The following is a 71,780-nucleotide window of genomic DNA, read 5'->3' on the forward strand; positions in this document are numbered from 1 at the left end:
CAGGAAGTCCTTAGAGCGTGAGCCTTGAGGTGTCCAGTGTTCACACTAATCAGTTCCGACCCCAGGAGGGAACACGGTAAAAAGGTCTTGGTACGGTGGCCTCAAGTCCATTGCAGAGGAGGCCTTGGCCACCGCATGGAAAAATGATTTGCTCTCCAGCTCAGAAAGTCTCATGATGTGGTGGGTCGCAAGGAAACATGGGTATACCAGGTTGCTTTCCCTGCAGGAAGCATAGAGTCGTAGGTTCTTGAACATAGTGTAACCTATGGGAAGAGTGTGGAACCCGGGTTGCTCGGGGGCTCCGATCCGACACGGGGCCCTTAGGGCTCATTCTGAAAACCATACGATGGAAACCTTTTACGTGCACTTGGCCATGTGCTGGGTGCCCAACTCGGCAATGTACGGTAAGTGAACTCTGTAGGGGGTCTTCCCACTGGAAACACAAATTGCGGTCACACTTTCGACCATGAGCCTAGTGGCAGAGGCCAAAGCTGTGTCATTTCACAGGCTGCTCCACCAAATGTTTGCGGAGGCACTTGCATTTGACATGAAGCTGCACAGAAGCAGTGAACTCCGGCCCAGGGAAGACGATGCTGTGTGCACCGTCATAACATGAAACATTTCCTTAGTAACGGGACCCCTCTCTTGTCCCCTCTCGGAAGCAAGATGTCCTGAGAGTGCTCCTTTAGGGACCAGAATCTACCCTGCCTGTGGCAAACATGAAGCGGTTCCTTGTGAAGCTTCCCAACCAGGACACTCTATCTCTGTGGTCTTTGGAAGCTTTGCGAATGTAACAAAGTGGGCTCAACTCCAAAGCGTGACAAGAGTCTCATGCCTCTCAACAGATGCCAGGGTGTCTCCTGTTGCTGCAGAAAGAATGCAGAAGTCTGTTTCTGGCTATAGGATAGAAACGTGATGACCGCTGATAGAAATGCCTGCAGTGGTCCGTAGTGAAAGCGTCATGCACCTGGTGGTTTCCTCTCCGTAACCAAACCACATGTATCGGTCACGGACATGTGCCCCTGGGGGTGGCAGGCTGTGTGACACCACGTTTGGGGCAAAACCCTACGGATGGCCTGGAAAATGTGCCCCGCTTATAGGAAACGGTTAGGTTCCTTTCCAGGTAGGTGATAGGTATGTCACGTGAACTGCCTTTTCTGGTTTGAGAATTTTGCCATGGAGTGCAAAACAAGGAGCCAACTCTTCTGGAGATCTGGAATATCACTTTCACAGAGGGGTCTTCAAGCTTCCCCGAGCTCTGTGTTCCGTATAAATAATGGGAGTAAAAGGAGGATGGGGTTCAAAGCACGGAGGGTTGGCCCTAGACGGGAGGTGCACGTGCAATGGACGAGCTAGACGAGAGCAGTATCATACCCACAATTCTTGGGGATTGTTCAGTGCTCATCCAGGGTCTTCCAAGCAGGCTCTGAAAGGCTTGCGTCCCGTTTCTCAACCCGCCACACAAAAGGGCCTTCACACAGAGCTACGCTCCGAGGTTCTCAAGGGGATTTGGGAGGACAGCTTTTCAGACCGCATAGGCAAGGAGTTTCTCACAAGGTCAACAGGATGTGTACCTGACAGGCTAGTTGAAGAAAATTTCATATGCAGTGGATTGGGCACAGGATAGATGTCAGGCGAGCACATAGTGTCTTTGGGCCAATACATCCTGAGACACTGTGCTGCATCGCTTCCCTTCAAAGGCTTTGCTAACATTGGGCCACATAAATAGATTAGCTGTGGAAATCAGTTTGACGCACACCACACTGTAGCCTTGCAGAGTTCCAATACCAAGCCCTGTGGAGACAGATGAGTCTGCAAAAGTTTCACCCAAGACGGTTCTTTCAAAACCAGAGGTCATAGCAAGCGCAGGGAGTCCTACGGCGTAGAGTGCTCTGAGGGTAAAACGTTTCGTTAGTACATGCTCCTTGGTAGTGGAGTGTGGCAAAGGGTGCTCAAGGGGACGGGTCGACAAAGCTTTGCAGGATCAACTTGCAGGGTGCTCGTTCTACATGGGATTCCCGGGTTTGTTCTTCACTCTGTGCGACAAAGAAACCCTTGGTTCGTGTTTGTTCGTTGCATGCAGGAAGTCCTTAGAGCGTGAGCCTTGAGGTGTCCAGTGTTCACACTAATCAGTTCCGACCCCAGGAGGGAACACGGTAAAAAGGTCTTGGCACGGTGGCCTCAAGTCCATTGCAGAGGAGGCCTTGGCCATCGCATGGAAAAATGATTTGCTCTCCAGCTCAGAAAGTCTCATGATGTGGTGGGTCGCAAGGAAACATGGGTATACCAGGTTGCTTTCCCTGCAGGAAGCATAGAGTCCTAGGTTCTTGAACATAGTGTAACCTATGGGAAGAGTGTGGTACCCGGGTTGCTCGGGGGCTCCTATCCGACACGGGGCCCTTACGGCTCATTCTGTAAACCATACGATGGAAACCTTTTACATGCACTTGGCCATGTGCTGGGTGCCCAACTCGGCAATGTACGGTAAGTGAACTCTGTAGTGGGTCTTCCCACTGGAAACACAAATTGCGGTCACACTTTCGACCATGAGCCTAGTGGCAGAGGCCAAAGCTGTGTCATTTCACAGGCTGCTCCACCAAATGTTTGCGGAGGCACTTGCATTTGACATGAAGCTGCACAGAAGCAGTGAACTCCGGCCCAGGGAAGACGATGCTGTGTGCACCGTCATAACATGAAACATTTCCTTAGTAACGGGACCCCTCTCTTGTCCCCTCTCGGAAGCAAGATGTCCTGAGAGTGCTCCTTTAGGGACCAGAATCTACCCTGCCTGTGGCAAACATGAAGCGGTTCCTTGTGAAGCTTCCCAACCAGGACACTCTATCTCTGTGGTCTTTGGAAGCTTTGCGAATGTAACAAAGTGGGCTCAACTCCAAAGCGTGACAAGAGTCTCATGCCTCTCAACAGATGCCAGGGTGTCTCCTGTTGCTGCAGAAAGAATGCAGAAGTCTGTTTCTGGCTATAGGATAGAAACGTGATGACCGCTGATAGAAATGCCTGCAGTGGTCCGTAGTGAAAGCGTCATGCACCTGGTGGTTTCTTCTCCGTAACCAAACCACATGTATCGGTCACGGACATGTGCCCCTGGGGGTGGCAGGCTGTGTGACGCCACGTTTGGGGCAAAACCCTACGGATGGCCTGGAAAATGTGCACCGCTTATAGGAAACGGTTAGGTTCCTTTCCAGGTAGGTGATAGGTATGTCACGTGAACTGCCTTTTCTGGATTGAGAATTTTGCCATGGAGTGCAAAACAAGGAGCCAACTCTTCTGGAGATCTGGAATATCACTTTCACAGAGGGGTCTTCAAGCTTCCCCGAGCTCTGTGTTCCGTATAAATAATGGGAGTAAAAGGAGGATGGGGTTCAAAGCACGGAGGGTTGGCCCTAGACGGGAGGTGCACGTGCAATGGACGAGCTAGACGAGAGCAGTATCATACCCACAATTCTTGGGGATTGTTCAGTGCTCATCCAGGGTCTTCCAAGCAGGCTCTGAAAGGCTTGCGTCCCGTTTCTCAACCCGCCACACAAAAGGGCCTTCACACAGAGCTACGCTCCGAGGTTCTCAAGGGGATTTGGGAGGACAGCTTTTCAGACCGCATAGGCAAGGAGTTTCTCACAAGGTCAACAGGATGTGTACCTGACAGGCTAGTTGAAGAAAATTTCATATGCAGTGGATTGGGCACAGGATAGATGTCAGGCGAGCACATAGTGTCTTTGGGCCAATACATCCTGAGACACTGTGCTGCATCGCTTCCCTTCAAAGGCTTTGCTAACATTGGGCCACATAAATAGATTAGCTGTGGAAATCAGTTTGACGCACACAGAGTGTAGCGTTGCAGATTTCCAATACCAAGCCCTGTGGAGACAGATGAGTCTGCAAAAGTTTCACCCAAGACGGTTCTTTCAAAACCAGAGGTCATAGCAAGCGCAGGGAGTCCTACGGCGTAGAGTGCTCTGAGGGTAAAACGTTTCGTTAGTACATGCTCCTTGGTAGTGGAGTGTGGCAAAGGGTGCTCAAGGGGACGGGTCGACAAAGCTTTGCAGGATCAACTTGCAGGGTGCTCATTCTACATGGGAATCCCGGGTTTGTTCTTCGCTCTGTGCGACAAAGAAACCCTTGGTTCGTGTTTGTTCGTTGCATGCAGGAAGTCCTTAGAGCGTGAGCCTTGAGGTGTCCAGTGTTCACACTAATCAGTTCCGACCCCAGGAGGGAACACGGTAAAAAGGTCTTGGCACGGTGGCCTCAAGTCCATTGCAGAGGAGGCCTTGGCCATCGCATGGAAAAATGATTTGCTCTCCAGCTCAGAAAGTCTCATGATGTGGTGGGTCGCAAGGAAACATGGGTATACCAGGTTGCTTTCCCTGCAGGAAGCATAGAGTCGTAGGTTCTTGAACATAGTGTAACCTATGGGAAGAGTGTGGTACCCGGGTTGCTCGGGGGCTCCTATCCGACACGGGGCCCTTACGGCTCATTCTGTAAACCATACGATGGAAACCTTTTACATGCACTTGGCCATGTGCTGGGTGCCCAACTCGGCAATGTGCGGTAAGTGAACTCTGTAGTGGGTCTTCCCACTGGAAACACAAATTGCGGTCACACTTTCGACCATGAGCCTAGTGGCAGAGGCCAAAGCTGTGTCATTTCACAGGCTGCTCCACCAAATGTTTGCGGAGGCACTTGCATTTGACATGAAGCTGCACAGAAGCAGTGAACTCCGGCCCAGGGAAGACGATGCTGTGTGCACCGTCATAACATGAAACATTTCCTTAGTAACGGGACCCCTCTCTTGTCCCCTCTCGGAAGCAAGATGTCCTGAGAGTGCTCCTTTAGGGACCAGAATCTACCCTGCCTGTGGCAAACATGAAGCGGTTCCTTGTGAAGCTTCCCAACCAGGACACTCTATCTCTGTGGTCTTTGGAAGCTTTGCGAATGTAACAAAGTGGGCTCAACTCCAAAGCGTGACAAGAGTCTCATGCCTCTCAACAGATGCCAGGGTGTCTCCTGTTGCTGCAGAAAGAATGCAGAAGTCTGTTTCTGGCTATAGGATAGAAACGTGATGACCGCTGATAGAAATGCCTGCAGTGGTCCGTAGTGAAAGCGTCATGCACCTGGTGGTTTCTTCTCCGTAACCAAACCACATGTATCGGTCACGGACATGTGCCCCTGGGGGTGGCAGGCTGTGTGACGCCACGTTTGGGGCAAAACCCTACGGATGGCCTGGAAAATGTGCACCGCTTATAGGAAACGGTTAGGTTCCTTTCCAGGTAGGTGATAGGTATGTCACGTGAACTGCCTTTTCTGGATTGAGAATTTTGCCATGGAGTGCAAAACAAGGAGCCAACTCTTCTGGAGATCTGGAATATCACTTTCACAGAGGGGTCTTCAAGCTTCCCAGAGCTGTGTTCCGTATAAATAATGGGAGTAAAAGGAGGATGGGGTTCAAAGCACGGAGGGATGGCCCTAGACGGGAGGTGCACGTGCAATGGACGAGCTAGACGAGAGCAGTATCATACCCACAATTCTTGGGGATTGTTCAGTGCTCATCCAGGGTCTTCCAAGCAGGCTCTGAAAGGCTTGCGTCCCGTTTCTCAACCCGCCACACAAAAGGGCCTTCACACAGAGCTACGCTCCGAGGTTCTCAAGGGGATTTGGGAGGACAGCTTTTCAGACCGCATAGGCAAGGAGTTTCTCACAAGGTCAACAGGATGTGTACCTGACAGGCTAGTTGAAGAAAATTTCATATGCAGTGGATTGGGCACAGGATAGATGTCAGGCGAGCACATAGTGTCTTTGGGCCAATACATCCTGAGACACTGTGCTGCATCGCTTCCCTTCAAAGGCTTTGCTAACATTGGGCCACATAAATAGATTAGCTGTGGAAATCAGTTTGACGCACACCACACTGTAGCCTTGCAGAGTTCCAATACCAAGCCCTGTGGAGACAGATGGGTCTGCAAACGTTTCACCCAAGACGGTTCTTTCAAAACCAGAGGTCATAGCAAGCGCAGGGAGTCCTACGGCGTAGAGGGCTCTGAGGGTAAAACGTTTCGTTAGTACATGCTCCTTGGTAGTGGAGTGTGGCAAAGGGTGCTCAAGGGGACGGGACGACAAAGCTTTGCAGGCTCAAGTTGCAGGGTGCTCATTCTACATGGGAATCCCGGGTTTGTTCTTCGCTCTGTGCGACAAAGAAACCCTTGGTTCGTGTTTGTTCGTTGCATGCAGGAAGTCCTTAGAGCGTGAGCCTTGAGGTGTCCAGTGTTCACACTAATCAGTTCAGACCCCAGGAAGGAACACGGTAAAAAGGTCTTGGCACTGTGGCCTCAAGTCCATTGCAGAGGAGGCCTTGGCCACCGCATGGAAAAATGATTTGCTCTCCAGCTCAGAAAGTCTCATCATGTGGTGGGTCGCAAGGAAACATGGGTATACCAGGTTGCTTTCCCTGCAGGAAGCATAGAGTCGTAGGTTCTTGAACATAGTGTAACCTATGGGAAGAGTGTGGAACCCGGGTTGCTCGGGGGCTCCGATCCGACACGGGGCCCTTACGGCTCATTCTGAAAACCATACGATGGAAACCTTTTACGTGCACTTGGCCATGTGCTGGGTGCCCAACTCGGCAATGTACGGTAAGTGAACTCTGTAGGGGGTCTTCCCACTGGAAACACAAATTGCGGTCACACTTTCGACCATGAGCCTAGTGGCAGAGGCCAAAGCTGTGTCATTTCACAGGCTGCTCCACCAAATGTTTGCGGAGGCACTTGCATTTGACATGAAGCTGCACAGAAGCAGTGAACTCCGGCCCAGGGAAGACGATGCTGTGTGCACCGTCATAACATGAAACATTTCCTTAGTAACGGGACCCCTCTCTTGTCCCCTCTCGGAAGCAAGATGTCCTGAGAGTGCTCCTTTAGGGACCAGAATCTACCCTGCCTGTGGCAAACATGAAGCGGTTCCTTGTGAAGCTTCCCAACCAGGACACTCTATCTCTGTGGTCTTTGGAAGCTTTGCGAATGTAACAAAGTGGGCTCAACTCCAAAGCGTGACAAGAGTCTCATGCCTCTCAACAGATGCCAGGGTGTCTCCTGTTGCTGCAGAAAGAATGCAGAAGTCTGTTTCTGGCTATAGGATAGAAACGTGATGACCGCTGATAGAAATGCCTGCAGTGGTCCGTAGTGAAAGCGTCATGCACCTGGTGGTTTCCTCTCCGTAACCAAACCACATGTATCGGTCACGGACATGTGCCCCTGGGGGTGGCAGGCTGTGTGACACCACGTTTGGGGCAAAACCCTACGGATGGCCTGGAAAATGTGCCCCGCTTATAGGAAACGGTTAGGTTCCTTTCCAGGTAGGTGATAGGTATGTCACGTGAACTGCCTTTTCTGGATTGAGAATTTTGCCATGGAGTGCAAAACAAGGAGCCAACTCTTCTGGAGATCTGGAATATCACTTTCACAGAGGGGTCTTCAAGCTTCCCCGAGCTCTGTGTTCCGTATAAATAATGGGAGTAAAAGGAGGATGGGGTTCAAAGCACGGAGGGTTGGCCCTAGACGGGAGGTGCACGTGCAATGGACGAGCTAGACGAGAGCAGTATCATACCCACAATTCTTGGGGATTGTTCAGTGCTCATCCAGGGTCTTCCAAGCAGGCTCTGAAAGGCTTGCGTCCCGTTTCTCAACCCGCCACACAAAAGGGCCTTCACACAGAGCTACGCTCCGAGGTTCTCAAGGGGATTTGGGAGGACAGCTTTTCAGACCGCATAGGCAAGGAGTTTCTCACAAGGTCAACAGGATGTGTACCTGACAGGCTAGTTGAAGAAAATTTCATATGCAGTGGATTGGGCACAGGATAGATGTCAGGCGAGCACATAGTGTCTTTGGGCCAATACATCCTGAGACACTGTGCTGCATCGCTTCCCTTCAAAGGCTTTGCTAACATTGGGCCACATAAATAGATTAGCTGTGGAAATCAGTTTGACGCACACAGAGTGTAGCGTTGCAGATTTCCAATACCAAGCCCTGTGGAGACAGATGAGTCTGCAAAAGTTTCACCCAAGACGGTTCTTTCAAAACCAGAGGTCATAGCAAGCGCAGGGAGTCCTACGGCGTAGAGTGCTCTGAGGATAAAACGTTTCGTTAGTACATGCTCCTTGGTAGTGGAGTGTGGCAAAGGGTGCTCAAGGGGACGGGTCGACAAAGCTTTGCAGGATCAACTTGCAGGGTGCTCGTTCTACATGGGATTCCCGGGTTTGTTCTTCACTCTGTGCGACAAAGAAACCCTTGGTTCGTGTTTGTTCGTTGCATGCAGGAAGTCCTTAGAGCGTGAGCCTTGAGGTGTCCAGTGTTCACACTAATCAGTTCCGACCCCAGGAGGGAACACGGTAAAAAGGTCTTGGCACGGTGGCCTCAAGTCCATTGCAGAGGAGGCCTTGGCCATCGCATGGAAAAATGATTTGCTCTCCAGCTCAGAAAGTCTCATGATGTGGTGGGTCGCAAGGAAACATGGGTATACCAGGTTGCTTTCCCTGCAGGAAGCATAGAGTCCTAGGTTCTTGAACATAGTGTAACCTATGGGAAGAGTGTGGTACCCGGGTTGCTCGGGGGCTCCTATCCGACACGGGGCCCTTACGGCTCATTCTGTAAACCATACGATGGAAACCTTTTACATGCACTTGGCCATGTGCTGGGTGCCCAACTCGGCAATGTACGGTAAGTGAACTCTGTAGTGGGTCTTCCCACTGGAAACACAAATTGCGGTCACACTTTCGACCATGAGCCTAGTGGCAGAGGCCAAAGCTGTGTCATTTCACAGGCTGCTCCACCAAATGTTTGCGGAGGCACTTGCATTTGACATGAAGCTGCACAGAAGCAGTGAACTCCGGCCCAGGGAAGACGATGCTGTGTGCACCGTCATAACATGAAACATTTCCTTAGTAACGGGACCCCTCTCTTGTCCCCTCTCGGAAGCAAGATGTCCTGAGAGTGCTCCTTTAGGGACCAGAATCTACCCTGCCTGTGGCAAACATGAAGCGGTTCCTTGTGAAGCTTCCCAACCAGGACACTCTATCTCTGTGGTCTTTGGAAGCTTTGCGAATGTAACAAAGTGGGCTCAACTCCAAAGCGTGACAAGAGTCTCATGCCTCTCAACAGATGCCAGGGTGTCTCCTGTTGCTGCAGAAAGAATGCAGAAGTCTGTTTCTGGCTATAGGATAGAAACGTGATGACCGCTGATAGAAATGCCTGCAGTGGTCCGTAGTGAAAGCGTCATGCACCTGGTGGTTTCTTCTCCGTAACCAAACCACATGTATCGGTCACGGACATGTGCCCCTGGGGGTGGCAGGCTGTGTGACGCCACGTTTGGGGCAAAACCCTACGGATGGCCTGGAAAATGTGCACCGCTTATAGGAAACGGTTAGGTTCCTTTCCAGGTAGGTGATAGGTATGTCACGTGAACTGCCTTTTCTGGATTGAGAATTTTGCCATGGAGTGCAAAACAAGGAGCCAACTCTTCTGGAGATCTGGAATATCACTTTCACAGAGGGGTCTTCAAGCTTCCCAGAGCTGTGTTCCGTATAAATAATGGGAGTAAAAGGAGGATGGGGTTCAAAGCACGGAGGGATGGCCCTAGACGGGAGGTGCACGTGCAATGGACGAGCTAGACGAGAGCAGTATCATACCCACAATTCTTGGGGATTGTTCAGTGCTCATCCAGGGTCTTCCAAGCAGGCTCTGAAAGGCTTGCGTCCCGTTTCTCAACCCGCCACACAAAAGGGCCTTCACACAGAGCTACGCTCCGAGGTTCTCAAGGGGATTTGGGAGGACAGCTTTTCAGACCGCATAGGCAAGGAGTTTCTCACAAGGTAAACAGGATGTGTACCTGACAGGCTAGTTGAAGAAAATTTCATATGCAGTGGATTGGGCACAGGATAGATGTCAGGCGAGCACATAGTGTCTTTGGGCCAATACATCCTGAGACACTGTGCTGCATCGCTTCCCTTCAAAGGCTTTGCTAACATTGGGCCACATAAATAGATTAGCTGTGGAAATCAGTTTGACGCACACCACACTGTAGCCTTGCAGAGTTCCAATACCAAGCCCTGTGGAGACAGATGGGTCTGCAAACGTTTCACCCAAGACGGTTCTTTCAAAACCAGAGGTCATAGCAAGCGCAGGGAGTCCTACGGCGTAGAGGGCTCTGAGGGTAAAACGTTTCGTTAGTACATGCTCCTTGGTAGTGGAGTGTGGCAAAGGGTGCTCAAGGGGACGGGACGACAAAGCTTTGCAGGCTCAAGTTGCAGGGTGCTCATTCTACATGGGAATCCCGGGTTTGTTCTTCGCTCTGTGCGACAAAGAAACCCTTGGTTCGTGTTTGTTCGTTGCATGCAGGAAGTCCTTAGAGCGTGAGCCTTGAGGTGTCCAGTGTTCACACTAATCAGTTCAGACCCCAGGAAGGAACACGGTAAAAAGGTCTTGGCACTGTGGCCTCAAGTCCATTGCAGAGGAGGCCTTGGCCACCGCATGGAAAAATGATTTGCTCTCCAGCTCAGAAAGTCTCATCATGTGGTGGGTCGCAAGGAAACATGGGTATACCAGGTTGCTTTCCCTGCAGGAAGCATAGAGTCGTAGGTTCTTGAACATAGTGTAACCTATGGGAAGAGTGTGGAACCCGGGTTGCTCGGGGGCTCCGATCCGACACGGGGCCCTTACGGCTCATTCTGAAAACCATACGATGGAAACCTTTTACGTGCACTTGGCCATGTGCTGGGTGCCCAACTCGGCAATGTACGGTAAGTGAACTCTGTAGGGGGTCTTCCCACTGGAAACACAAATTGCGGTCACACTTTCGACCATGAGCCTAGTGGCAGAGGCCAAAGCTGTGTCATTTCACAGGCTGCTCCACCAAATGTTTGCGGAGGCACTTGCATTTGACATGAAGCTGCACAGAAGCAGTGAACTCCGGCCCAGGGAAGACGATGCTGTGTGCACCGTCATAACATGAAACATTTCCTTAGTAACGGGACCCCTCTCTTGTCCCCTCTCGGAAGCAAGATGTCCTGAGAGTGCTCCTTTAGGGACCAGAATCTACCCTGCCTGTGGGAAACATGAAGCGGTTCCTTGTGAAGCTTCCCAACCAGGACACTCTATCTCTGTGGTCTTTGGAAGCTTTGCGAATGTAACAAAGTGGGCTCAACTCCAAAGCGTGACAAGAGTCTCATGCCTCTCAACAGATGCCAGGGTGTCTCCTGTTGCTGCAGAAAGAATGCAGAAGTCTGTTTCTGGCTATAGGATAGAAACGTGATGACCGCTGATAGAAATGCCTGCAGTGGTCCGTAGTGAAAGCGTCATGCACCTGGTGGTTTCCTCTCCGTAACCAAACCACATGTATCGGTCACGGACATGTGCCCCTGGGGGTGGCAGGCTGTGTGACACCACGTTTGGGGCAAAACCCTACGGATGGCCTGGAAAATGTGCCCCGCTTATAGGAAACGGTTAGGTTCCTTTCCAGGTAGGTGATAGGTATGTCACGTGAACTGCCTTTTCTGGATTGAGAATTTTGCCATGGAGTGCAAAACAAGGAGCCAACTCTTCTGGAGATCTGGAATATCACTTTCACAGAGGGGTCTTCAAGCTTCCCCGAGCTCTGTGTTCCGTATAAATAATGGGAGTAAAAGGAGGATGGGGTTCAAAGCACGGAGGGTTGGCCCTAGACGGGAGGTGCACGTGCAATGGACGAGCTAGACGAGAGCAGTATCATACCCACAATTCTTGGGGATTGTTCAGTGCTCATCCAGGGTCTTCCAAGCAGGCTCTGAAAGGCTTGCGTCCCGTTTCTCAACCCGCCACACAAAAGGGCCTTCACACAGAGCTACGCTCCGAGGTTCTCAAGGGGATTTGGGAGGACAGCTTTTCAGACCGCATAGGCAAGGAGTTTCTCACAAGGTCAACAGGATGTGTACCTGACAGGCTAGTTGAAGAAAATTTCATATGCAGTGGATTGGGCACAGGATAGATGTCAGGCGAGCACATAGTGTCTTTGGGCCAATACATCCTGAGACACTGTGCTGCATCGCTTCCCTTCAAAGGCTTTGCTAACATTGGGCCACATAAATAGATTAGCTGTGGAAATCAGTTTGACGCACACAGAGTGTAGCGTTGCAGATTTCCAATACCAAGCCCTGTGGAGACAGATGAGTCTGCAAAAGTTTCACCCAAGACGGTTCTTTCAAAACCAGAGGTCATAGCAAGCGCAGGGAGTCCTACGGCGTAGAGTGCTCTGAGGGTAAAACGTTTCGTTAGTACATGCTCCTTGGTAGTGGAGTGTGGCAAAGGGTGCTCAAGGGGACGGGTCGACAAAGCTTTGCAGGATCAACTTGCAGGGTGCTCGTTCTACATGGGATTCCCGGGTTTGTTCTTCACTCTGTGCGACAAAGAAACCCTTGGTTCGTGTTTGTTCGTTGCATGCAGGAAGTCCTTAGAGCGTGAGCCTTGAGGTGTCCAGTGTTCACACTAATCAGTTCCGACCCCAGGAGGGAACACGGTAAAAAGGTCTTGGCACGGTGGCCTCAAGTCCATTGCAGAGGAGGCCTTGGCCATCGCATGGAAAAATGATTTGCTCTCCAGCTCAGAAAGTCTCATGATGTGGTGGGTCGCAAGGAAACATGGGTATACCAGGTTGCTTTCCCTGCAGGAAGCATAGAGTCCTAGGTTCTTGAACATAGTGTAACCTATGGGAAGAGTGTGGTACCCGGGTTGCTCGGGGGCTCCTATCCGACACGGGGCCCTTACGGCTCATTCTGTAAACCATACGATGGAAACCTTTTACATGCACTTGGCCATGTGCTGGGTGCCCAACTCGGCAATGTACGGTAAGTGAACTCTGTAGTGGGTCTTCCCACTGGAAACACAAATTGCGGTCACACTTTCGACCATGAGCCTAGTGGCAGAGGCCAAAGCTGTGTCATTTCACAGGCTGCTCCACCAAATGTTTGCGGAGGCACTTGCATTTGACATGAAGCTGCACAGAAGCAGTGAACTCCGGCCCAGGGAAGACGATGCTGTGTGCACCGTCATAACATGAAACATTTCCTTAGTAACGGGACCCCTCTCTTGTCCCCTCTCGGAAGCAAGATGTCCTGAGAGTGCTCCTTTAGGGACCAGAATCTACCCTGCCTGTGGCAAACATGAAGCGGTTCCTTGTGAAGCTTCCCAACCAGGACACTCTATCTCTGTGGTCTTTGGAAGCTTTGCGAATGTAACAAAGTGGGCTCAACTCCAAAGCGTGACAAGAGTCTCATGCCTCTCAACAGATGCCAGGGTGTCTCCTGTTGCTGCAGAAAGAATGCAGAAGTCTGTTTCTGGCTATAGGATAGAAACGTGATGACCGCTGATAGAAATGCCTGCAGTGGTCCGTAGTGAAAGCGTCATGCACCTGGTGGTTTCTTCTCCGTAACCAAACCACATGTATCGGTCACGGACATGTGCCCCTGGGGGTGGCAGGCTGTGTGACGCCACGTTTGGGGCAAAACCCTACGGATGGCCTGGAAAATGTGCACCGCTTATAGGAAACGGTTAGGTTCCTTTCCAGGTAGGTGATAGGTATGTCACGTGAACTGCCTTTTCTGGATTGAGAATTTTGCCATGGAGTGCAAAACAAGGAGCCAACTCTTCTGGAGATCTGGAATATCACTTTCACAGAGGGGTCTTCAAGCTTCCCAGAGCTGTGTTCCGTATAAATAATGGGAGTAAAAGGAGGATGGGGTTCAAAGCACGGAGGGATGGCCCTAGACGGGAGGTGCACGTGCAATGGACGAGCTAGACGAGAGCAGTATCATACCCACAATTCTTGGGGATTGTTCAGTGCTCATCCAGGGTCTTCCAAGCAGGCTCTGAAAGGCTTGCGTCCCGTTTCTCAACCCGCCACACAAAAGGGCCTTCACACAGAGCTACGCTCCGAGGTTCTCAAGGGGATTTGGGAGGACAGCTTTTCAGACCGCATAGGCAAGGAGTTTCTCACAAGGTCAACAGGATGTGTACCTGACAGGCTAGTTGAAGAAAATTTCATATGCAGTGGATTGGGCACAGGATAGATGTCAGGCGAGCACATAGTGTCTTTGGGCCAATACATCCTGAGACACTGTGCTGCATCGCTTCCCTTCAAAGGCTTTGCTAACATTGGGCCACATAAATAGATTAGCTGTGGAAATCAGTTTGACGCACACCACACTGTAGCCTTGCAGAGTTCCAATACCAAGCCCTGTGGAGACAGATGGGTCTGCAAACGTTTCACCCAAGACGGTTCTTTCAAAACCAGAGGTCATAGCAAGCGCAGGGAGTCCTACGGCGTAGAGGGCTCTGAGGGTAAAACGTTTCGTTAGTACATGCTCCTTGGTAGTGGAGTGTGGCAAAGGGTGCTCAAGGGGACGGGACGACAAAGCTTTGCAGGCTCAAGTTGCAGGGTGCTCATTCTACATGGGAATCCCGGGTTTGTTCTTCGCTCTGTGCGACAAAGAAACCCTTGGTTCGTGTTTGTTCGTTGCATGCAGGAAGTCCTTAGAGCGTGAGCCTTGAGGTGTCCAGTGTTCACACTAATCAGTTCAGACCCCAGGAAGGAACACGGTAAAAAGGTCTTGGCACTGTGGCCTCAAGTCCATTGCAGAGGAGGCCTTGGCCACCGCATGGAAAAATGATTTGCTCTCCAGCTCAGAAAGTCTCATCATGTGGTGGGTCGCAAGGAAACATGGGTATACCAGGTTGCTTTCCCTGCAGGAAGCATAGAGTCCTAGGTTCTTGAACATAGTGTAACCTATGGGAAGAGTGTGGTACCCGGGTTGCTCGGGGGCTCCTATCCGACACGGGGCCCTTACGGCTCATTCTGTAAACCATACGATGGAAACCTTTTACGTGCACTTGGCCATGTGCTGGGTGCCCAACTCGGCAATGTACGGTAAGTGAACTGTGTAGTGGGTCTTCCCACTGGAAACACAAATTGCGGTCACACTTTCGACCATGAGCCTAGTGGCAGAGGCCAAAGCTGTGTCATTTCACAGGCTGCTCCACCAAATGTTTGCGGAGGCACTTGCATTTGACATGAAGCTGCACAGAAGCAGTGAGCTCCGGCCCAGGGAAGATGATGCTGTGTGCACCGTCATAACATGAAACATTTCCTTAGTAACGGGACCCCTCTCTTGTCCGCTCTCGGAAGCAAGATGTCCTGAGAGTGCTCCTTTAGGGACCAGAATCTACCCTGCCTGTGGGAAACATGAAGCGGTTCCTTGTGAAGCTTCCCAACCAGGACACTCTATCTCTGTGGTCTTTGGAAGCTTTGCGAATGTAACAAAGTGGGCTCAACTCCAACGCGTGACAAGAGTCTCATGCCTCTCAACAGATGCCAGGGTGTCTCCTGTTGCTGCAGAAAGAATGCAGAAGTCTGTTTCTGGCTATAGGATAGAAACGTGATGACCGCTGATAGAAATGCCTGCAGTGGTCCGTAGTGAAAGCGTCATGCACCTGGTGGTTTCTTCTCCGTAACCAAACCACATGTATCGGTCACGGACATGTGCCCCTGGGGGTGGCAGGCTGTGTGACGCCACGTTTGGGGCAAAACCCTACGGATGGCCTGGAAAATGTGCCCCGCTTATAGGAAACGGTTAGGTTCCTTTCCAGGTAGGTGATAGGTATGTCATGTGAACTGCCTTTTCTGGATTGAGAATTTTGCCATGGAGTGCAAAACAAGGAGCCAACTCTTCTGAAGATCTGGATATCACTTTCACAGAGGGTTCTTCATGCCGCCCCGAGCTGTGTTCCGTATAAATAATGGGAGTAAAAGGAGGATGGGGTTCAAAGCACGGAGGGATGGCCCTAGATGGGAGGTGCACGTGCAACGGACGAGCTAGACAAGAGCAGTATCATACCCACAGTTCTTGGGGATTGTTCAGTGCTCATCCAGGGTCTTCCAAGCAGGCTCTGAAAGGCTTGCGTCCCGTTTCTCAACCCGCCACACAAAAGGGCCTTCACACAGAGCTATGCTCCGAGGTTCTCAAGGGGATTTGGGAGGACAGCTTTTCAGACCGCATAGGCAAGGAGTTTCTCACAAGGTAAACAGGATGTGTACCTGACAGGCTAGTTGAAGAAAATTTCATATGCAGTGGATTGGGCACAGGATAGATGTCAGGCGAGCACATAGTGTCTTTGGTCCAATACATCCTGAGACACTGTGCTGCATCGCTTCCCTTCAAAGGCTTTGCTAACATTGGGCCACATAAATAGATTAGCCGTGGAAATCAGTCTGACGCACACCACACTGTAGCCTTGCAGAGTTCCAATACCAAGCCCTGTGGAGACAGATGGGTCTGCAAACGTTTCACCCAAGACGGTTCTTTCAAAACCAGAGGTCATAGCAAGCGCAGGGAGTCCTACGGCGTAGAGTGCTCTGAGGGTAAAACGTTTCGTTAGTACATGCTCCTTGGTAGTGGAGGTAGTTAGTACATGCTCCTTGGTAGTGTGGCAAAGGGTGCTCAAGTGGACGGGACGACAAAGCTTTGCAGGCTCAAGTTGCAGGGTGCTCATTCTACATGGGAATCCCGGGTTTGTTCTTCGCTCTGTGCGACAAAGAAACCCTTGGTTCGTGTTTGTTCGTTGCATGCAGGAAGTCCTTAGAGCGTGAGCCTTGAGGTGTCCAGTGTTCACACTAATCAGTTCAGACCCCAGGAGGGAACACGGTAAAAAGTTCTTGGTGCGGTGGCCTCAAGTCCATTGCAGAGGAGGCCTTGGCCATCGCATGGAAAAATGATTTGCTCTCCAGCTCAGAAAGTCTCATGATGTGGTGGGTCGCAAGGAAACATGGGTATACCAGGTTGCTTTCCCTGCAGGAAGCATAGAGTCCTAGGTTCTTGAACATAGTGTAACCTATGGGAAGAGTGTAGTACCCGGGTTGCTCGGGGGCTCCTATCCGACACGGGGCCCTTACGGCTCATTCTGTAAACCATACGATGGAAACCTTTTACATGCACTTGGCCATGTGCTGGGTGCCCAACTCGGCAATGTACGGTAAGTGAACTCTGTAGTGGGTCTTCCCACTGGAAACACAAATTGCGGTCACACTTTCGACCATGAGCCTAGTGGCAGAGGCCAAAGCTGTGTCATTTCACAGGCTGCTCCACCAAATGTTTGCGGAGGCACTTGCATTTGACATGAAGCTGCACAGAAGCAGTGAACTCCGGCCCAGGGAAGACGATGCTGTGTGCACCGTCATAACATGAAACATTTCCTTAGTAATGGGACCCCTCTCTTGTCCCCTCTCGGAAGCAAGATGTCCTGAGAGTGCTCCTTTAGGGACCAGAATCTACCCTGCCTGTGGGAAACATGAAGCGGTTCCTTGTGAAGCTTCCCAACCAGGACACTCTATCTCTGTGGTCTTTGGAAGCTTTGCGAATGTAACAAAGTGGGCTCAACTCCAAAGCGTGACAAGAGTCTCATGCCTCTCAACAGATGCCAGGGTGTCTCCTGTTGCTGCAGAAAGAATGCAGAAGTCTGTTTCTGGCTATAGGATAGAAACGTGATGACCGCTGATAGAAATGCCTGCAGTGGTCCGTAGTGAAAGCGTCATGCACCTGGTGGTTTCTTCTCCGTAACCAAACCACATGTATCGGTCACGGACATGTGCCCCTGGGGGTGGCAGGCTGTGTGGCGCCACGTTTGGGGCAAAACCCTACGGATGGCCTGGAAAATGTGCCCCGCTTATAGGAAACGGTTAGGTTCCTTTCCAGGTAGGTGATAGGTATGTCACGTGAACTGCCTTTTCTGGATTGAGAATTTTGCCATGGAGTGCAAAACAAGGAGCCAACTCTTCTGGAGATCTGGAATATCACTTTCACAGAGGGGTCTTCATGCTGCCCCGAGCTGGGTTCCGTATAAATAATGGGAGTAAAAGGAGGATGGGGTTCAAAGCACGGATGGTTGGGCCTAGATGGGAGGTGCACGTGCAACGGACGAGCTAGACGAGAGCAGTATCATACCCACAATTCCTGGGGATTGTTCAGTGCTCATCCAGGGTCTTCCAAGCAGGCTCTGAAAGGCTTGCGTCCCGTTTCTCAACCCGCCACACAAAAGGGCCTTCACACAGAGCTACGCTCCGAGGTTCTCAAGGGGATTTGGGAGGACGGCTTTTCAGACCGCATAGGCAAGGAGTTTCTCACAAGGGAAAAAAGGATGTGTACCTGACAGGCTAGTTGAAGAAAATTTCATATGCAGTGGATTGGGCACAGGATAGATGTCAGGCGAGCACATAGTGTCTTTGGTCCAATACATCCTGAGACACTGTGCTGCATCGCTTCCCTTCAAAGGCTTTGCTAACTTTGGGCCACATAAATAGATTAGCTGTGGAAATCAGTTTGACGCACACCACACTGTAGCCTTGCAGAGTTCCAATACCAAGCCCTGTGGAGACAGATGGGTCTGCAAACGTTTCACCCAAGACGGTTCTTTCAAAACCAGAGGTCATAGCAAGCGCAGGGAGTCCTACGGCGTAGAGGGCTCTGAGGGTAAAACGTTTCGTTAGTACATGCTCCTTGGTAGTGGAGTGTGGCAAAGGGTGCTCAAGGGGACGGGACGACAAAGCTTTGCAGGCTCAAGTTGCAGGGTGCTCATTCTACATGGGATTCCCGGGTTTGTTCTTCGCTCTGTGCGACAAAGAAACCCTTGGTTCGTGTTTGTTCCTTGCATGCGGGAGGTCCTTAGAGCGTGAGCCTTAACGTGTCCAGTGTTCACACTAATCAGTTCCGACCCCAGGAGGGAACACGGTAAAAAGGTCTTGGCACTGTGGCCTCAAGTCCATTGCAGAGGAGGCCTTGGCCACCGCATGGAAAAATGATTTGCTCTCCAGCTCAGAAAGTCTCATGATGTGGTGGGTCGCAGGGAAACATGGGTATACCAGGTTGCTTTCCCTGCAGGAAGCATAGAGTCCTAGGTTCTTGAACATAGTGTAACCTATGGGAAGAGTGTGGTACCCGGGTTGCTCGGGGGCTCCGATTCGACATGGGGCGCTTACGGCTCATTCTGAAAACCATACGATGGAAACCTTTTACATGCACTTGGCCATGTGCTGGGTGCCCAACTCGGCAATGTACGGTAAGTGAACTCTGTAGTGGGTCTTCCCACTGGAAACACAAATTGCGGTCACACTTTCGACCATGAGCCTAGTGGCAGAGGCCAAAGCTGTGTCATTTCACAGGCTGCTCCACCAAATGTTTGCGGAGGCACTTGCATTTGACATGAAGCTGCACAGAAGCAGTGAACTCCGGCCCAGGGAAGACGATGCTGTGTGCACCGTCATAACATGAAGCATTTCCTTAGTAACGGGACCCCTCTCTTGTCCGCTCTCGGAAGCAAGATGTCCTGAGAGTGCTCCTTTAGTGACCAGAATCTACCCTGCCTGTGGCAAACATGAAGCGGTTCCTTGTGAACCTTCCCAACCAGGACACTCTATCTCTGTGGTCTTTGGAAGCTTTGCGAATGTAACAAAGTGGGCTCAACTCCAAAGCGTGACAAGAGTCTCATGCCTCTCAACAGATGCCAGGGTGTCTCCTGTTGCTGCAGGAAGAATGCAGAAGTCTCTTTCTGGCTATAGGATAGAAACGTGATGACCTCTGATAGAAATGCCTGCAGTGGTCCGTAGTGAAAGCGTCATGCACCTGGTGGTTTCTTCTCCGTAACCAAACCACATGTATCGGTCACGGACATGTGCCCCTGGGGGTGGCAGGCTGTGTGACGCCACGTTTGGGGCAAAACCCTACGGATGGCCTGGAAAATGTGCCCCGCTTATAGGAAACGGTTAGGTTCCTTTCCAGGTAGGTGATAGGTATGTCACGTGAACTGCCTTTTCTGGATTGAGAATTTTGCCATGGAGTGCAAAACAAGGAGCCAACTCTTCTGGAGATCTGGAATATCACTTTCACAGAGGGGTCTTCATGCTGCCCCGAGCTGGGTTCCGTATAAATAATGGGAGTAAAAGGAGGATGGGGTTCAAAGCACGGATGGTTGGGCCTATATGGGAGGTGCACGTGCAACGGACGAGCTAGACGAGAGCAGTATCATACCCACAATTCCTGGGGATTGTTCAGTGCTCATCCAGGGTCTTCCAAGCAGGCTCTGAAAGGCTTGCGTCCCGTTTCTCAACCCGCCACACAAAAGGGCCTTCACACAGAGCTACGCTCCGAGGTTCTCAAGGGGATTTGGGAGGACGGCTTTTCAGACCGCATAGGCAAGGAGTTTCTCACAAGGTAAACAGGATGTGTACCTGACAGGCTAGTTGAAGAAAATTTCATATGCAGTGGATTGGGCACAGGATAGATGTCAGGCGAGCACATAGTGTCTTTGGTCCAATACATCCTGAGACACTGTGCTGCATCGCTTCCCTTCAAAGGCTTTGCTAACTTTGGGCCACATAAATAGATTAGCTGTGGAAATCAGTTTGACGCACACCACACTGTAGCCTTGCAGAGTTCCAATACCAAGCCCTGTGGAGACAGATGGGTCTGCAAACGTTTCACCCAAGACGGTTCTTTCAAAACCAGAGGTCATAGCAAGCGCAGGGAGTCCTACGGCGTAGAGGGCTCTGAGGGTAAAACGTTTCGTTAGTACATGCTCCTTGGTAGTGGAGTGTGGCAAAGGGTGCTCAAGGGGACGGGACGACAAAGCTTTGCAGGCTCAAGTTGCAGGGTGCTCATTCTACATGGGATTCCCGGGTTTGTTCTTCGCTCTGTGCGACAAAGAAACCCTTGGTTCGTGTTTGTTCCTTGCATGCGGGAGGTCCTTAGAGCGTGAGCCTTAACGTGTCCAGTGTTCACACTAATCAGTTCCGACCCCAGGAGGGAACACGGTAAAAAGGTCTTGGCACTGTGGCCTCAAGTCCATTGCAGAGGAGGCCTTGGCCACCGCATGGAAAAATGATTTGCTCTCCAGCTCAGAAAGTCTCATGATGTGGTGGGTCGCAGGGAAACATGGGTATACCAGGTTGCTTTCCCTGCAGGAAGCATAGAGTCCTAGGTTCTTGAACATAGTGTAACCTATGGGAAGAGTGTGGAACCCGGGTTGCTCGGGGGCTCCGATCCGACACGGGGCCCTTACGGCTCATTCTGAAAACCATACGATGGAAACCTTTTACATGCACTTGGCCATGTGCTGGGTGCCCAACTCGGCAATGTACGGTAAGTGAACTCTGTAGTGGGTCTTCCCACTGGAAACACAAATTGCGGTCACACTTTCGACCATGAGCCTAGTGGCAGAGGCAAAAGCTGTGTCATTTCACAGGCTGCTCCACCAAATGTTTGCGGAGGCACTTGCATTTGACATGAAGCTGCACAGAAGCAGTGAACTCCGGCCCAGGGAAAACGATGCTGTGTGCACCGTCATAACATGAAGCATTTCCTTAGTAACGGGACCCCTCTCTTGTCCGCTCTCGGAAGCAAGATGTCCTGAGAGTGCTCCTTTAGTGACCAGAATCTACCCTGCCTGTGGGAAACATGAAGCGGTTCCTTGTGAACCTTCCCAACCAGGACACTCTATCTCTGTGGTCTTTGGAAGCTTTGCGAATGTAACAAAGTGGGCTCAACTCCAAAGCGTGACAAGAGTCTCATGCCTCTCAACAGATGCCAGGGTGTCTCCTGTTGCTGCAGGAAGAATGCAGAAGTCTCTTTCTGGCTATAGGATAGAAACGTGATGACCTCTGATAGAAATGCCTGCAGTGGTCCGTAGTGAAAGCGTCATGCACCTGGTGGTTTCTTCTCCGTAACCAAACCACATGTATCGGTCACGGACATGTGCCCCTGGGGGTGGCAGGCTGTGTGACGCCACGTTTGGGGCAAAACCCTACGGATGGCCTGGAAAATGTGCCCCGCTTATAGGAAACGGTTAGGTTCCTTTCCAGGTAGGTGATAGGTATGTCACATGAACTGCCTTTTCTGGATTGAGAATTTTGCCATGGAGTGCAAAACAAGGAGCCAACTCTTCTGGAGATCTGGAATATCACTTTCACAGAGGGGTCTTCATGCTGCCCCGAGCTGGGTTCCGTATAAATAATGGGAGTAAAAGGAGGATGGGGTTCAAAGCACGGATGGTTGGGCCTAGACGGGAGGTGCACGTGCAACGGACGAGCTAGACGAGAGCAGTATCATACCCACAATTCCTGGGGATTGTTCAGTGCTCATCCAGGGTCTTCCAAGCAGGCTCTGAAAGGCTTGCGTCCCGTTTCTCAACCCGCCACACAAAAGGGCCTTCACACAGAGCTACGCTCCGAGGTTCTCAAGGGGATTTGGGAGGACGGCTTTTCAGACCGCATAGGCAAGGAGTTTCTCACAAGGTAAACAGGATGTGTACCTGACAGGCTAGTTGAAGAAAATTTCATATGCAGTGGATTGGGCACAGGATAGATGTCAGGCGAGCACATAGTGTCTTTGGTCCAATACATCCTGAGACACTGTGCTGCATCGCTTCCCTTCAAAGGCTTTGCTAACTTTGGGCCACATAAATAGATTAGCTGTGGAAATCAGTTTGACGCACACCACACTGTAGCCTTGCAGAGTTCCAATACCAAGCCCTGTGGAGACAGATGGGTCTGCAAACGTTTCACCCAAGACGGTTCTTTCAAAACCAGAGGTCATAGCAAGCGCAGGGAGTCCTACGGCGTAGAGGGCTCTGAGGGTAAAACGTTTCGTTAGTACATGCTCCTTGGTAGTGGAGTGTGGCAAAGGGTGCTCAAGGGGACGGGACGACAAAGCTTTGCAGGCTCAAGTTGCAGGGTGCTCATTCTACATGGGATTCCCGGGTTTGTTCTTCGCTCTGTGCGACAAAGAAACCCTTGGTTCGTGTTTGTTCCTTGCATGCGGGAGGTCCTTAGAGCGTGAGCCTTAACGTGTCCAGTGTTCACACTAATCAGTTCCGACCCCAGGAGGGAACACGGTAAAAAGGTCTTGGCACTGTGGCCTCAAGTCCATTGCAGAGGAGGCCTTGGCCACCGCATGGAAAAATGATTTGCTCTCCAGCTCAGAAAGTCTCATGATGTGGTGGGTCGCAGGGAAACATGGGTATACCAGGTTGCTTTCCCTGCAGGAAGCATAGAGTCCTAGGTTCTTGAACATAGTGTAACCTATGGGAAGAGTGTGGTACCCGGGTTGCTCGGGGGCTCCGATTCGACATGGGGCGCTTACGGCTCATTCTGAAAACCATACGATGGAAACCTTTTACATGCACTTGGCCATGTGCTGGGTGCCCAACTCGGCAATGTACGGTAAGTGAACTCTGTAGTGGGTCTTCCCACTGGAAACACAAATTGCGGTCACACTTTCGACCATGAGCCTAGTGGCAGAGGCCAAAGCTGTGTCATTTCACAGGCTGCTCCACCAAATGTTTGCGGAGGCACTTGCATTTGACATGAAGCTGCACAGAAGCAGTGAACTCCGGCCCAGGGAAGACGATGCTGTGTGCACCGTCATAACATGAAGCATTTCCTTAGTAACGGGACCCCTCTCTTGTCCGCTCTCGGAAGCAAGATGTCCTGAGAGTGCTCCTTTAGTGACCAGAATCTACCCTGCCTGTGGCAAACATGAAGCGGTTCCTTGTGAACCTTCCCAACCAGGACACTCTATCTCTGTGGTCTTTGGAAGCTTTGCGAATGTAACAAAGTGGGCTCAACTCCAAAGCGTGACAAGAGTCTCATGCCTCTCAACAGATGCCAGGGTGTCTCCTGTTGCTGCAGGAAGAATGCAGAAGTCTCTTTCTGGCTATAGGATAGAAACGTGATGACCTCTGATAGAAATGCCTGCAGTGGTCCGTAGTGAAAGCGTCATGCACCTGGTGGTTTCTTCTCCGTAACCAAACCACATGTATCGGTCACGGACATGTGCCCCTGGGGGTGGCAGGCTGTGTGACGCCACGTTTGGGGCAAAACCCTACGGATGGCCTGGAAAATGTGCCCCGCTTATAGGAAACGGTTAGGTTCCTTTCCAGGTAGGTGATAGGTATGTCACGTGAACTGCCTTTTCTGGATTGAGAATTTTGCCATGGAGTGCAAAACAAGGAGCCAACTCTTCTGGAGATCTGGAATATCACTTTCACAGAGGGGTCTTCATGCTGCCCCGAGCTGGGTTCCGTATAAATAATGGGAGTAAAAGGAGGATGGGGTTCAAAGCACGGATGGTTGGGCCTATATGGGAGGTGCACGTGCAACGGACGAGCTAGACGAGAGCAGTATCATACCCACAATTCCTGGGGATTGTTCAGTGCTCATCCAGGGTCTTCCAAGCAGGCTCTGAAAGGCTTGCGTCCCGTTTCTCAACCCGCCACACAAAAGGGCCTTCACACAGAGCTACGCTCCGAGGTTCTCAAGGGGATTTGGGAGGACGGCTTTTCAGACCGCATAGGCAAGGAGTTTCTCACAAGGTAAACAGGATGTGTACCTGACAGGCTAGTTGAAGAAAATTTCATATGCAGTGGATTGGGCACAGGATAGATGTCAGGCGAGCACATAGTGTCTTTGGTCCAATACATCCTGAGACACTGTGCTGCATCGCTTCCCTTCAAAGGCTTTGCTAACTTTGGGCCACATAAATAGATTAGCTGTGGAAATCAGTTTGACGCACACCACACTGTAGCCTTGCAGAGTTCCAATACCAAGCCCTGTGGAGACAGATGGGTCTGCAAACGTTTCACCCAAGACGGTTCTTTCAAAACCAGAGGTCATAGCAAGCGCAGGGAGTCCTACGGCGTAGAGGGCTCTGAGGGTAAAACGTTTCGTTAGTACATGCTCCTTGGTAGTGGAGTGTGGCAAAGGGTGCTCAAGGGGACGGGACGACAAAGCTTTGCAGGCTCAAGTTGCAGGGTGCTCATTCTACATGGGATTCCCGGGTTTGTTCTTCGCTCTGTGCGACAAAGAAACCCTTGGTTCGTGTTTGTTCCTTGCATGCGGGAGGTCCTTAGAGCGTGAGCCTTAACGTGTCCAGTGTTCACACTAATCAGTTCCGACCCCAGGAGGGAACACGGTAAAAAGGTCTTGGCACTGTGGCCTCAAGTCCATTGCAGAGGAGGCCTTGGCCACCGCATGGAAAAATGATTTGCTCTCCAGCTCAGAAAGTCTCATGATGTGGTGGGTCGCAGGGAAACATGGGTATACCAGGTTGCTTTCCCTGCAGGAAGCATAGAGTCCTAGGTTCTTGAACATAGTGTAACCTATGGGAAGAGTGTGGAACCCGGGTTGCTCGGGGGCTCCGATCCGACACGGGGCCCTTACGGCTCATTCTGAAAACCATACGATGGAAACCTTTTACATGCACTTGGCCATGTGCTGGGTGCCCAACTCGGCAATGTACGGTAAGTGAACTCTGTAGTGGGTCTTCCCACTGGAAACACAAATTGCGGTCACACTTTCGACCATGAGCCTAGTGGCAGAGGCAAAAGCTGTGTCATTTCACAGGCTGCTCCACCAAATGTTTGCGGAGGCACTTGCATTTGACATGAAGCTGCACAGAAGCAGTGAACTCCGGCCCAGGGAAAACGATGCTGTGTGCACCGTCATAACATGAAGCATTTCCTTAGTAACGGGACCCCTCTCTTGTCCGCTCTCGGAAGCAAGATGTCCTGAGAGTGCTCCTTTAGTGACCAGAATCTACCCTGCCTGTGGGAAACATGAAGCGGTTCCTTGTGAACCTTCCCAACCAGGACACTCTATCTCTGTGGTCTTTGGAAGCTTTGCGAATGTAACAAAGTGGGCTCAACTCCAAAGCGTGACAAGAGTCTCATGCCTCTCAACAGATGCCAGGGTGTCTCCTGTTGCTGCAGGAAGAATGCAGAAGTCTCTTTCTGGCTATAGGATAGAAACGTGATGACCTCTGATAGAAATGCCTGCAGTGGTCCGTAGTGAAAGCGTCATGCACCTGGTGGTTTCTTCTCCGTAACCAAACCACATGTATCGGTCACGGACATGTGCCCCTGGGGGTGGCAGGCTGTGTGACGCCACGTTTGGGGCAAAACCCTACGGATGGCCTGGAAAATGTGCCCCGCTTATAGGAAACGGTTAGGTTCCTTTCCAGGTAGGTGATAGGTATGTCACGTGAACTGCCTTTTCTGGATTGAGAATTTTGCCATGGAGTGCAAAACAAGGAGCCAACTCTTCTGGAGATCTGGAATATCACTTTCACAGAGGGGTCTTCATGCTGCCCCGAGCTGGGTTCCGTATAAATAATGGGAGTAAAAGGAGGATGGGGTTCAAAGCACGGATGGTTGGGCCTAGACGGGAGGTGCACGTGCAACGGACGAGCTAGACGAGAGCAGTATCATACCCACAATTCCTGGGGATTGTTCAGTGCTCATCCAGGGTCTTCCAAGCAGGCTCTGAAAGGCTTGCGTCCCGTTTCTCAACCCGCCACACAAAAGGGCCTTCACACAGAGCTACGCTCCGAGGTTCTCAAGGGGATTTGGGAGGACGGCTTTTCAGACCGCATAGGCAAGGAGTTTCTCACAAGGTAAACAGGATGTGTACCTGACAGGCTAGTTGAAGAAAATTTCATATGCAGTGGATTGGGCACAGGATAGATGTCAGGCGAGCACATAGTGTCTTTGGTCCAATACATCCTGAGACACTGTGCTGCATCGCTTCCCTTCAAAGGCTTTGCTAACTTTGGGCCACATAAATAGATTAGCTGTGGAAATCAGTTTGACGCACACCACACTGTAGCCTTGCAGAGTTCCAATACCAAGCCCTGTGGAGACAGATGGGTCTGCAAACGTTTCACCCAAGACGGTTCTTTCAAAACCAGAGGTCATAGCAAGCGCAGGGAGTCCTACGGCGTAGAGGGCTCTGAGGGTAAAACGTTTCGTTAGTACATGCTCCTTGGTAGTGGAGTGTGGCAAAGGGTGCTCAAGGGGACGGGACGACAAAGCTTTGCAGGCTCAAGTTGCAGGGTGCTCATTCTACATGGGATTCCCGGGTTTGTTCTTCGCTCTGTGCGACAAAGAAACCCTTGGTTCGTGTTTGTTCCTTGCATGCGGGAGGTCCTTAGAGCGTGAGCCTTAACGTGTCCAGTGTTCACACTAATCAGTTCCGACCCCAGGAGGGAACACGGTAAAAAGGTCTTGGCACTGTGGCCTCAAGTCCATTGCAGAGGAGGCCTTGGCCACCGCATGGAAAAATGATTTGCTCTCCAGCTCAGAAAGTCTCATGATGTGGTGGGTCGCAGGGAAACATGGGTATACCAGGTTGCTTTCCCTGCAGGAAGCATAGAGTCCTAGGTTCTTGAACATAGTGTAACCTATGGGAAGAGTGTGGTACCCGGGTTGCTCGGGGGCTCCGATTCGACATGGGGCGCTTACGGCTCATTCTGAAAACCATACGATGGAAACCTTTTACATGCACTTGGCCATGTGCTGGGTGCCCAACTCGGCAATGTACGGTAAGTGAACTCTGTAGTGGGTCTTCCCACTGGAAACACAAATTGCGGTCACACTTTCGACCATGAGCCTAGTGGCAGAGGCCAAAGCTGTGTCATTTCACAGGCTGCTCCACCAAATGTTTGCGGAGGCACTTGCATTTGACATGAAGCTGCACAGAAGCAGTGAACTCCGGCCCAGGGAAGACGATGCTGTGTGCACCGTCATAACATGAAGCATTTCCTTAGTAACGGGACCCCTCTCTTGTCCGCTCTCGGAAGCAAGATGTCCTGAGAGTGCTCCTTTAGTGACCAGAATCTACCCTGCCTGTGGCAAACATGAAGCGGTTCCTTGTGAACCTTCCCAACCAGGACACTCTATCTCTGTGGTCTTTGGAAGCTTTGCGAATGTAACAAAGTGGGCTCAACTCCAAAGCGTGACAAGAGTCTCATGCCTCTCAACAGATGCCAGGGTGTCTCCTGTTGCTGCAGGAAGAATGCAGAAGTCTCTTTCTGGCTATAGGATAGAAACGTGATGACCTCTGATAGAAATGCCTGCAGTGGTCCGTAGTGAAAGCGTCATGCACCTGGTGGTTTCTTCTCCGTAACCAAACCACATGTATCGGTCACGGACATGTGCCCCTGGGGGTGGCAGGCTGTGTGACGCCACGTTTGGGGCAAAACCCTACGGATGGCCTGGAAAATGTGCCCCGCTTATAGGAAACGGTTAGGTTCCTTTCCAGGTAGGTGATAGGTATGTCACGTGAACTGCCTTTTCTGGATTGAGAATTTTGCCATGGAGTGCAAAACAAGGAGCCAACTCTTCTGGAGATCTGGAATATCACTTTCACAGAGGGGTCTTCATGCTGCCCCGAGCTGGGTTCCGTATAAATAATGGGAGTAAAAGGAGGATGGGGTTCAAAGCACGGATGGTTGGGCCTATATGGGAGGTGCACGTGCAACGGACGACCTAGACGAGAGCAGTATCATACCCACAATTCCTGGGGATTGTTCAGTGCTCATCCAGGGTCTTCCAAGCAGGCTCTGAAAGGCTTGCGTCCCGTTTCTCAACCCGCCACACAAAAGGGCCTTCACACAGAGCTACGCTCCGAGGTTCTCAAGGGGATTTGGGAGGACGGCTTTTCAGACCGCATAGGCAAGGAGTTTCTCACAAGGGAAAAAAGGATGTGTACCTGACAGGCTAGTTGAAGAAAATTTCATATGCAGTGGATTGGGCACAGGATAGATGTCAGGCGAGCACATAGTGTCTTTGGTCCAATACATCCTGAGACACTGTGCTGCATCGCTTCCCTTCAAAGGCTTTGCTAACTTTGGGCCACATAAATAGATTAGCTGTGGAAATCAGTTTGACGCACACCACACTGTAGCCTTGCAGAGTTCCAATACCAAGCCCTGTGGAGACAGATGGGTCTGCAAACGTTTCACCCAAGACGGTTCTTTCAAAACCAGAGGTCATAGCAAGCGCAGGGAGTCCTACGGCGTAGAGGGCTCTGAGGGTAAAACGTTTCGTTAGTACATGCTCCTTGGTAGTGGAGTGTGGCAAAGGGTGCTCAAGGGGACGGGACGACAAAGCTTTGCAGGCTCAAGTTGCAGGGTGCTCATTCTACATGGGATTCCCGGGTTTGTTCTTCGCTCTGTGCGACAAAGAAACCCTTGGTTCGTGTTTGTTCCTTGCATGCGGGAGGTCCTTAGAGCGTGAGCCTTAACGTGTCCAGTGTTCACACTAATCAGTTCCGACCCCAGGAGGGAACACGGTAAAAAGGTCTTGGCACTGTGGCCTCAAGTCCATTGCAGAGGAGGCCTTGGCCACCGCATGGAAAAATGATTTGCTCTCCAGCTCAGAAAGTCTCATGATGTGGTGGGTCGCAGGGAAACATGGGTATACCAGGTTGCTTTCCCTGCAGGAAGCATAGAGTCCTAGGTTCTTGAACATAGTGTAACCTATGGGAAGAGTGTGGTACCCGGGTTGCTCGGGGGCTCCGATTCGACATGGGGCGCTTACGGCTCATTCTGAAAACCATACGATGGAAACCTTTTACATGCACTTGGCCATGTGCTGGGTGCCCAACTCGGCAATGTACGGTAAGTGAACTCTGTAGTGGGTCTTCCCACTGGAAACACAAATTGCGGTCACACTTTCGACCATGAGCCTAGTGGCAGAGGCCAAAGCTGTGTCATTTCACAGGCTGCTCCACCAAATGTTTGCGGAGGCACTTGCATTTGACATGAAGCTGCACAGAAGCAGTGAACTCCGGCCCAGGGAAGACGATGCTGTGTGCACCGTCATAACATGAAGCATTTCCTTAGTAACGGGACCCCTCTCTTGTCCGCTCTCGGAAGCAAGATGTCCTGAGAGTGCTCCTTTAGTGACCAGAATCTACCCTGCCTGTGGCAAACATGAAGCGGTTCCTTGTGAACCTTCCCAACCAGGACACTCTATCTCTGTGGTCTTTGGAAGCTTTGCGAATGTAACAAAGTGGGCTCAACTCCAAAGCGTGACAAGAGTCTCATGCCTCTCAACAGATGCCAGGGTGTCTCCTGTTGCTGCAGGAAGAATGCAGAAGTCTCTTTCTGGCTATAGGATAGAAACGTGATGACCTCTGATAGAAATGCCTGCAGTGGTCCGTAGTGAAAGCGTCATGCACCTGGTGGTTTCTTCTCCGTAACCAAACCACATGTATCGGTCACGGACATGTGCCCCTGGGGGTGGCAGGCTGTGTGACGCCACGTTTGGGGCAAAACCCTACGGATGGCCTGGAAAATGTGCCCCGCTTATAGGAAACGGTTAGGTTCCTTTCCAGGTAGGTGATAGGTATGTCACGTGAACTGCCTTTTCTGGATTGAGAATTTTGCCATGGAGTGCAAAACAAGGAGCCAACTCTTCTGGAGATCTGGAATATCACTTTCACAGAGGGGTCTTCATGCTGCCCCGAGCTGGGTTCCGTATAAATAATGGGAGTAAAAGGAGGATGGGGTTCAAAGCACGGATGGTTGGGCCTAGATGGGAGGTGCACGTGCAACGGACGAGCTAGACGAGAGCAGTATCATACCCACAATTCCTGGGGATTGTTCAGTGCTCATCCAGGGTCTTCCAAGCAGGCTCTGAAAGGCTTGCGTCCCGTTTCTCAACCCGCCACACAAAAGGGCCTTCACACAGAGCTACGCTCCGAGGTTCTCAAGGGGATTTGGGAGGACGGCTTTTCAGACCGCATAGGCAAGGAGTTTCTCACAAGGGAAAAAAGGATGTGTACCTGACAGGCTAGTTGAAGAAAATTTCATATGCAGTGGATTGGGCACAGGATAGATGTCAGGCGAGCACATAGTGTCTTTGGTCCAATACATCCTGAGACACTGTGCTGCATCGCTTCCCTTCAAAGGCTTTGCTAACTTTGGGCCACATAAATAGATTAGCTGTGGAAATCAGTTTGACGCACACCACACTGTAGCCTTGCAGAGTTCCAATACCAAGCCCTGTGGAGACAGATGGGTCTGCAAACGTTTCACCCAAGACGGTTCTTTCAAAACCAGAGGTCATAGCAAGCGCAGGGAGTCCTACGGCGTAGAGGGCTCTGAGGGTAAAACGTTTCGTTAGTACATGCTCCTTGGTAGTGGAGTGTGGCAAAGGGTGCTCAAGGGGACGGGACGACAAAGCTTTGCAGGCTCAAGTTGCAGGGTGCTCATTCTACATGGGATTCCCGGGTTTGTTCTTCGCTCTGTGCGACAAAGAAACCCTTGGTTCGTGTTTGTTCCTTGCATGCGGGAGGTCCTTAGAGCGTGAGCCTTAACGTGTCCAGTGTTCACACTAATCAGTTCCGACCCCAGGAGGGAACACGGTAAAAAGGTCTTGGCACTGTGGCCTCAAGTCCATTGCAGAGGAGGCCTTGGCCACCGCATGGAAAAATGATTTGCTCTCCAGCTCAGAAAGTCTCATGATGTGGTGGGTCGCAGGGAAACATGGGTATACCAGGTTGCTTTCCCTGCAGGAAGCATAGAGTCCTAGGTTCTTGAACATAGTGTAACCTATGGGAAGAGTGTGGTACCCGGGTTGCTCGGGGGCTCCGATTCGACATGGGGCGCTTACGGCTCATTCTGAAAACCATACGATGGAAACCTTTTACATGCACTTGGCCATGTGCTGGGTGCCCAACTCGGCAATGTACGGTAAGTGAACTCTGTAGTGGGTCTTCCCACTGGAAACACAAATTGCGGTCACACTTTCGACCATGAGCCTAGTGGCAGAGGCCAAAGCTGTGTCATTTCACAGGCTGCTCCACCAAATGTTTGCGGAGGCACTTGCATTTGACATGAAGCTGCACAGAAGCAGTGAACTCCGGCCCAGGGAAGACGATGCTGTGTGCACCGTCATAACATGAAGCATTTCCTTAGTAACGGGACCCCTCTCTTGTCCGCTCTCGGAAGCAAGATGTCCTGAGAGTGCTCCTTTAGTGACCAGAATCTACCCTGCCTGTGGCAAACATGAAGCGGTTCCTTGTGAACCTTCCCAACCAGGACACTCTATCTCTGTGGTCTTTGGAAGCTTTGCGAATGTAACAAAGTGGGCTCAACTCCAAAGCGTGACAAGAGTCTCATGCCTCTCAACAGATGCCAGGGTGTCTCCTGTTGCTGCAGGAAGAATGCAGAAGTCTCTTTCTGGCTATAGGATAGAAACGTGATGACCTCTGATAGAAATGCCTGCAGTGGTCCGTAGTGAAAGCGTCATGCACCTGGTGGTTTCTTCTCCGTAACCAAACCACATGTATCGGTCACGGACATGTGCCCCTGGGGGTGGCAGGCTGTGTGACGCCACGTTTGGGGCAAAACCCTACGGATGGCCTGGAAAATGTGCCCCGCTTATAGGAAACGGTTAGGTTCCTTTCCAGGTAGGTGATAGGTATGTCACGTGAACTGCCTTTTCTGGATTGAGAATTTTGCCATGGAGTGCAAAACAAGGAGCCAACTCTTCTGGAGATCTGGAATATCACTTTCACAGAGGGGTCTTCATGCTGCCCCGAGCTGGGTTCCGTATAAATAATGGGAGTAAAAGGAGGATGGGGTTCAAAGCACGGATGGTTGGGCCTATATGGGAGGTGCACGTGCAACGGACGAGCTAGACGAGAGCAGTATCATACCCACAATTCCTGGGGATTGTTCAGTGCTCATCCAGGGTCTTCCAAGCAGGCTCTGAAAGGCTTGCGTCCCGTTTCTCAACCCGCCACACAAAAGGGCCTTCACACAGAGCTACGCTCCGAGGTTCTCAAGGGGATTTGGGAGGACGGCTTTTCAGACCGCATAGGCAAGGAGTTTCTCACAAGGTAAACAGGATGTGTACCTGACAGGCTAGTTGAAGAAAATTTCATATGCAGTGGATTGGGCACAGGATAGATGTCAGGCGAGCACATAGTGTCTTTGGTCCAATACATCCTGAGACACTGTGCTGCATCGCTTCCCTTCAAAGGCTTTGCTAACTTTGGGCCACATAAATAGATTAGCTGTGGAAATCAGTTTGACGCACACCACACTGTAGCCTTGCAGAGTTCCAATACCAAGCCCTGTGGAGACAGATGGGTCTGCAAACGTTTCACCCAAGACGGTTCTTTCAAAACCAGAGGTCATAGCAAGCGCAGGGAGTCCTACGGCGTAGAGGGCTCTGAGGGTAAAACGTTTCGTTAGTACATGCTCCTTGGTAGTGGAGTGTGGCAAAGGGTGCTCAAGGGGACGGGACGACAAAGCTTTGCAGGCTCAAGTTGCAGGGTGCTCATTCTACATGGGATTCCCGGGTTTGTTCTTCGCTCTGTGCGACAAAGAAACCCTTGGTTCGTGTTTGTTCCTTGCATGCGGGAGGTCCTTAGAGCGTGAGCCTTAACGTGTCCAGTGTTCACACTAATCAGTTCCGACCCCAGGAGGGAACACGGTAAAAAGGTCTTGGCACTGTGGCCTCAAGTCCATTGCAGAGGAGGCCTTGGCCACCGCATGGAAAAATGATTTGCTCTCCAGCTCAGAAAGTCTCATGATGTGGTGGGTCGCAGGGAAACATGGGTATACCAGGTTGCTTTCCCTGCAGGAAGCATAGAGTCCTAGGTTCTTGAACATAGTGTAACCTATGGGAAGAGTGTGGAACCCGGGTTGCTCGGGGGCTCCGATCCGACACGGGGCCCTTACGGCTCATTCTGAAAACCATACGATGGAAACCTTTTACATGCACTTGGCCATGTGCTGGGTGCCCAACTCGGCAATGTACGGTAAGTGAACTCTGTAGTGGGTCTTCCCACTGGAAACACAAATTGCGGTCACACTTTCGACCATGAGCCTAGTGGCAGAGGCCAAAGCTGTGTCATTTCACAGGCTGCTCCACCAAATGTTTGCGGAGGCACTTGCATTTGACATGAAGCTGCACAGAAGCAGTGAACTCCGGCCCAGGGAAAACGATGCTGTGTGCACCGTCATAACATGAAGCATTTCCTTAGTAACGGGACCCCTCTCTTGTCCGCTCTCGGAAGCAAGATGTCCTGAGAGTGCTCCTTTAGTGACCAGAATCTACCCTGCCTGTGGGAAACATGAAGCGGTTCCTTGTGAACCTTCCCAACCAGGACACTCTATCTCTGTGGTCTTTGGAAGCTTTGCGAATGTAACAAAGTGGGCTCAACTCCAAAGCGTGACAAGAGTCTCATGCCTCTCAACAGATGCCAGGGTGTCTCCTGTTGCTGCAGGAAGAATGCAGAAGTCTCTTTCTGGCTATAGGATAGAAACGTGATGACCTCTGATAGAAATGCCTGCAGTGGTCCGTAGTGAAAGCGTCATGCACCTGGTGGTTTCTTCTCCGTAACCAAACCACATGTATCGGTCACGGACATGTGCCCCTGGGGGTGGCAGGCTGTGTGACGCCACGTTTGGGGCAAAACCCTACGGATGGCCTGGAAAATGTGCCCCGCTTATAGGAAACGGTTAGGTTCCTTTCCAGGTAGGTGATAGGTATGTCACGTGAACTGCCTTTTCTGGATTGAGAATTTTGCCATGGAGTGCAAAACAAGGAGCCAACTCTTCTGGAGATCTGGAATATCACTTTCACAGAGGGGTCTTCATGCTGCCCCGAGCTGGGTTCCGTATAAATAATGGGAGTAAAAGGAGGATGGGGTTCAAAGCACGGATGGTTGGGCCTATATGGGAGGTGCACGTGCAACGGACGAGCTAGACGAGAGCAGTATCATACCCACAATTCCTGGGGATTGTTCAGTGCTCATCCAGGGTCTTCCAAGCAGGCTCTGAAAGGCTTGCGTCCCGTTTCTCAACCCGCCACACAAAAGGGCCTTCACACAGAGCTACGCTCCGAGGTTCTCAAGGGGATTTGGGAGGACGGCTTTTCAGACCGCATAGGCAAGGAGTTTCTCACAAGGTAAACAGGATGTGTACCTGACAGGCTAGTTGAAGAAAATTTCATATGCAGTGGATTGGGCACAGGATAGATGTCAGGCGAGCACATAGTGTCTTTGGTCCAATACATCCTGAGACACTGTGCTGCATCGCTTCCCTTCAAAGGCTTTGCTAACTTTGGGCCACATAAATAGATTAGCTGTGGAAATCAGTTTGACGCACACCACACTGTAGCCTTGCAGAGTTCCAATACCAAGCCCTGTGGAGACAGATGGGTCTGCAAACGTTTCACCCAAGACGGTTCTTTCAAAACCAGAGGTCATAGCAAGCGCAGGGAGTCCTACGGCGTAGAGGGCTCTGAGGGTAAAACGTTTCGTTAGTACATGCTCCTTGGTAGTGGAGTGTGGCAAAGGGTGCTCAAGGGGACGGGACGACAAAGCTTTGCAGGCTCAAGTTGCAGGGTGCTCATTCTACATGGGATTCCCGGGTTTGTTCTTCGCTCTGTGCGACAAAGAAACCCTTGGTTCGTGTTTGTTCCTTGCATGCGGGAGGTCCTTAGAGCGTGAGCCTTAACGTGTCCAGTGTTCACACTAATCAGTTCCGACCCCAGGAGGGAACACGGTAAAAAGGTCTTGGCACTGTGGCCTCAAGTCCATTGCAGAGGAGGCCTTGGCCACCGCATGGAAAAATGATTTGCTCTCCAGCTCAGAAAGTCTCATGATGTGGTGGGTCGCAGGGAAACATGGGTATACCAGGTTGCTTTCCCTGCAGGAAGCATAGAGTCCTAGGTTCTTGAACATAGTGTAACCTATGGGAAGAGTGTGGAACCCGGGTTGCTCGGGGGCTCCGATCCGACACGGGGCCCTTACGGCTCATTCTGAAAACCATACGATGGAAACCTTTTACATGCACTTGGCCATGTGCTGGGTGCCCAACTCGGCAATGTACGGTAAGTGAACTCTGTAGTGGGTCTTCCCACTGGAAACACAAATTGCGGTCACACTTTCGACCATGAGCCTAGTGGCAGAGGCAAAAGCTGTGTCATTTCACAGGCTGCTCCACCAAATGTTTGCGGAGGCACTTGCATTTGACATGAAGCTGCACAGAAGCAGTGAACTCCGGCCCAGGGAAAACGATGCTGTGTGCACCGTCATAACATGAAGCATTTCCTTAGTAACGGGACCCCTCTCTTGTCCGCTCTCGGAAGCAAGATGTCCTGAGAGTGCTCCTTTAGTGACCAGAATCTACCCTGCCTGTGGGAAACATGAAGCGGTTCCTTGTGAACCTTCCCAACCAGGACACTCTATCTCTGTGGTCTTTGGAAGCTTTGCGAATGTAACAAAGTGGGCTCAACTCCAAAGCGTGACAAGAGTCTCATGCCTCTCAACAGATGCCAGGGTGTCTCCTGTTGCTGCAGGAAGAATGCAGAAGTCTCTTTCTGGCTATAGGATAGAAACGTGATGACCTCTGATAGAAATGCCTGCAGTGGTCCGTAGTGAAAGCGTCATGCACCTGGTGGTTTCTTCTCCGTAACCAAACCACATGTATCGGTCACGGACATGTGCCCCTGGGGGTGGCAGGCTGTGTGACGCCACGTTTGGGGCAAAACCCTACGGATGGCCTGGAAAATGTGCCCCGCTTATAGGAAACGGTTAGGTTCCTTTCCAGGTAGGTGATAGGTATGTCACGTGAACTGCCTTTTCTGGATTGAGAATTTTGCCATGGAGTGCAAAACAAGGAGCCAACTCTTCTGGAGATCTGGAATATCACTTTCACAGAGGGGTCTTCATGCTGCCCCGAGCTGGGTTCCGTATAAATAATGGGAGTAAAAGGAGGATGGGGTTCAAAGCACGGATGGTTGGGCCTAGACGGGAGGTGCACGTGCAACGGACGAGCTAGACGAGAGCAGTATCATACCCACAATTCCTGGGGATTGTTCAGTGCTCATCCAGGGTCTTCCAAGCAGGCTCTGAAAGGCTTGCGTCCCGTTTCTCAACCCGCCACACAAAAGGGCCTTCACACAGAGCTACGCTCCGAGGTTCTCAAGGGGATTTGGGAGGACGGCTTTTCAGACCGCATAGGCAAGGAGTTTCTCACAAGGTAAACAGGATGTGTACCTGACAGGCTAGTTGAAGAAAATTTCATATGCAGTGGATTGGGCACAGGATAGATGTCAGGCGAGCACATAGTGTCTTTGGTCCAATACATCCTGAGACACTGTGCTGCATCGCTTCCCTTCAAAGGCTTTGCTAACTTTGGGCCACATAAATAGATTAGCTGTGGAAATCAGTTTGACGCACACCACACTGTAGCCTTGCAGAGTTCCAATACCAAGCCCTGTGGAGACAGATGGGTCTGCAAACGTTTCACCCAAGACGGTTCTTTCAAAACCAGAGGTCATAGCAAGCGCAGGGAGTCCTACGGCGTAGAGGGCTCTGAGGGTAAAACGTTTCGTTAGTACATGCTCCTTGGTAGTGGAGTGTGGCAAAGGGTGCTCAAGGGGACGGGACGACAAAGCTTTGCAGGCTCAAGTTGCAGGGTGCTCATTCTACATGGGATTCCCGGGTTTGTTCTTCGCTCTGTGCGACAAAGAAACCCTTGGTTCGTGTTTGTTCCTTGCATGCGGGAGGTCCTTAGAGCGTGAGCCTTAACGTGTCCAGTGTTCACACTAATCAGTTCCGACCCCAGGAGGGAACACGGTAAAAAGGTCTTGGCACTGTGGCCTCAAGTCCATTGCAGAGGAGGCCTTGGCCACCGCATGGAAAAATGATTTGCTCTCCAGCTCAGAAAGTCTCATGATGTGGTGGGTCGCAGGGAAACATGGGTATACCAGGTTGCTTTCCCTGCAGGAAGCATAGAGTCCTAGGTTCTTGAACATAGTGTAACCTATGGGAAGAGTGTGGTACCCGGGTTGCTCGGGGGCTCCGATTCGACATGGGGCGCTTACGGCTCATTCTGAAAACCATACGATGGAAACCTTTTACATGCACTTGGCCATGTGCTGGGTGCCCAACTCGGCAATGTACGGTAAGTGAACTCTGTAGTGGGTCTTCCCACTGGAAACACAAATTGCGGTCACACTTTCGACCATGAGCCTAGTGGCAGAGGCCAAAGCTGTGTCATTTCACAGGCTGCTCCACCAAATGTTTGCGGAGGCACTTGCATTTGACATGAAGCTGCACAGAAGCAGTGAACTCCGGCCCAGGGAAGACGATGCTGTGTGCACCGTCATAACATGAAGCATTTCCTTAGTAACGGGACCCCTCTCTTGTCCGCTCTCGGAAGCAAGATGTCCTGAGAGTGCTCCTTTAGTGACCAGAATCTACCCTGCCTGTGGCAAACATGAAGCGGTTCCTTGTGAACCTTCCCAACCAGGACACTCTATCTCTGTGGTCTTTGGAAGCTTTGCGAATGTAACAAAGTGGGCTCAACTCCAAAGCGTGACAAGAGTCTCATGCCTCTCAACAGATGCCAGGGTGTCTCCTGTTGCTGCAGGAAGAATGCAGAAGTCTCTTTCTGGCTATAGGATAGAAACGTGATGACCTCTGATAGAAATGCCTGCAGTGGTCCGTAGTGAAAGCGTCATGCACCTGGTGGTTTCTTCTCCGTAACCAAACCACATGTATCGGTCACGGACATGTGCCCCTGGGGGTGGCAGGCTGTGTGACGCCACGTTTGGGGCAAAACCCTACGGATGGCCTGGAAAATGTGCCCCGCTTATAGGAAACGGTTAGGTTCCTTTCCAGGTAGGTGATAGGTATGTCACGTGAACTGCCTTTTCTGGATTGAGAATTTTGCCATGGAGTGCAAAACAAGGAGCCAACTCTTCTGGAGATCTGGAATATCACTTTCACAGAGGGGTCTTCATGCTGCCCCGAGCTGGGTTCCGTATAAATAATGGGAGTAAAAGGAGGATGGGGTTCAAAGCACGGATGGTTGGGCCTATATGGGAGGTGCACGTGCAACGGACGACCTAGACGAGAGCAGTATCATACCCACAATTCCTGGGGATTGTTCAGTGCTCATCCAGGGTCTTCCAAGCAGGCTCTGAAAGGCTTGCGTCCCGTTTCTCAACCCGCCACACAAAAGGGCCTTCACACAGAGCTACGCTCCGAGGTTCTCAAGGGGATTTGGGAGGACGGCTTTTCAGACCGCATAGGCAAGGAGTTTCTCACAAGGGAAAAAAGGATGTGTACCTGACAGGCTAGTTGAAGAAAATTTCATATGCAGTGGATTGGGCACAGGATAGATGTCAGGCGAGCACATAGTGTCTTTGGTCCAATACATCCTGAGACACTGTGCTGCATCGCTTCCCTTCAAAGGCTTTGCTAACTTTGGGCCACATAAATAGATTAGCTGTGGAAATCAGTTTGACGCACACCACACTGTAGCCTTGCAGAGTTCCAATACCAAGCCCTGTGGAGACAGATGGGTCTGCAAACGTTTCACCCAAGACGGTTCTTTCAAAACCAGAGGTCATAGCAAGCGCAGGGAGTCCTACGGCGTAGAGGGCTCTGAGGGTAAAACGTTTCGTTAGTACATGCTCCTTGGTAGTGGAGTGTGGCAAAGGGTGCTCAAGGGGACGGGACGACAAAGCTTTGCAGGCTCAAGTTGCAGGGTGCTCATTCTACATGGGATTCCCGGGTTTGTTCTTCGCTCTGTGCGACAAAGAAACCCTTGGTTCGTGTTTGTTCCTTGCATGCGGGAGGTCCTTAGAGCGTGAGCCTTAACGTGTCCAGTGTTCACACTAATCAGTTCCGACCCCAGGAGGGAACACGGTAAAAAGGTCTTGGCACTGTGGCCTCAAGTCCATTGCAGAGGAGGCCTTGGCCACCGCATGGAAAAATGATTTGCTCTCCAGCTCAGAAAGTCTCATGATGTGGTGGGTCGCAGGGAAACATGGGTATACCAGGTTGCTTTCCCTGCAGGAAGCATAGAGTCCTAGGTTCTTGAACATAGTGTAAACTATGGGAAGAGTGTGGAACCCGGGTTGCTCGGGGGCTCCGATCCGACACGGGGCCCTTACGGCTCATTCTGAAAACCATACGATGGAAACCTTTTACATGCACTTGGCCATGTGCTGGGTGCCCAACTCGGCAATGTACGGTAAGTGAACTCTGTAGTGGGTCTTCCCACTGGAAACACAAATTGCGGTCACACTTTCGACCATGAGCCTAGTGGCAGAGGCAAAAGCTGTGTCATTTCACAGGCTGCTCCACCAAATGTTTGCGGAGGCACTTGCATTTGACATGAAGCTGCACAGAAGCAGTGAACTCCGGCCCAGGGAAAACGATGCTGTGTGCACCGTCATAACATGAAGCATTTCCTTAGTAACGGGACCCCTCTCTTGTCCGCTCTCGGAAGCAAGATGTCCTGAGAGTGCTCCTTTAGTGACCAGAATCTACCCTGCCTGTGGGAAACATGAAGCGTTTCCTTGTGAACCTTCCCAACCAGGACACTCTATCTCTGTGGTCTTTGGAAGCTTTGCGAATGTAACAAAGTGGGCTCAACTCCAAAGCGTGACAAGAGTCTCATGCCTCTCAACAGATGCCAGGGTGTCTCCTGTTGCTGCAGGAAGAATGCAGAAGTCTCTTTCTGGCTATAGGATAGAAACGTGATGACCTCTGATAGAAATGCCTGCAGTGGTCCGTAGTGAAAGCGTCATGCACCTGGTGGTTTCTTCTCCGTAACCAAACCACATGTATCGGTCACGGACATGTGCCCCTGGGGGTGGCAGGCTGTGTGACGCCACGTTTGGGGCAAAACCCTACGGATGGCCTGGAAAATGTGCCCCGCTTATAGGAAACGGTTAGGTTCCTTTCCAGGTAGGTGATAGGTATGTCACGTGAACTGCCTTTTCTGGATTGAGAATTTTGCCATGGAGTGCAAAACAAGGAGCCAACTCTTCTGGAGATCTGGAATATCACTTTCACAGAGGGGTCTTCAAGCTTCCCCGAGCTCTGTGTTCCGTATAAATAATGGGAGTAAAAGGAGGATGGGGTTCAAAGCACGGAGGGTTGGCCCTAGACGGGAGGTGCACGTGCAATGGACGAGCTAGACGAGAGCAGTATCATACCCACAATTCTTGGGGATTGTTCAGTGCTCATCCAGGGTCTTCCAAGCAGGCTCTGAAAGGCTTGCGTCCCGTTTCTCAACCCGCCACACAAAAGGGCCTTCACACAGAGCTACGCTCCGAGGTTCTCAAGGGGATTTGGGAGGACAGCTTTTCAGACCGCATAGGCAAGGAGTTTCTCACAAGGTCAACAGGATGTGTACCTGACAGGCTAGTTGAAGAAAATTTCATATGCAGTGGATTGGGCACAGGATAGATGTCAGGCGAGCACATAGTGTCTTTGGGCCAATACATCCTGAGACACTGTGCTGCATCGCTTCCCTTCAAAGGCTTTGCTAACATTGGGCCACATAAATAGATTAGCTGTGGAAATCAGTTTGACGCACACCACACTGTAGCCTTGCAGATTTCCAATACCAAGCCCTGTGGAGACAGATGAGTCTGCAAAAGTTTCACCCAAGACGGTTCTTTCAAAACCAGAGGTCATAGCAAGCGCAGGGAGTCCTACGGCGTAGAGTGCTCTGAGGGTAAAACGTTTCGTTAGTACATGCTCCTTGGTAGTGGAGTGTGGCAAAGGGTGCTCAAGGGGACGGGTCGACAAAGCTTTGCAGGATCAACTTGCAGGGTGCTCGTTCTACATGGGATTCCCGGGTTTGTTCTTCACTCTGTGCGACAAAGAAACCCTTGGTTCGTGTTTGTTCGTTGCATGCAGGAAGTCCTTAGAGCGTGAGCCTTGAGGTGTCCAGTGTTCACACTAATCAGTTCCGACCCCAGGAGGGAACACGGTAAAAAGGTCTTGGCACGGTGGCCTCAAGTCCATTGCAGAGGAGGCCTTGGCCATCGCATGGAAAAATGATTTGCTCTCCAGCTCAGAAAGTCTCATGATGTGGTGGGTCGCAAGGAAACATGGGTATACCAGGTTGCTTTCCCTGCAGGAAGCATAGAGTCCTAGGTTCTTGAACATAGTGTAACCTATGGGAAGAGTGTGGTACCCGGGTTGCTCGGGGGCTCCTATCCGACACGGGGCCCTTACGGCTCATTCTGTAAACCATACGATGGAAACCTTTTACATGCACTTGGCCATGTGCTGGGTGCCCAACTCGGCAATGTACGGTAAGTGAACTCTGTAGTGGGTCTTCCCACTGGAAACACAAATTGCGGTCACACTTTCGACCATGAGCCTAGTGGCAGAGGCCAAAGCTGTGTCATTTCACAGGCTGCTCCACCAAATGTTTGCGGAGGCACTTGCATTTGACATGAAGCTGCACAGAAGCAGTGAACTCCGGCCCAGGGAAGACGATGCTGTGTGCACCGTCATAACATGAAACATTTCCTTAGTAACGGGACCCCTCTCTTGTCCCCTCTCGGAAGCAAGATGTCCTGAGAGTGCTCCTTTAGGGACCAGAATCTACCCTGCCTGTGGCAAACATGAAGCGGTTCCTTGTGAAGCTTCCCAACCAGGACACTCTATCTCTGTGGTCTTTGGAAGCTTTGCGAATGTAACAAAGTGGGCTCAACTCCAAAGCGTGACAAGAGTCTCATGCCTCTCAACAGATGCCAGGGTGTCTCCTGTTGCTGCAGAAAGAATGCAGAAGTCTGTTTCTGGCTATAGGATAGAAACGTGATGACCGCTGATAGAAATGCCTGCAGTGGTCCGTAGTGAAAGCGTCATGCACCTGGTGGTTTCTTCTCCGTAACCAAACCACATGTATCGGTCACGGACATGTGCCCCTGGGGGTGGCAGGCTGTGTGACGCCACGTTTGGGGCAAAACCCTACGGATGGCCTGGAAAATGTGCACCGCTTATAGGAAACGGTTAGGTTCCTTTCCAGGTAGGTGATAGGTATGTCACGTGAACTGCCTTTTCTGGATTGAGAATTTTGCCATGGAGTGCAAAACAAGGAGCCAACTCTTCTGGAGATCTGGAATATCACTTTCACAGAGGGGTCTTCAAGCTTCCCAGAGCTGTGTTCCGTATAAATAATGGGAGTAAAAGGAGGATGGGGTTCAAAGCACGGAGGGATGGCCCTAGACGGGAGGTGCACGTGCAATGGACGAGCTAGACGAGAGCAGTATCATACCCACAATTCTTGGGGATTGTTCAGTGCTCATCCAGGGTCTTCCAAGCAGGCTCTGAAAGGCTTGCGTCCCGTTTCTCAACCCGCCACACAAAAGGGCCTTCACACAGAGCTACGCTCCGAGGTTCTCAAGGGGATTTGGGAGGACAGCTTTTCAGACCGCATAGGCAAGGAGTTTCTCACAAGGTCAACAGGATGTGTACCTGACAGGCTAGTTGAAGAAAATTTCATATGCAGTGGATTGGGCACAGGATAGATGTCAGGCGAGCACATAGTGTCTTTGGGCCAATACATCCTGAGACACTGTGCTGCATCGCTTCCCTTCAAAGGCTTTGCTAACATTGGGCCACATAAATAGATTAGCTGTGGAAATCAGTTTGACGCACACCACACTGTAGCCTTGCAGAGTTCCAATACCAAGCCCTGTGGAGACAGATGGGTCTGCAAACGTTTCACCCAAGACGGTTCTTTCAAAACCAGAGGTCATAGCAAGCGCAGGGAGTCCTACGGCGTAGAGGGCTCTGAGGGTAAAACGTTTCGTTAGTACATGCTCCTTGGTAGTGGAGTGTGGCAAAGGGTGCTCAAGGGGACGGGACGACAAAGCTTTGCAGGCTCAAGTTGCAGGGTGCTCATTCTACATGGGAATCCCGGGTTTGTTCTTCGCTCTGTGCGACAAAGAAACCCTTGGTTCGTGTTTGTTCCTTGCATGCGGGAGGTCCTTAGAGCGTGAGCCTTAACGTGTCCAGTGTTCACACTAATCAGTTCCGACCCCAGGAGGGAACACGGTAAAAAGGTCTTGGCACTGTGGCCTCAAGTCCATTGCAGAGGAGGCCTTGGCCACCGCATGGAAAAATGATTTGCTCTCCAGCTCAGAAAGTCTCATGATGTGGTGGGTCGCAGGGAAACATGGGTATACCAGGTTGCTTTCCCTGCAGGAAGCATAGAGTCCTAGGTTCTTGAACATAGTGTAACCTATGGGAAGAGTGTGGAACCCGGGTTGCTCGGGGGCTCCGATCCGACACGGGGCCCTTACGGCTCATTCTGAAAACCATACGATGGAAACCTTTTACATGCACTTGGCCATGTGCTGGGTGCCCAACTCGGCAATGTACGGTAAGTGAACTCTGTAGTGGGTCTTCCCACTGGAAACACAAATTGCGGTCACACTTTCGACCATGAGCCTAGTGGCAGAGGCAAAAGCTGTGTCATTTCACAGGCTGCTCCACCAAATGTTTGCGGAGGCACTTGCATTTGACATGAAGCTGCACAGAAGCAGTGAACTCCGGCCCAGGGAAAACGATGCTGTGTGCACCGTCATAACATGAAGCATTTCCTTAGTAACGGGACCCCTCTCTTGTCCGCTCTCGGAAGCAAGATGTCCTGAGAGTGCTCCTTTAGTGACCAGAATCTACCCTGCCTGTGGGAAACATGAAGCGGTTCCTTGTGAACCTTCCCAACCAGGACACTCTATCTCTGTGGTCTTTGGAAGCTTTGCGAATGTAACAAAGTGGGCTCAACTCCAAAGCGTGACAAGAGTCTCATGCCTCTCAACAGATGCCAGGGTGTCTCCTGTTGCTGCAGGAAGAATGCAGAAGTCTCTTTCTGGCTATAGGATAGAAACGTGATGACCTCTGATAGAAATGCCTGCAGTGGTCCGTAGTGAAAGCGTCATGCACCTGGTGGTTTCTTCTCCGTAACCAAACCACATGTATCGGTCACGGACATGTGCCCCTGGGGGTGGCAGGCTGTGTGACGCCACGTTTGGGGCAAAACCCTACGGATGGCCTGGAAAATGTGCCCCGCTTATAGGAAACGGTTAGGTTCCTTTCCAGGTAGGTGATAGGTATGTCACGTGAACTGCCTTTTCTGGATTGAGAATTTTGCCATGGAGTGCAAAACAAGGAGCCAACTCTTCTGGAGATCTGGAATATCACTTTCACAGAGGGGTCTTCATGCTGCCCCGAGCTGGGTTCCGTATAAATAATGGGAGTAAAAGGAGGATGGGGTTCAAAGCACGGATGGTTGGGCCTAGACGGGAGGTGCACGTGCAACGGACGACCTAGACGAGAGCAGTATCATACCCACAATTCCTGGGGATTGTTCAGTGCTCATCCAGGGTCTTCCAAGCAGGCTCTGAAAGGCTTGCGTCCCGTTTCTCAACCCGCCACACAAAAGGGCCTTCACACAGAGCTACGCTCCGAGGTTCTCAAGGGGATTTGGGAGGACGGCTTTTCAGACCGCATAGGCAAGGAGTTTCTCACAAGGTAAACAGGATGTGTACCTGACAGGCTAGTTGAAGAAAATTTCATATGCAGTGGATTGGGCACAGGATAGATGTCAGGCGAGCACATAGTGTCTTTGGTCCAATACATCCTGAGACACTGTGCTGCATCGCTTCCCTTCAAAGGCTTTGCTAACTTTGGGCCACATAAATAGATTAGCTGTGGAAATCAGTTTGACGCACACCACACTGTAGCCTTGCAGAGTTCCAATACCAAGCCCTGTGGAGACAGATGGGTCTGCAAACGTTTCACCCAAGACGGTTCTTTCAAAACCAGAGGTCATAGCAAGCGCAGGGAGTCCTACGGCGTAGAGGGCTCTGAGGGTAAAACGTTTCGTTAGTACATGCTCCTTGGTAGTGGAGTGTGGCAAAGGGTGCTCAAGGGGACGGGACGACAAAGCTTTGCAGGCTCAAGTTGCAGGGTGCTCATTCTACATGGGATTCCCGGGTTTGTTCTTCGCTCTGTGCGACAAAGAAACCCTTGGTTCGTGTTTGTTCCTTGCATGCGGGAGGTCCTTAGAGCGTGAGCCTTAACGTGTCCAGTGTTCACACTAATCAGTTCCGACCCCAGGAGGGAACACGGTAAAAAGGTCTTGGCACTGTGGCCTCAAGTCCATTGCAGAGGAGGCCTTGGCCACCGCATGGAAAAATGATTTGCTCTCCAGCTCAGAAAGTCTCATGATGTGGTGGGTCGCAGGGAAACATGGGTATACCAGGTTGCTTTCCCTGCAGGAAGCATAGAGTCCTAGGTTCTTGAACATAGTGTAACCTATGGGAAGAGTGTGGTACCCGGGTTGCTCGGGGGCTCCGATTCGACATGGGGCGCTTACGGCTCATTCTGAAAACCATACGATGGAAACCTTTTACATGCACTTGGCCATGTGCTGGGTGCCCAACTCGGCAATGTACGGTAAGTGAACTCTGTAGTGGGTCTTCCCACTGGAAACACAAATTGCGGTCACACTTTCGACCATGAGCCTAGTGGCAGAGGCCAAAGCTGTGTCATTTCACAGGCTGCTCCACCAAATGTTTGCGGAGGCACTTGCATTTGACATGAAGCTGCACAGAAGCAGTGAACTCCGGCCCAGGGAAGACGATGCTGTGTGCACCGTCATAACATGAAGCATTTCCTTAGTAACGGGACCCCTCTCTTGTCCGCTCTCGGAAGCAAGATGTCCTGAGAGTGCTCCTTTAGTGACCAGAATCTACCCTGCCTGTGGCAAACATGAAGCGGTTCCTTGTGAACCTTCCCAACCAGGACACTCTATCTCTGTGGTCTTTGGAAGCTTTGCGAATGTAACAAAGTGGGCTCAACTCCAAAGCGTGACAAGAGTCTCATGCCTCTCAACAGATGCCAGGGTGTCTCCTGTTGCTGCAGGAAGAATGCAGAAGTCTCTTTCTGGCTATAGGATAGAAACGTGATGACCTCTGATAGAAATGCCTGCAGTGGTCCGTAGTGAAAGCGTCATGCACCTGGTGGTTTCTTCTCCGTAACCAAACCACATGTATCGGTCACGGACATGTGCCCCTGGGGGTGGCAGGCTGTGTGACGCCACGTTTGGGGCAAAACCCTACGGATGGCCTGGAAAATGTGCCCCGCTTATAGGAAACGGTTAGGTTCCTTTCCAGGTAGGTGATAGGTATGTCACGTGAACTGCCTTTTCTGGATTGAGAATTTTGCCATGGAGTGCAAAACAAGGAGCCAACTCTTCTGGAGATCTGGAATATCACTTTCACAGAGGGGTCTTCATGCTGCCCCGAGCTGGGTTCCGTATAAATAATGGGAGTAAAAGGAGGATGGGGTTCAAAGCACGGATGGTTGGGCCTATATGGGAGGTGCACGTGCAACGGACGACCTAGACGAGAGCAGTATCATACCCACAATTCCTGGGGATTGTTCAGTGCTCATCCAGGGTCTTCCAAGCAGGCTCTGAAAGGCTTGCGTCCCGTTTCTCAACCCGCCACACAAAAGGGCCTTCACACAGAGCTACGCTCCGAGGTTCTCAAGGGGATTTGGGAGGACGGCTTTTCAGACCGCATAGGCAAGGAGTTTCTCACAAGGGAAAAAAGGATGTGTACCTGACAGGCTAGTTGAAGAAAATTTCATATGCAGTGGATTGGGCACAGGATAGATGTCAGGCGAGCACATAGTGTCTTTGGTCCAATACATCCTGAGACACTGTGCTGCATCGCTTCCCTTCAAAGGCTTTGCTAACTTTGGGCCACATAAATAGATTAGCTGTGGAAATCAGTTTGACGCACACCACACTGTAGCCTTGCAGAGTTCCAATACCAAGCCCTGTGGAGACAGATGGGTCTGCAAACGTTTCACCCAAGACGGTTCTTTCAAAACCAGAGGTCATAGCAAGCGCAGGGAGTCCTACGGCGTAGAGGGCTCTGAGGGTAAAACGTTTCGTTAGTACATGCTCCTTGGTAGTGGAGTGTGGCAAAGGGTGCTCAAGGGGACGGGACGACAAAGCTTTGCAGGCTCAAGTTGCAGGGTGCTCATTCTACATGGGATTCCCGGGTTTGTTCTTCGCTCTGTGCGACAAAGAAACCCTTGGTTCGTGTTTGTTCCTTGCATGCGGGAGGTCCTTAGAGCGTGAGCCTTAACGTGTCCAGTGTTCACACTAATCAGTTCCGACCCCAGGAGGGAACACGGTAAAAAGGTCTTGGCACTGTGGCCTCAAGTCCATTGCAGAGGAGGCCTTGGCCACCGCATGGAAAAATGATTTGCTCTCCAGCTCAGAAAGTCTCATGATGTGGTGGGTCGCAGGGAAACATGGGTATACCAGGTTGCTTTCCCTGCAGGAAGCATAGAGTCCTAGGTTCTTGAACATAGTGTAAACTATGGGAAGAGTGTGGAACCCGGGTTGCTCGGGGGCTCCGATCCGACACGGGGCCCTTACGGCTCATTCTGAAAACCATACGATGGAAACCTTTTACATGCACTTGGCCATGTGCTGGGTGCCCAACTCGGCAATGTACGGTAAGTGAACTCTGTAGTGGGTCTTCCCACTGGAAACACAAATTGCGGTCACACTTTCGACCATGAGCCTAGTGGCAGAGGCAAAAGCTGTGTCATTTCACAGGCTGCTCCACCAAATGTTTGCGGAGGCACTTGCATTTGACATGAAGCTGCACAGAAGCAGTGAACTCCGGCCCAGGGAAAACGATGCTGTGTGCACCGTCATAACATGAAGCATTTCCTTAGTAACGGGACCCCTCTCTTGTCCGCTCTCGGAAGCAAGATGTCCTGAGAGTGCTCCTTTAGTGACCAGAATCTACCCTGCCTGTGGGAAACATGAAGCGTTTCCTTGTGAACCTTCCCAACCAGGACACTCTATCTCTGTGGTCTTTGGAAGCTTTGCGAATGTAACAAAGTGGGCTCAACTCCAAAGCGTGACAAGAGTCTCATGCCTCTCAACAGATGCCAGGGTGTCTCCTGTTGCTGCAGGAAGAATGCAGAAGTCTCTTTCTGGCTATAGGATAGAAACGTGATGACCTCTGATAGAAATGCCTGCAGTGGTCCGTAGTGAAAGCGTCATGCACCTGGTGGTTTCTTCTCCGTAACCAAACCACATGTATCGGTCACGGACATGTGCCCCTGGGGGTGGCAGGCTGTGTGACGCCACGTTTGGGGCAAAACCCTACGGATGGCCTGGAAAATGTGCCCCGCTTATAGGAAACGGTTAGGTTCCTTTCCAGGTAGGTGATAGGTATGTCACGTGAACTGCCTTTTCTGGATTGAGAATTTTGCCATGGAGTGCAAAACAAGGAGCCAACTCTTCTGGAGATCTGGAATATCACTTTCACAGAGGGGTCTTCAAGCTTCCCCGAGCTCTGTGTTCCGTATAAATAATGGGAGTAAAAGGAGGATGGGGTTCAAAGCACGGAGGGTTGGCCCTAGACGGGAGGTGCACGTGCAATGGACGAGCTAGACGAGAGCAGTATCATACCCACAATTCTTGGGGATTGTTCAGTGCTCATCCAGGGTCTTCCAAGCAGGCTCTGAAAGGCTTGCGTCCCGTTTCTCAACCCGCCACACAAAAGGGCCTTCACACAGAGCTACGCTCCGAGGTTCTCAAGGGGATTTGGGAGGACAGCTTTTCAGACCGCATAGGCAAGGAGTTTCTCACAAGGTCAACAGGATGTGTACCTGACAGGCTAGTTGAAGAAAATTTCATATGCAGTGGATTGGGCACAGGATAGATGTCAGGCGAGCACATAGTGTCTTTGGGCCAATACATCCTGAGACACTGTGCTGCATCGCTTCCCTTCAAAGGCTTTGCTAACATTGGGCCACATAAATAGATTAGCTGTGGAAATCAGTTTGACGCACACAGAGTGTAGCGTTGCAGATTTCCAATACCAAGCCCTGTGGAGACAGATGAGTCTGCAAAAGTTTCACCCAAGACGGTTCTTTCAAAACCAGAGGTCATAGCAAGCGCAGGGAGTCCTACGGCGTAGAGTGCTCTGAGGGTAAAACGTTTCGTTAGTACATGCTCCTTGGTAGTGGAGTGTGGCAAAGGGTGCTCAAGGGGACGGGTCGACAAAGCTTTGCAGGATCAACTTGCAGGGTGCTCGTTCTACATGGGATTCCCGGGTTTGTTCTTCACTCTGTGCGACAAAGAAACCCTTGGTTCGTGTTTGTTCGTTGCATGCAGGAAGTCCTTAGAGCGTGAGCCTTGAGGTGTCCAGTGTTCACACTAATCAGTTCCGACCCCAGGAGGGAACACGGTAAAAAGGTCTTGGCACGGTGGCCTCAAGTCCATTGCAGAGGAGGCCTTGGCCATCGCATGGAAAAATGATTTGCTCTCCAGCTCAGAAAGTCTCATGATGTGGTGGGTCGCAAGGAAACATGGGTATACCAGGTTGCTTTCCCTGCAGGAAGCATAGAGTCCTAGGTTCTTGAACATAGTGTAACCTATGGGAAGAGTGTGGTACCCGGGTTGCTCGGGGGCTCCTATCCGACACGGGGCCCTTACGGCTCATTCTGTAAACCATACGATGGAAACCTTTTACATGCACTTGGCCATGTGCTGGGTGCCCAACTCGGCAATGTACGGTAAGTGAACTCTGTAGTGGGTCTTCCCACTGGAAACACAAATTGCGGTCACACTTTCGACCATGAGCCTAGTGGCAGAGGCCAAAGCTGTGTCATTTCACAGGCTGCTCCACCAAATGTTTGCGGAGGCACTTGCATTTGACATGAAGCTGCACAGAAGCAGTGAACTCCGGCCCAGGGAAGACGATGCTGTGTGCACCGTCATAACATGAAACATTTCCTTAGTAACGGGACCCCTCTCTTGTCCCCTCTCGGAAGCAAGATGTCCTGAGAGTGCTCCTTTAGGGACCAGAATCTACCCTGCCTGTGGCAAACATGAAGCGGTTCCTTGTGAAGCTTCCCAACCAGGACACTCTATCTCTGTGGTCTTTGGAAGCTTTGCGAATGTAACAAAGTGGGCTCAACTCCAAAGCGTGACAAGAGTCTCATGCCTCTCAACAGATGCCAGGGTGTCTCCTGTTGCTGCAGAAAGAATGCAGAAGTCTGTTTCTGGCTATAGGATAGAAACGTGATGACCGCTGATAGAAATGCCTGCAGTGGTCCGTAGTGAAAGCGTCATGCACCTGGTGGTTTCTTCTCCGTAACCAAACCACATGTATCGGTCACGGACATGTGCCCCTGGGGGTGGCAGGCTGTGTGACGCCACGTTTGGGGCAAAACCCTACGGATGGCCTGGAAAATGTGCACCGCTTATAGGAAACGGTTAGGTTCCTTTCCAGGTAGGTGATAGGTATGTCACGTGAACTGCCTTTTCTGGATTGAGAATTTTGCCATGGAGTGCAAAACAAGGAGCCAACTCTTCTGGAGATCTGGAATATCACTTTCACAGAGGGGTCTTCAAGCTTCCCAGAGCTGTGTTCCGTATAAATAATGGGAGTAAAAGGAGGATGGGGTTCAAAGCACGGAGGGATGGCCCTAGACGGGAGGTGCACGTGCAATGGACGAGCTAGACGAGAGCAGTATCATACCCACAATTCTTGGGGATTGTTCAGTGCTCATCCAGGGTCTTCCAAGCAGGCTCTGAAAGGCTTGCGTCCCGTTTCTCAACCCGCCACACAAAAGGGCCTTCACACAGAGCTACGCTCCGAGGTTCTCAAGGGGATTTGGGAGGACAGCTTTTCAGACCGCATAGGCAAGGAGTTTCTCACAAGGTCAACAGGATGTGTACCTGACAGGCTAGTTGAAGAAAATTTCATATGCAGTGGATTGGGCACAGGATAGATGTCAGGCGAGCACATAGTGTCTTTGGGCCAATACATCCTGAGACACTGTGCTGCATCGCTTCCCTTCAAAGGCTTTGCTAACATTGGGCCACATAAATAGATTAGCTGTGGAAATCAGTTTGACGCACACCACACTGTAGCCTTGCAGAGTTCCAATACCAAGCCCTGTGGAGACAGATGGGTCTGCAAACGTTTCACCCAAGACGGTTCTTTCAAAACCAGAGGTCATAGCAAGCGCAGGGAGTCCTACGGCGTAGAGGGCTCTGAGGGTAAAACGTTTCGTTAGTACATGCTCCTTGGTAGTGGAGTGTGGCAAAGGGTGCTCAAGGGGACGGGACGACAAAGCTTTGCAGGCTCAAGTTGCAGGGTGCTCATTCTACATGGGAATCCCGGGTTTGTTCTTCGCTCTGTGCGACAAAGAAACCCTTGGTTCGTGTTTGTTCGTTGCATGCAGGAAGTCCTTAGAGCGTGAGCCTTGAGGTGTCCAGTGTTCACACTAATCAGTTCAGACCCCAGGAAGGAACACGGTAAAAAGGTCTTGGCACTGTGGCCTCAAGTCCATTGCAGAGGAGGCCTTGGCCACCGCATGGAAAAATGATTTGCTCTCCAGCTCAGAAAGTCTCATCATGTGGTGGGTCGCAAGGAAACATGGGTATACCAGGTTGCTTTCCCTGCAGGAAGCATAGAGTCCTAGGTTCTTGAACATAGTGTAACCTATGGGAAGAGTGTGGTACCCGGGTTGCTCGGGGGCTCCTATCCGACACGGGGCCCTTACGGCTCATTCTGTAAACCATACGATGGAAACCTTTTACGTGCACTTGGCCATGTGCTGGGTGCCCAACTCGGCAATGTACGGTAAGTGAACTGTGTAGTGGGTCTTCCCACTGGAAACACAAATTGCGGTCACACTTTCGACCATGAGCCTAGTGGCAGAGGCCAAAGCTGTGTCATTTCACAGGCTGCTCCACCAAATGTTTGCGGAGGCACTTGCATTTGACATGAAGCTGCACAGAAGCAGTGAGCTCCGGCCCAGGGAAGATGATGCTGTGTGCACCGTCATAACATGAAACATTTCCTTAGTAACGGGACCCCTCTCTTGTCCGCTCTCGGAAGCAAGATGTCCTGAGAGTGCTCCTTTAGGGACCAGAATCTACCCTGCCTGTGGGAAACATGAAGCGGTTCCTTGTGAAGCTTCCCAACCAGGACACTCTATCTCTGTGGTCTTTGGAAGCTTTGCGAATGTAACAAAGTGGGCTCAACTCCAAAGCGTGACAAGAGTCTCATGCCTCTCAACAGATGCCAGGGTGTCTCCTGTTGCTGCAGAAAGAATGCAGAAGTCTGTTTCTGGCTATAGGATAGAAACGTGATGACCGCTGATAGAAATGCCTGCAGTGGTCCGTAGTGAAAGCGTCATGCACCTGGTGGTTTCTTCTCCGTAACCAAACCACATGTATCGGTCACGGACATGTGCCCCTGGGGGTGGCAGGCTGTGTGACGCCACGTTTGGGGCAAAACCCTACGGATGGCCTGGAAAATGTGCCCCGCTTATAGGAAACGGTTAGGTTCCTTTCCAGGTAGGTGATAGGTATGTCATGTGAACTGCCTTTTCTGGATTGAGAATTTTGCCATGGAGTGCAAAACAAGGAGCCAACTCTTCTGAAGATCTGGATATCACTTTCACAGAGGGTTCTTCATGCCGCCCCGAGCTGTGTTCCGTATAAATAATGGGAGTAAAAGGAGGATGGGGTTCAAAGCACGGAGGGATGGCCCTAGATGGGAGGTGCACGTGCAACGGACGAGCTAGACAAGAGCAGTATCATACCCACAGTTCTTGGGGATTGTTCAGTGCTCATCCAGGGTCTTCCAAGCAGGCTCTGAAAGGCTTGCGTCCCGTTTCTCAACCCGCCACACAAAAGGGCCTTCACACAGAGCTATGCTCCGAGGTTCTCAAGGGGATTTGGGAGGACAGCTTTTCAGACCGCATAGGCAAGGAGTTTCTCACAAGGTAAACAGGATGTGTACCTGACAGGCTAGTTGAAGAAAATTTCATATGCAGTGGATTGGGCACAGGATAGATGTCAGGCGAGCACATAGTGTCTTTGGTCCAATACATCCTGAGACACTGTGCTGCATCGCTTCCCTTCAAAGGCTTTGCTAACATTGGGCCACATAAATAGATTAGCCGTGGAAATCAGTCTGACGCACACCACACTGTAGCCTTGCAGAGTTCCAATACCAAGCCCTGTGGAGACAGATGGGTCTGCAAACGTTTCACCCAAGACGGTTCTTTCAAAACCAGAGGTCATAGCAAGCGCAGGGAGTCCTACGGCGTAGAGTGCTCTGAGGGTAAAACGTTTCGTTAGTACATGCTCCTTGGTAGTGGAGGTAGTTAGTACATGCTCCTTGGTAGTGTGGCAAAGGGTGCTCAAGTGGACGGGACGACAAAGCTTTGCAGGCTCAAGTTGCAGGGTGCTCATTCTACATGGGAATCCCGGGTTTGTTCTTCGCTCTGTGCGACAAAGAAACCCTTGGTTCGTGTTTGTTCGTTGCATGCAGGAAGTCCTTAGAGCGTGAGCCTTGAGGTGTCCAGTGTTCACACTAATCAGTTCAGACCCCAGGAGGGAACACGGTAAAAAGTTCTTGGTGCGGTGGCCTCAAGTCCATTGCAGAGGAGGCCTTGGCCATCGCATGGAAAAATGATTTGCTCTCCAGCTCAGAAAGTCTCATGATGTGGTGGGTCGCAAGGAAACATGGGTATACCAGGTTGCTTTCCCTGCAGGAAGCATAGAGTCCTAGGTTCTTGAACATAGTGTAACCTATGGGAAGAGTGTAGTACCCGGGTTGCTCGGGGGCTCCTATCCGACACGGGGCCCTTACGGCTCATTCTGTAAACCATACGATGGAAACCTTTTACATGCACTTGGCCATGTGCTGGGTGCCCAACTCGGCAATGTACGGTAAGTGAACTCTGTAGTGGGTCTTCCCACTGGAAACACAAATTGCGGTCACACTTTCGACCATGAGCCTAGTGGCAGAGGCCAAAGCTGTGTCATTTCACAGGCTGCTCCACCAAATGTTTGCGGAGGCACTTGCATTTGACATGAAGCTGCACAGAAGCAGTGAACTCCGGCCCAGGGAAGACGATGCTGTGTGCACCGTCATAACATGAAACATTTCCTTAGTAACGGGACCCCTCTCTTGTCCCCTCTCGGAAGCAAGATGTCCTGAGAGTGCTCCTTTAGGGACCAGAATCTACCCTGCCTGTGGGAAACATGAAGCGGTTCCTTGTGAAGCTTCCCAACCAGGACACTCTATCTCTGTGGTCTTTGGAAGCTTTGCGAATGTAACAAAGTGGGCTCAACTCCAAAGCGTGACAAGAGTCTCATGCCTCTCAACAGATGCCAGGGTGTCTCCTGTTGCTGCAGAAAGAATGCAGAAGTCTGTTTCTGGCTATAGGATAGAAACGTGATGACCGCTGATAGAAATGCCTGCAGTGGTCCGTAGTGAAAGCGTCATGCACCTGGTGGTTTCTTCTCCGTAACCAAACCACATGTATCGGTCACGGACATGTGCCCCTGGGGGTGGCAGGCTGTGTGGCGCCACGTTTGGGGCAAAACCCTACGGATGGCCTGGAAAATGTGCCCCGCTTATAGGAAACGGTTAGGTTCCTTTCCAGGTAGGTGATAGGTATGTCACGTGAACTGCCTTTTCTGGATTGAGAATTTTGCCATGGAGTGCAAAACAAGGAGCCAACTCTTCTGGAGATCTGGAATATCACTTTCACAGAGGGGTCTTCATGCTGCCCCGAGCTGGGTTCCGTATAAATAATGGGAGTAAAAGGAGGATGGGGTTCAAAGCACGGATGGTTGGGCCTAGATGGGAGGTGCACGTGCAACGGACGAGCTAGACGAGAGCAGTATCATACCCACAATTCCTGGGGATTGTTCAGTGCTCATCCAGGGTCTTCCAAGCAGGCTCTGAAAGGCTTGCGTCCCGTTTCTCAACCCGCCACACAAAAGGGCCTTCACACAGAGCTACGCTCCGAGGTTCTCAAGGGGATTTGGGAGGACGGCTTTTCAGACCGCATAGGCAAGGAGTTTCTCACAAGGGAAAAAAGGATGTGTACCTGACAGGCTAGTTGAAGAAAATTTCATATGCAGTGGATTGGGCACAGGATAGATGTCAGGCGAGCACATAGTGTCTTTGGTCCAATACATCCTGAGACACTGTGCTGCATCGCTTCCCTTCAAAGGCTTTGCTAACTTTGGGCCACATAAATAGATTAGCTGTGGAAATCAGTTTGACGCACACCACACTGTAGCCTTGCAGAGTTCCAATACCAAGCCCTGTGGAGACAGATGGGTCTGCAAACGTTTCACCCAAGACGGTTCTTTCAAAACCAGAGGTCATAGCAAGCGCAGGGAGTCCTACGGCGTAGAGGGCTCTGAGGGTAAAACGTTTCGTTAGTACATGCTCCTTGGTAGTGGAGTGTGGCAAAGGGTGCTCAAGGGGACGGGACGACAAAGCTTTGCAGGCTCAAGTTGCAGGGTGCTCATTCTACATGGGATTCCCGGGTTTGTTCTTCGCTCTGTGCGACAAAGAAACCCTTGGTTCGTGTTTGTTCCTTGCATGCGGGAGGTCCTTAGAGCGTGAGCCTTAACGTGTCCAGTGTTCACACTAATCAGTTCCGACCCCAGGAGGGAACACGGTAAAAAGGTCTTGGCACTGTGGCCTCAAGTCCATTGCAGAGGAGGCCTTGGCCACCGCATGGAAAAATGATTTGCTCTCCAGCTCAGAAAGTCTCATGATGTGGTGGGTCGCAGGGAAACATGGGTATACCAGGTTGCTTTCCCTGCAGGAAGCATAGAGTCCTAGGTTCTTGAACATAGTGTAACCTATGGGAAGAGTGTGGTACCCGGGTTGCTCGGGGGCTCCGATTCGACATGGGGCGCTTACGGCTCATTCTGAAAACCATACGATGGAAACCTTTTACATGCACTTGGCCATGTGCTGGGTGCCCAACTCGGCAATGTACGGTAAGTGAACTCTGTAGTGGGTCTTCCCACTGGAAACACAAATTGCGGTCACACTTTCGACCATGAGCCTAGTGGCAGAGGCCAAAGCTGTGTCATTTCACAGGCTGCTCCACCAAATGTTTGCGGAGGCACTTGCATTTGACATGAAGCTGCACAGAAGCAGTGAACTCCGGCCCAGGGAAGACGATGCTGTGTGCACCGTCATAACATGAAGCATTTCCTTAGTAACGGGACCCCTCTCTTGTCCGCTCTCGGAAGCAAGATGTCCTGAGAGTGCTCCTTTAGTGACCAGAATCTACCCTGCCTGTGGCAAACATGAAGCGGTTCCTTGTGAACCTTCCCAACCAGGACACTCTATCTCTGTGGTCTTTGGAAGCTTTGCGAATGTAACAAAGTGGGCTCAACTCCAAAGCGTGACAAGAGTCTCATGCCTCTCAACAGATGCCAGGGTGTCTCCTGTTGCTGCAGGAAGAATGCAGAAGTCTCTTTCTGGCTATAGGATAGAAACGTGATGACCTCTGATAGAAATGCCTGCAGTGGTCCGTAGTGAAAGCGTCATGCACCTGGTGGTTTCTTCTCCGTAACCAAACCACATGTATCGGTCACGGACATGTGCCCCTGGGGGTGGCAGGCTGTGTGACGCCACGTTTGGGGCAAAACCCTACGGATGGCCTGGAAAATGTGCCCCGCTTATAGGAAACGGTTAGGTTCCTTTCCAGGTAGGTGATAGGTATGTCACGTGAACTGCCTTTTCTGGATTGAGAATTTTGCCATGGAGTGCAAAACAAGGAGCCAACTCTTCTGGAGATCTGGAATATCACTTTCACAGAGGGGTCTTCATGCTGCCCCGAGCTGGGTTCCGTATAAATAATGGGAGTAAAAGGAGGATGGGGTTCAAAGCACGGATGGTTGGGCCTAGACGGGAGGTGCACGTGCAACGGACGAGCTAGACGAGAGCAGTATCATACCCACAATTCCTGGGGATTGTTCAGTGCTCATCCAGGGTCTTCCAAGCAGGCTCTGAAAGGCTTGCGTCCCGTTTCTCAACCCGCCACACAAAAGGGCCTTCACACAGAGCTACGCTCCGAGGTTCTCAAGGGGATTTGGGAGGACGGCTTTTCAGACCGCATAGGCAAGGAGTTTCTCACAAGGTAAACAGGATGTGTACCTGACAGGCTAGTTGAAGAAAATTTCATATGCAGTGGATTGGGCACAGGATAGATGTCAGGCGAGCACATAGTGTCTTTGGTCCAATACATCCTGAGACACTGTGCTGCATCGCTTCCCTTCAAAGGCTTTGCTAACTTTGGGCCACATAAATAGATTAGCTGTGGAAATCAGTTTGACGCACACCACACTGTAGCCTTGCAGAGTTCCAATACCAAGCCCTGTGGAGACAGATGGGTCTGCAAACGTTTCACCCAAGACGGTTCTTTCAAAACCAGAGGTCATAGCAAGCGCAGGGAGTCCTACGGCGTAGAGGGCTCTGAGGGTAAAACGTTTCGTTAGTACATGCTCCTTGGTAGTGGAGTGTGGCAAAGGGTGCTCAAGGGGACGGGACGACAAAGCTTTGCAGGCTCAAGTTGCAGGGTGCTCATTCTACATGGGATTCCCGGGTTTGTTCTTCGCTCTGTGCGACAAAGAAACCCTTGGTTCGTGTTTGTTCCTTGCATGCGGGAGGTCCTTAGAGCGTGAGCCTTAACGTGTCCAGTGTTCACACTAATCAGTTCCGACCCCAGGAGGGAACACGGTAAAAAGGTCTTGGCACTGTGGCCTCAAGTCCATTGCAGAGGAGGCCTTGGCCACCGCATGGAAAAATGATTTGCTCTCCAGCTCAGAAAGTCTCATGATGTGGTGGGTCGCAGGGAAACATGGGTATACCAGGTTGCTTTCCCTGCAGGAAGCATAGAGTCCTAGGTTCTTGAACATAGTGTAACCTATGGGAAGAGTGTGGTACCCGGGTTGCTCGGGGGCTCCGATTCGACACGGGGCGCTTACGGCTCATTCTGAAAACCATACGATGGAAACCTTTTACATGCACTTGGCCATGTGCTGGGTGCCCAACTCGGCAATGTACGGTAAGTGAACTCTGTAGTGGGTCTTCCCACTGGAAACACAAATTGCGGTCACACTTTCGACCATGAGCCTAGTGGCAGAGGCCAAAGCTGTGTCATTTCACAGGCTGCTCCACCAAATGTTTGCGGAGGCACTTGCATTTGACATGAAGCTGCACAGAAGCAGTGAACTCCGGCCCAGGGAAGACGATGCTGTGTGCACCGTCATAACATGAAGCATTTCCTTAGTAACGGGACCCCTCTCTTGTCCGCTCTCGGAAGCAAGATGTCCTGAGAGTGCTCCTTTAGTGACCAGAATCTACCCTGCCTGTGGCAAACATGAAGCGGTTCCTTGTGAACCTTCCCAACCAGGACACTCTATCTCTGTGGTCTTTGGAAGCTTTGCGAATGTAACAAAGTGGGCTCAACTCCAAAGCGTGACAAGAGTCTCATGCCTCTCAACAGATGCCAGGGTGTCTCCTGTTGCTGCAGGAAGAATGCAGAAGTCTCTTTCTGGCTATAGGATAGAAACGTGATGACCTCTGATAGAAATGCCTGCAGTGGTCCGTAGTGAAAGCGTCATGCACCTGGTGGTTTCTTCTCCGTAACCAAACCACATGTATCGGTCACGGACATGTGCCCCTGGGGGTGGCAGGCTGTGTGACGCCACGTTTGGGGCAAAACCCTACGGATGGCCTGGAAAATGTGCCCCGCTTATAGGAAACGGTTAGGTTCCTTTCCAGGTAGGTGATAGGTATGTCACGTGAACTGCCTTTTCTGGATTGAGAATTTTGCCATGGAGTGCAAAACAAGGAGCCAACTCTTCTGGAGATCTGGAATATCACTTTCACAGAGGGGTCTTCATGCTGCCCCGAGCTGGGTTCCGTATAAATAATGGGAGTAAAAGGAGGATGGGGTTCAAAGCACGGATGGTTGGGCCTATATGGGAGGTGCACGTGCAACGGACGAGCTAGACGAGAGCAGTATCATACCCACAATTCCTGGGGATTGTTCAGTGCTCATCCAGGGTCTTCCAAGCAGGCTCTGAAAGGCTTGCGTCCCGTTTCTCAACCCGCCACACAAAAGGGCCTTCACACAGAGCTACGCTCCGAGGTTCTCAAGGGGATTTGGGAGGACGGCTTTTCAGACCGCATAGGCAAGGAGTTTCTCACAAGGGAAAAAAGGATGTGTACCTGACAGGCTAGTTGAAGAAAATTTCATATGCAGTGGATTGGGCACAGGATAGATGTCAGGCGAGCACATAGTGTCTTTGGTCCAATACATCCTGAGACACTGTGCTGCATCGCTTCCCTTCAAAGGCTTTGCTAACTTTGGGCCACATAAATAGATTAGCTGTGGAAATCAGTTTGACGCACACCACACTGTAGCCTTGCAGAGTTCCAATACCAAGCCCTGTGGAGACAGATGGGTCTGCAAACGTTTCACCCAAGACGGTTCTTTCAAAACCAGAGGTCATAGCAAGCGCAGGGAGTCCTACGGCGTAGAGGGCTCTGAGGGTAAAACGTTTCGTTAGTACATGCTCCTTGGTAGTGGAGTGTGGCAAAGGGTGCTCAAGGGGACGGGACGACAAAGCTTTGCAGGCTCAAGTTGCAGGGTGCTCATTCTACATGGGATTCCCGGGTTTGTTCTTCGCTCTGTGCGACAAAGAAACCCTTGGTTCGTGTTTGTTCCTTGCATGCGGGAGGTCCTTAGAGCGTGAGCCTTAACGTGTCCAGTGTTCACACTAATCAGTTCCGACCCCAGGAGGGAACACGGTAAAAAGGTCTTGGCACTGTGGCCTCAAGTCCATTGCAGAGGAGGCCTTGGCCACCGCATGGAAAAATGATTTGCTCTCCAGCTCAGAAAGTCTCATGATGTGGTGGGTCGCAGGGAAACATGGGTATACCAGGTTGCTTTCCCTGCAGGAAGCATAGAGTCGTAGGTTCTTGAACATAGTGTAACCTATGGGAAGAGTGTGGAACCCGGGTTGCTCGGGGGCTCCGATCCGACACGGGGCCCTTACGGCTCATTCTGAAAACCATACGATGGAAACCTTTTACATGCACTTGGCCATGTGCTGGGTGCCCAACTCGGCAATGTACGGTAAGTGAACTCTGTAGTGGGTCTTCCCACTGGAAACACAAATTGCGGTCACACTTTCGACCATGAGCCTAGTGGCAGAGGCAAAAGCTGTGTCATTTCACAGGCTGCTCCACCAAATGTTTGCGGAGGCACTTGCATTTGACATGAAGCTGCACAGAAGCAGTGAACTCCGGCCCAGGGAAGACGATGCTGTGTGCACCGTCATAACATGAAGCATTTCCTTAGTAACGGGACCCCTCTCTTGTCCGCTCTCGGAAGCAAGATGTCCTGAGAGTGCTCCTTTAGTGACCAGAATCTACCCTGCCTGTGGCAAACATGAAGCGGTTCCTTGTGAACCTTCCCAACCAGGACACTCTATCTCTGTGGTCTTTGGAAGCTTTGCGAATGTAACAAAGTGGGCTCAACTCCAAAGCGTGACAAGAGTCTCATGCCTCTCAACAGATGCCAGGGTGTCTCCTGTTGCTGCAGGAAGAATGCAGAAGTCTCTTTCTGGCTATAGGATAGAAACGTGATGACCTCTGATAGAAATGCCTGCAGTGGTCCGTAGTGAAAGCGTCATGCACCTGGTGGTTTCTTCTCCGTAACCAAACCACATGTATCGGTCACGGACATGTGCCCCTGGGGGTGGCAGGCTGTGTGACGCCACGTTTGGGGCAAAACCCTACGGATGGCCTGGAAAATGTGCCCCGCTTATAGGAAACGGTTAGGTTCCTTTCCAGGTAGGTGATAGGTATGTCACGTGAACTGCCTTTTCTGGATTGAGAATTTTGCCATGGAGTGCAAAACAAGGAGCCAACTCTTCTGGAGATCTGGAATATCACTTTCACAGAGGGGTCTTCATGCTGCCCCGAGCTGGGTTCCGTATAAATAATGGGAGTAAAAGGAGGATGGGGTTCAAAGCACGGATGGTTGGGCCTATATGGGAGGTGCACGTGCAACGGACGAGCTAGACGAGAGCAGTATCATACCCACAATTCCTGGGGATTGTTCAGTGCTCATCCAGGGTCTTCCAAGCAGGCTCTGAAAGGCTTGCGTCCCGTTTCTCAACCCGCCACACAAAAGGGCCTTCACACAGAGCTACGCTCCGAGGTTCTCAAGGGGATTTGGGAGGACGGCTTTTCAGACCGCATAGGCAAGGAGTTTCTCACAAGGGAAAAAAGGATGTGTACCTGACAGGCTAGTTGAAGAAAATTTCATATGCAGTGGATTGGGCACAGGATAGATGTCAGGCGAGCACATAGTGTCTTTGGTCCAATACATCCTGAGACACTGTGCTGCATCGCTTCCCTTCAAAGGCTTTGCTAACTTTGGGCCACATAAATAGATTAGCTGTGGAAATCAGTTTGACGCACACCACACTGTAGCCTTGCAGAGTTCCAATACCAAGCCCTGTGGAGACAGATGGGTCTGCAAACGTTTCACCCAAGACGGTTCTTTCAAAACCAGAGGTCATAGCAAGCGCAGGGAGTCCTACGGCGTAGAGGGCTCTGAGGGTAAAACGTTTCGTTAGTACATGCTCCTTGGTAGTGGAGTGTGGCAAAGGGTGCTCAAGGGGACGGGACGACAAAGCTTTGCAGGCTCAAGTTGCAGGGTGCTCATTCTACATGGGATTCCCGGGTTTGTTCTTCGCTCTGTGCGACAAAGAAACCCTTGGTTCGTGTTTGTTCCTTGCATGCGGGAGGTCCTTAGAGCGTGAGCCTTAACGTGTCCAGTGTTCACACTAATCAGTTCCGACCCCAGGAGGGAACACGGTAAAAAGGTCTTGGCACTGTGGCCTCAAGTCCATTGCAGAGGAGGCCTTGGCCACCGCATGGAAAAATGATTTGCTCTCCAGCTCAGAAAGTCTCATGATGTGGTGGGTCGCAGGGAAACATGGGTATACCAGGTTGCTTTCCCTGCAGGAAGCATAGAGTCCTAGGTTCTTGAACATAGTGTAAACTATGGGAAGAGTGTGGAACCCGGGTTGCTCGGGGGCTCCGATCCGACACGGGGCCCTTACGGCTCATTCTGAAAACCATACGATGGAAACCTTTTACATGCACTTGGCCATGTGCTGGGTGCCCAACTCGGCAATGTACGGTAAGTGAACTCTGTAGTGGGTCTTCCCACTGGAAACACAAATTGCGGTCACACTTTCGACCATGAGCCTAGTGGCAGAGGCAAAAGCTGTGTCATTTCACAGGCTGCTCCACCAAATGTTTGCGGAGGCACTTGCATTTGACATGAAGCTGCACAGAAGCAGTGAACTCCGGCCCAGGGAAAACGATGCTGTGTGCACCGTCATAACATGAAGCATTTCCTTAGTAACGGGACCCCTCTCTTGTCCACTCTCGGAAGCAAGATGTCCTGAGAGTGCTCCTTTAGTGACCAGAATCTACCCTGCCTGTGGGAAACATGAAGCGTTTCCTTGTGAACCTTCCCAACCAGGACACTCTATCTCTGTGGTCTTTGGAAGCTTTGCGAATGTAACAAAGTGGGCTCAACTCCAAAGCGTGACAAGAGTCTCATGCCTCTCAACAGATGCCAGGGTGTCTCCTGTTGCTGCAGGAAGAATGCAGAAGTCTCTTTCTGGCTATAGGATAGAAACGTGATGACCTCTGATAGAAATGCCTGCAGTGGTCCGTAGTGAAAGCGTCATGCACCTGGTGGTTTCTTCTCCGTAACCAAACCACATGTATCGGTCACGGACATGTGCCCCTGGGGGTGGCAGGCTGTGTGACGCCACGTTTGGGGCAAAACCCTACGGATGGCCTGGAAAATGTGCCCCGCTTATAGGAAACGGTTAGGTTCCTTTCCAGGTAGGTGATAGGTATGTCACGTGAACTGCCTTTTCTGGATTGAGAATTTTGCCATGGAGTGCAAAACAAGGAGCCAACTCTTCTGGAGATCTGGAATATCACTTTCACAGAGGGGTCTTCATGCTGCCCCGAGCTGGGTTCCGTATAAATAATGGGAGTAAAAGGAGGATGGGGTTCAAAGCACGGATGGTTGGGCCTATATGGGAGGTGCACGTGCAACGGACGAGCTAGACGAGAGCAGTATCATACCCACAATTCCTGGGGATTGTTCAGTGCTCATCCAGGGTCTTCCAAGCAGGCTCTGAAAGGCTTGCGTCCCGTTTCTCAACCCGCCACACAAAAGGGCCTTCACACAGAGCTACGCTCCGAGGTTCTCAAGGGGATTTGGGAGGACGGCTTTTCAGACCGCATAGGCAAGGAGTTTCTCACAAGGGAAAAAAGGATGTGTACCTGACAGGCTAGTTGAAGAAAATTTCATATGCAGTGGATTGGGCACAGGATAGATGTCAGGCGAGCACATAGTGTCTTTGGTCCAATACATCCTGAGACACTGTGCTGCATCGCTTCCCTTCAAAGGCTTTGCTAACTTTGGGCCACATAAATAGATTAGCTGTGGAAATCAGTTTGACGCACACCACACTGTAGCCTTGCAGAGTTCCAATACCAAGCCCTGTGGAGACAGATGGGTCTGCAAACGTTTCACCCAAGACGGTTCTTTCAAAACCAGAGGTCATAGCAAGCGCAGGGAGTCCTACGGCGTAGAGGGCTCTGAGGGTAAAACGTTTCGTTAGTACATGCTCCTTGGTAGTGGAGTGTGGCAAAGGGTGCTCAAGGGGACGGGACGACAAAGCTTTGCAGGCTCAAGTTGCAGGGTGCTCATTCTACATGGGATTCCCGGGTTTGTTCTTCGCTCTGTGCGACAAAGAAACCCTTGGTTCGTGTTTGTTCCTTGCATGCGGGAGGTCCTTAGAGCGTGAGCCTTAACGTGTCCAGTGTTCACACTAATCAGTTCCGACCCCAGGAGGGAACACGGTAAAAAGGTCTTGGCACTGTGGCCTCAAGTCCATTGCAGAGGAGGCCTTGGCCACCGCATGGAAAAATGATTTGCTCTCCAGCTCAGAAAGTCTCATGATGTGGTGGGTCGCAGGGAAACATGGGTATACCAGGTTGCTTTCCCTGCAGGAAGCATAGAGTCCTAGGTTCTTGAACATAGTGTAAACTATGGGAAGAGTGTGGAACCCGGGTTGCTCGGGGGCTCCGATCCGACACGGGGCCCTTACGGCTCATTCTGAAAACCATACGATGGAAACCTTTTACATGCACTTGGCCATGTGCTGGGTGCCCAACTCGGCAATGTACGGTAAGTGAACTCTGTAGTGGGTCTTCCCACTGGAAACACAAATTGCGGTCACACTTTCGACCATGAGCCTAGTGGCAGAGGCAAAAGCTGTGTCATTTCACAGGCTGCTCCACCAAATGTTTGCGGAGGCACTTGCATTTGACATGAAGCTGCACAGAAGCAGTGAACTCCGGCCCAGGGAAAACGATGCTGTGTGCACCGTCATAACATGAAGCATTTCCTTAGTAACGGGACCCCTCTCTTGTCCGCTCTCGGAAGCAAGATGTCCTGAGAGTGCTCCTTTAGTGACCAGAATCTACCCTGCCTGTGGGAAACATGAAGCGTTTCCTTGTGAACCTTCCCAACCAGGACACTCTATCTCTGTGGTCTTTGGAAGCTTTGCGAATGTAACAAAGTGGGCTCAACTCCAAAGCGTGACAAGAGTCTCTTGCCTCTCAACAGATGCCAGGGTGTCTCCTGTTGCTGCAGGAAGAATGCAGAAGTCTCTTTCTGGCTATAGGATAGAAACGTGATGACCTCTGATAGAAATGCCTGCAGTGGTCCGTAGTGAAAGCGTCATGCACCTGGTGGTTTCTTCTCCGTAACCAAACCACATGTATCGGTCACGGACATGTGCCCCTGGGGGTGGCAGGCTGTGTGACGCCACGTTTGGGGCAAAACCCTACGGATGGCCTGGAAAATGTGCACCGCTTATAGGAAACGGTTAGGTTCCTTTCCAGGTAGGTGATAGGTATGTCACGTGAACTGCCTTTTCTGGATTGAGAATTTTGCCATGGAGTGCAAAACAAGGAGCCAACTCTTCTGGAGATCTGGAATATCACTTTCACAGAGGGGTCTTCATGCTGCCCCGAGCTGGGTTCCGTATAAATAATGGGAGTAAAAGGAGGATGGGGTTCAAAGCACGGATGGTTGGGCCTAGATGGGAGGTGCACGTGCAACGGACGAGCTAGACGAGAGCAGTATCATACCCACAATTCCTGGGGATTGTTCAGTGCTCATCCAGGGTCTTCCAAGCAGGCTCTGAAAGGCTTGCGTCCCGTTTCTCAACCCGCCACACAAAAGGGCCTTCACACAGAGCTACGCTCCGAGGTTCTCAAGGGGATTTGGGAGGACAGCTTTTCAGACCGCATAGGCAAGGAGTTTCTCACAAGGTCAACAGGATGTGTACCTGACAGGCTAGTTGAAGAAAATTTCATATGCAGTGGATTGGGCACAGGATAGATGTCAGGCGAGCACATAGTGTCTTTGGGCCAATACATCCTGAGACACTGTGCTGCATCGCTTCCCTTCAAAGGCTTTGCTAACATTGGGCCACATAAATAGATTAGCTGTGGAAATCAGTTTGACGCACACAGAGTGTAGCGTTGCAGATTTCCAATACCAAGCCCTGTGGAGACAGATGAGTCTGCAAAAGTTTCACCCAAGACGGTTCTTTCAAAACCAGAGGTCATAGCAAGCGCAGGGAGTCCTACGGCGTAGAGTGCTCTGAGGGTAAAACGTTTCGTTAGTACATGCTCCTTGGTAGTGGAGTGTGGCAAAGGGTGCTCAAGGGGACGGGTCGACAAAGCTTTGCAGGATCAACTTGCAGGGTGCTCGTTCTACATGGGATTCCCGGGTTTGTTCTTCACTCTGTGCGACAAAGAAACCCTTGGTTCGTGTTTGTTCGTTGCATGCAGGAAGTCCTTAGAGCGTGAGCCTTGAGGTGTCCAGTGTTCACACTAATCAGTTCCGACCCCAGGAGGGAACACGGTAAAAAGGTCTTGGCACGGTGGCCTCAAGTCCATTGCAGAGGAGGCCTTGGCCATCGCATGGAAAAATGATTTGCTCTCCAGCTCAGAAAGTCTCATGATGTGGTGGGTCGCAAGGAAACATGGGTATACCAGGTTGCTTTCCCTGCAGGAAGCATAGAGTCGTAGGTTCTTGAACATAGTGTAAACTATGGGAAGAGTGTGGTACCCGGGTTGCTCGGGGGCTCCTATCCGACACGGGGCCCTTACGGCTCATTCTGTAAACCATACGATGGAAACCTTTTACATGCACTTGGCCATGTGCTGGGTGCCCAACTCGGCAATGTACGGTAAGTGAACTCTGTAGTGGGTCTTCCCACTGGAAACACAAATTGCGGTCACACTTTCGACCATGAGCCTAGTGGCAGAGGCCAAAGCTGTGTCATTTCACAGGCTGCTCCACCAAATGTTTGCGGAGGCACTTGCATTTGACATGAAGCTGCACAGAAGCAGTGAACTCCGGCCCAGGGAAGACGATGCTGTGTGCACCGTCATAACATGAAACATTTCCTTAGTAACGGGACCCCTCTCTTGTCCCCTCTCGGAAGCAAGATGTCCTGAGAGTGCTCCTTTAGGGACCAGAATCTACCCTGCCTGTGGCAAACATGAAGCGGTTCCTTGTGAAGCTTCCCAACCAGGACACTCTATCTCTGTGGTCTTTGGAAGCTTTGCGAATGTAACAAAGTGGGCTCAACTCCAAAGCGTGACAAGAGTCTCATGCCTCTCAACAGATGCCAGGGTGTCTCCTGTTGCTGCAGAAAGAATGCAGAAGTCTGTTTCTGGCTATAGGATAGAAACGTGATGACCGCTGATAGAAATGCCTGCAGTGGTCCGTAGTGAAAGCGTCATGCACCTGGTGGTTTCTTCTCCGTAACCAAACCACATGTATCGGTCACGGACATGTGCCCCTGGGGGTGGCAGGCTGTGTGACGCCACGTTTGGGGCAAAACCCTACGGATGGCCTGGAAAATGTGCACCGCTTATAGGAAACGGTTAGGTTCCTTTCCAGGTAGGTGATAGGTATGTCACGTGAACTGCCTTTTCTGGATTGAGAATTTTGCCATGGAGTGCAAAACAAGGAGCCAACTCTTCTGGAGATCTGGAATATCACTTTCACAGAGGGGTCTTCAAGCTTCCCAGAGCTGTGTTCCGTATAAATAATGGGAGTAAAAGGAGGATGGGGTTCAAAGCACGGAGGGATGGCCCTAGACGGGAGGTGCACGTGCAATGGACGAGCTAGACGAGAGCAGTATCATACCCACAATTCTTGGGGATTGTTCAGTGCTCATCCAGGGTCTTCCAAGCAGGCTCTGAAAGGCTTGCGTCCCGTTTCTCAACCCGCCACACAAAAGGGCCTTCACACAGAGCTACGCTCCGAGGTTCTCAAGGGGATTTGGGAGGACAGCTTTTCAGACCGCATAGGCAAGGAGTTTCTCACAAGGTAAACAGGATGTGTACCTGACAGGCTAGTTGAAGAAAATTTCATATGCAGTGGATTGGGCACAGGATAGATGTCAGGCGAGCACATAGTGTCTTTGGGCCAATACATCCTGAGACACTGTGCTGCATCGCTTCCCTTCAAAGGCTTTGCTAACATTGGGCCACATAAATAGATTAGCTGTGGAAATCAGTTTGACGCACACCACACTGTAGCCTTGCAGAGTTCCAATACCAAGCCCTGTGGAGACAGATGGGTCTGCAAACGTTTCACCCAAGACGGTTCTTTCAAAACCAGAGGTCATAGCAAGCGCAGGGAGTCCTACGGCGTAGAGGGCTCTGAGGGTAAAACGTTTCGTTAGTACATGCTCCTTGGTAGTGGAGTGTGGCAAAGGGTGCTCAAGGGGACGGGACGACAAAGCTTTGCAGGCTCAAGTTGCAGGGTGCTCATTCTACATGGGAATCCCGGGTTTGTTCTTCGCTCTGTGCGACAAAGAAACCCTTGGTTCGTGTTTGTTCGTTGCATGCAGGAAGTCCTTAGAGCGTGAGCCTTGAGGTGTCCAGTGTTCACACTAATCAGTTCAGACCCCAGGAAGGAACACGGTAAAAAGGTCTTGGCACTGTGGCCTCAAGTCCATTGCAGAGGAGGCCTTGGCCACCGCATGGAAAAATGATTTGCTCTCCAGCTCAGAAAGTCTCATCATGTGGTGGGTCGCAAGGAAACATGGGTATACCAGGTTGCTTTCCCTGCAGGAAGCATAGAGTCCTAGGTTCTTGAACATAGTGTAACCTATGGGAAGAGTGTGGTACCCGGGTTGCTCGGGGGCTCCTATCCGACACGGGGCCCTTACGGCTCATTCTGTAAACCATACGATGGAAACCTTTTACGTGCACTTGGCCATGTGCTGGGTGCCCAACTCGGCAATGTACGGTAAGTGAACTGTGTAGTGGGTCTTCCCACTGGAAACACAAATTGCGGTCACACTTTCGACCATGAGCCTAGTGGCAGAGGCCAAAGCTGTGTCATTTCACAGGCTGCTCCACCAAATGTTTGCGGAGGCACTTGCATTTGACATGAAGCTGCACAGAAGCAGTGAGCTCCGGCCCAGGGAAGATGATGCTGTGTGCACCGTCATAACATGAAACATTTCCTTAGTAACGGGACCCCTCTCTTGTCCGCTCTCGGAAGCAAGATGTCCTGAGAGTGCTCCTTTAGGGACCAGAATCTACCCTGCCTGTGGGAAACATGAAGCGGTTCCTTGTGAAGCTTCCCAACCAGGACACTCTATCTCTGTGGTCTTTGGAAGCTTTGCGAATGTAACAAAGTGGGCTCAACTCCAAAGCGTGACAAGAGTCTCATGCCTCTCAACAGATGCCAGGGTGTCTCCTGTTGCTGCAGAAAGAATGCAGAAGTCTGTTTCTGGCTATAGGATAGAAACGTGATGACCGCTGATAGAAATGCCTGCAGTGGTCCGTAGTGAAAGCGTCATGCACCTGGTGGTTTCTTCTCCGTAACCAAACCACATGTATCGGTCACGGACATGTGCCCCTGGGGGTGGCAGGCTGTGTGACGCCACGTTTGGGGCAAAACCGTACGGATGGCCTGGAAAATGTGCCCCGCTTATAGGAAACGGTTAGGTTCCTTTCCAGGTAGGTGATAGGTATGTCATGTGAACTGCCTTTTCTGGATTGAGAATTTTGCCATGGAGTGCAAAACAAGGAGCCAACTCTTCTGAAGATCTGGATATCACTTTCACAGAGGGTTCTTCATGCCGCCCCGAGCTGTGTTCCGTATAAATAATGGGAGTAAAAGGAGGATGGGGTTCAAAGCACGGAGGGATGGCCCTAGATGGGAGGTGCACGTGCAACGGACGAGCTAGACAAGAGCAGTATCATACCCACAGTTCTTGGGGATTGTTCAGTGCTCATCCAGGGTCTTCCAAGCAGGCTCTGAAAGGCTTGCGTCCCGTTTCTCAACCCGCCACACAAAAGGGCCTTCACACAGAGCTATGCTCCGAGGTTCTCAAGGGGATTTGGGAGGACAGCTTTTCAGACCGCATAGGCAAGGAGTTTCTCACAAGGTAAACAGGATGTGTACCTGACAGGCTAGTTGAAGAAAATTTCATATGCAGTGGATTGGGCACAGGATAGATGTCAGGCGAGCACATAGTGTCTTTGGTCCAATACATCCTGAGACACTGTGCTGCATCGCTTCCCTTCAAAGGCTTTGCTAACATTGGGCCACATAAATAGATTAGCCGTGGAAATCAGTCTGACGCACACCACACTGTAGCCTTGCAGAGTTCCAATACCAAGCCCTGTGGAGACAGATGGGTCTGCAAACGTTTCACCCAAGACGGTTCTTTCAAAACCAGAGGTCATAGCAAGCGCAGGGAGTCCTACGGCGTAGAGTGCTCTGAGGGTAAAACGTTTCGTTAGTACATGCTCCTTGGTAGTGGAGGTAGTTAGTACATGCTCCTTGGTAGTGTGGCAAAGGGTGCTCAAGTGGACGGGACGACAAAGCTTTGCAGGCTCAAGTTGCAGGGTGCTCATTCTACATGGGAATCCCGGGTTTGTTCTTCGCTCTGTGCGACAAAGAAACCCTTGGTTCGTGTTTGTTCGTTGCATGCAGGAAGTCCTTAGAGCGTGAGCCTTGAGGTGTCCAGTGTTCACACTAATCAGTTCAGACCCCAGGAGGGAACACGGTAAAAAGTTCTTGGTGCGGTGGCCTCAAGTCCATTGCAGAGGAGGCCTTGGCCATCGCATGGAAAAATGATTTGCTCTCCAGCTCAGAAAGTCTCATGATGTGGTGGGTCGCAAGGAAACATGGGTATACCAGGTTGCTTTCCCTGCAGGAAGCATAGAGTCCTAGGTTCTTGAACATAGTGTAACCTATGGGAAGAGTGTGGTACCCGGGTTGCTCGGGGGCTCCTATCCGACACGGGGCCCTTACGGCTCATTCTGTAAACCATACGATGGAAACCTTTTACGTGCACTTGGCCATGTGCTGGGTGCCCAACTCGGCAATGTACGGTAAGTGAACTGTGTAGTGGGTCTTCCCACTGGAAACACAAATTGCGGTCACACTTTCGACCATGAGCCTAGTGGCAGAGGCCAAAGCTGTGTCATTTCACAGGCTGCTCCACCAAATGTTTGCGGAGGCACTTGCATTTGACATGAAGCTGCACAGAAGCAGTGAGCTCCGGCCCAGGGAAGATGATGCTGTGTGCACCGTCATAACATGAAACATTTCCTTAGTAACGGGACCCCTCTCTTGTCCGCTCTCGGAAGCAAGATGTCCTGAGAGTGCTCCTTTAGGGACCAGAATCTACCCTGCCTGTGGGAAACATGAAGCGGTTCCTTGTGAAGCTTCCCAACCAGGACACTCTATCTCTGTGGTCTTTGGAAGCTTTGCGAATGTAACAAAGTGGGCTCAACTCCAAAGCGTGACAAGAGTCTCATGCCTCTCAACAGATGCCAGGGTGTCTCCTGTTGCTGCAGAAAGAATGCAGAAGTCTGTTTCTGGCTATAGGATAGAAACGTGATGACCGCTGATAGAAATGCCTGCAGTGGTCCGTAGTGAAAGCGTCATGCACCTGGTGGTTTCTTCTCCGTAACCAAACCACATGTATCGGTCACGGACATGTGCCCCTGGGGGTGGCAGGCTGT

The sequence above is a fragment of the Mesoplodon densirostris genome, chromosome X (assembly GCF_025265405.1).
Source record: "Mesoplodon densirostris isolate mMesDen1 chromosome X, mMesDen1 primary haplotype, whole genome shotgun sequence".
In the NCBI taxonomy this organism is placed as follows: domain Eukaryota; kingdom Metazoa; phylum Chordata; class Mammalia; order Artiodactyla; family Ziphiidae; genus Mesoplodon; species Mesoplodon densirostris.